Source organism: Castor canadensis, chromosome X (genome assembly GCF_047511655.1).
Source record: "Castor canadensis chromosome X, mCasCan1.hap1v2, whole genome shotgun sequence".
Lineage (NCBI taxonomy): Eukaryota > Metazoa > Chordata > Mammalia > Rodentia > Castoridae > Castor > Castor canadensis.
Window position 1 is genome coordinate 63,301,368 of NC_133405.1, and position 72,089 is coordinate 63,373,456.

The following is a 72,089-nucleotide window of genomic DNA, read 5'->3' on the forward strand; positions in this document are numbered from 1 at the left end:
TCAACATAGAAAAATCATTAGCATTTCTATACACTAACAATGAGCAAACGGAAAAAGAATGTATGAAAACAATTCCATTTACAATAGCCTCAAACAAAATCAAATACCTAGGTGTAAACCTAACAAAAGATGTGAAAGACCTCTACAAGGAAAACTATACACTTCTGAAGAAAGAGATTGAGGAAGACGACAGAAAGTGGAGAGATCTCCCATGCTCATGGATTGGTAGAATCAACATAGTAAAAATGTCGATACTCCCAAAAGTAATCTACATGTTTAATGCAATTCCCATCAAAATTCCAATGACATTCATTAAAGAGATTGAAAAATCTACTGTGAAATTTATATGGAAACACAAGAGGCCACGAATAGCCAAGGCAATACTCAGTCAAAAGAACAATGCAAGAGGTATCACAATACCTGACTTCAAACTATATTACAAAGCAATAACAATAAAAACAGCATGGTACTGGCACAAAAACAGACATATAGACCAGTGGAACAGAATAGAGGACCCAGATATGAAGCCACACAACTATAACCAACTTATCTTTGACAAAGGAGCTAAAAATATACGATGGAGAAATAGCAGCCTCTTCAACAAAAATTGCTGGGAAAACTGGTTAGCAGTCTGCAAAAAACTGAAACTAGATCCATGTATATCACCCTATACCAAGATTAACTCAAAATGGATCAAGGATCTTAATATCAGACCCCAAACTCTTAAGTTGATACAGGAAAGAGAAGGAAATACTCTGGAGTTAGTAGGTATAGGTAAGAACTTTCTCAATGAAACCCCAGCAGCACAGCAACTAAGAGATAGCATAGATATATGGGACCTCATAAAGCTAAAAAGCTTCTGTTCATCAAAAGAAATGGTCTCTAAACTGAAGAGAACACCCACAGAGTGGGAGAAAATATTTGCCAACTATACATCAGACAAAGGACTGATAACCAGAATATATAGGGAACTTAAAAAACTAAATTCTCCCAAAATTAATGAACCAATAAAGAAATGGGCACGTGAACTAAACAGAACTTTTTCAAAAGAAGAAGTTCAAATGGCCAAAAACCACATGAAAAAATGCTCACCATCTCTAGCAATAAAGGAAATGCAAATTAAAACCACACTAAGATGCCACCTCACCCCTGTTAGAATAGCCATCATCAGCAACACCACCAACAACAGGTGTTGGCGAGGATGCGGGGGAAAAGGAACCCTCTTACACTGTTGGTGGGAATGTAGACTAGTACAACCACTCTGGAAAAAAAATTGGAGGCTACTTAAAAAGCTAGACATCGATCTACCATTTGATCCAGCAATACCACTCTTGGGGATATACCCAAAAGACTGTTACTCCAGAGGCACCTGCACACCCATGTTTATTGTGGCACTATTCACAATAGCCAAGTTATGGAAACAGCCAAGATGCCCCACCATTGACGAATGGATTAAGAAAATGTGTTATCTACACATAATGGAATTCTATGCAGCCATAAAGAAGAACGAAATGTTATCATTCGCTGGTAAATGGATGGAATTGGAGAACATCATTCTGAGTAAGGTTAGCCTGGCCCAAAAGACCAAAAATCATATGTTCTCCCTCATATGTGGACATTAGATCAAGGGTAAACACAACAAGGGGATTGGACTATGAGCATATGATAAAAGCGAGAGCACACAAGGGAGTGGTGAGGATAGGTAAGACACCTAAAAAATTAGCTAGCATTTGTTGCCCTCAATGCAGAGAAACTAAAGCAGATACCTTAAAAGCAACTGAGGCCAATAGGAAAAGGGGAACAGGTACTAGAGAAAAGGTTAGTTCAAGAAGAATTAACCTAGAAGGTAACACCCACGCACAGGAAATCAATGTGAGTCAATGCCCTGTATAGCTATCCTTATCTCAACCAGCAAAAACCCTTGTTCCTTCCTATTATTGCTTATACTCTCTCTACAACAAAATTAGAAATAAGGGCAAAATAGTTTCTGCTGGGTATTGGGGGGGGAGAGGGAGGGAGCGGAGTGGGTGGTAAGGGAGGGGGTGGGGGCAGGGGGGAGAAATGAACCAAGCCTTGTATGCACATATGAATAATAAAACAAAAAGGAGAAAAAAAAAGAAATGTAATGAAAAAAAAAATAAATAAATAATAAATATGTTAATATGCATTTGAATCCCATTTCTAAATGCCTTAAAATACTAAAATTAAAAGGTAATTTGATAAAAAAATATATTATTTAAAAATAGAATTTTTAGAGTTGATTTTAAATTCAATAAGCCACAAAATAATAAACTTGTTTCCTTAAATTCATTTTCATTAGTGATATTAATTATACAGAGTGATTTCATCATGATATTTCAAAATGTATACATCATACTTTGATGAGATTAACCCCTTCTATTGCTCTCACCCTTTCGCGTCCCCCTTTATTTTTCAACAGCTGTAAGTGGGTTTCCTAATGCCATCTTCACCAATAAGACTCAATGTATTTTGATGTTGTTCAACACCATCGTTCTTTTCCTCTCTCCCCATGCCTTCATGCCCCAAAATAGACCCACAATTATAAAAATATGTATATATATATATATTTGTATACATATATACATACATTTATATATGATCTAGAATCTGCATATGAGAGAAAATATTTGATCTTTGTCCTTCTGAACCTGGCTAACTACTCTTAACTTGATGTCCTCAAGTTCCATCCTTTTTCCTGGAAATGACATGACTTCATTCCTTTTTTTTTTTTTAATTATTGTTATGCTGGGGATACATTGTGACATTTGCAAAAGTTCTTACAATTTATCAAATATATTATAGTTGAATTCACATCCCTGTATCATTCTCCTTAACCCCCCTCCCCCATACCTGGAATAGTTTAAACAGGTCTCATTTTTCCATTTCATGCTTGTGTACATAATATTTGAGCCATATTCACCTTTGTACACCCTTTCTTTATAGCTGAGTAATACACCATTTTGTATGCATACCACATTTTCTTTAAGCAATCATCAATTGAAGGTCATCTAGGCACATTCCACAGCCTGGCTTTTGTAAATAGTGCTGCAATAAACACTGGTATGAAAGTGTCTCTGTTGTATTCTGACTTGTGTTCCTTTGAATATATGTCCACTTGTGGTATGGGAGGACCATATGAGAGTTCTATTTTTAGTTTTTTTGAGGAAACTTCATACTGATTTCCATAGTGGCTGCACTAATTTACATTTACACCAATAGTGTATGATGGTTCCTTTTCCCCTACATCCTGTGTTCTTGATGATGGTCAAGATGAAACCACAATGCCGTTTTTATTTACATTTCCTTTATGGCTAGAGATGTTGGACATTTCTTGTATTTATTGGTCATAAAATATGTGGTAGCACTGGAGTTTGAAATCAGAGCCTCATGCTTGCTAAGCTGGTATTCTAATTCTTAGATTCCTTGTACTTCTTTTTCAATTTTCTGTTCATTTCATTTGTGCATTTACTAATTGTGTGGTTATTTCTTTTGGACTTCAGTTTTTTAAGCACTTTGTATGTTCTCATTATTGATTCCTTTTCAGATATTTGCCTGGAAAAGATTTCTCCCGTTCTGTGGGTGTTCTATTCATTTTAGTGAATAATTACTTACTATACAGAAGATTTTTAGTTTGATGCAATCCCATTTGTCAAACTTTGCTTTTATTTGCTAAGCTATTGAAGTCTTATTTAGGAAATTGTTTCCCATGCCTATATTCCTAGTGTTTTCAGTATATTTTTGTACTACTTTCACAATTTTAGATATAATATCAAGGTCTTGGATCCACTTTCATTTGATTTTAGTACAGGACAAGAGACTGGATTAATTTCAGTCACCCACATGTGAAAATTCAGTTTTCCCATTGAAATCTGTTGAAGAGACTATCTTTTCTCCGACATATATTTGGGAGCCTTTGTCAAAAGCCATCCAGCTATAACAATGTGGGCATATTTCTTGAATTTCTATCCTATGCCATTAGTATTTGTGTCTGCTTTGTGTCAGTACCATGCTATTTTTGTCACTGTGCCTCTCTAGTGTAGTTTGAAGTCCACTATGTGATACCTCCAGTGTTGTTCTATTTGCTTAGGACTGTTTTGGCTAATTTAAGGGCTTTTGTGCTTCCATATGATTTTCTACCCCTGTGAAGAATGTCATTGGAATATCAATGGGAATTTTATTGAATATGTAGATCACTTACAGTGGTAAGTTCAATTTCACATTACTGATTCTGTCAATCCATGAGTGTGGAAGATTGTTCCATCTTTTTACGTCTTATTTGATTTGTTTTTTCAATGTTTTATAGATTTCATTGCAGAGGTCTTTGATTTCCTTAGTTAAATTTATTCCAAACTGTTTTAGAAGGAGTTATTTCCTTATTTCTTTCTCTACCTCGTCACTGTTAGTATATAGAGGAACTACTGATTTTTTTGTGTGTTGATTTTGGATTCTGCTACTTTGCCAGGAGTGTTTATGGAGTTTTTATTGTTTTCTAGGTATAAGATCATATCATTTGCAAACATGGATGATTGGACTTCTTTCCTTATTTGAATCCCTGTTATTTCTTTTTCTTTTCTTATTGCTTTACCTAGGAATTCCATTACTATATTGAATAAGATTAGGAAGGGTGGACAACCTGTATTTTTCCAGACTTTAGAGAAAATGGTTTCAATTTTTTCCTCTTTAGTATAATGTTGGGAATAGATTTGTCATATACAACCTTTATTATATTGTGGTACATTCCTAGTTCCTTCAGAGCTTTTGTCACAAAAGGATCTTGAATTTCTCAAAGACTTTTTCTGTAGGCTGGCATAGTGGCTTAAGTCATAGAGCAGGCCCTGAGTTCAAACATCAGTTCTGACCAAAAAAAAAAAAACTTTCTCTGAGTCTTTTGAGAGGAACATTTCTTCAATTGATTATGTTGAACCATCTTTGCATTCATGGAATTAAAATATTGTGTATGATCTATTTAATGTGTTGTTGAATTCAGTTTACAAATGTTTTATTGAGAATTTTGTTGGAGTGTGTATGTTCATTGCTGAAATTGCCCTATAGCTTTATTTTTTGATGCATCTTTACCAGCTTTTGATTTTAGTGTAATACTGGCTTTGTAGAATCATTTCCTTCCCTCTGAGTTTTTTATAATATTTCAAGTAGTGTTGGTAGTACTTCATATTTAAATGTATGGTAGAATTCAGCAAAAAAATGCATCCAGTGTTGTGCTTTCCTTTGTTGGAATATTTTTTATTATTATAATCCCATTACTCATTATAGATATGTTTAGATTGTTTGTATTCTTTCATTCAATTTTGATCAGTCATACCTATGAAGAACTTTATTCTCTTATTTTAGGCTTTCCAATTAATTGTAATATAAGTTTTCAAAATGTTTTCTAGTTATATTCTGAATTTCATTTGTATCTACAGCACTATCCCCTCTTTCAACTCGAATTTTATTAATTTGTGTCTTCTCTGTTTTTCTTTTTCTTAGGGTGGCCAATGGTTTGTCAATATTCATTATCTTTTCAAAGATTCAACTCTTTGTTTCATTGATCCATTGTATTATTCTTTGAGGTTACATTTCATTAATTTCTGTACTAATTTTCATTATTTCGTTCTATTTACTGATTTGGGGATAAATTTTTTCTTGGTTTTCTAAGACCTTAGATGTGGATCATTAGATTATTTATTTAAAATCTCTCTGGTTTTCTGATGTAGGTACACGATGCTACAAACTTTCCTTACAACACTGCCTTTGCTGTGTCCCACAGATTCTGCCATGTTGTGTTTACAATTTTATTTGACACTTGGAAATTTTAAAATTATTTCCTAATTTCTTTGAATGACCCAATGATAATTCAAAGTGTGTTGTTCAATCTCTATTTGCTCGAATAATTTATTTGTAGTTTTCCTTGCTATTGATTTCTAATTTTGTTCCATTGTCATCTTTTAGGATGCAGGAGGTTATTTTAATTTTTTTCTATTTTTGTGACTTATTTTATGACCTAAGCTATGATCTATCTTAGAGAGTGTTCATGGGCTTCTGAGAAAATGTTTCAAATTCTCCTATAGGAAGGAATTCTGCATACATTTCTGTTAAGTCGATTTCATCAATGATATTATTTACTTCTAATATATTTGTCAATTTTTGTCTGCATGTTCTACCTATTGTTGATTATGTTACACACTATAGTTGTATCTGGACCTATCTCTTCCACTATTTTCAGTAATAAATTGCTTTATGAACTTTGAAGCACTGACATTCAAAGCATAGATATTTAGAATCATATCTTCTTGATAGATTGTTGCCTTTATTAATAAGTAGTGAACTACTTTATCTCTTGGTATTAATTTTTGTTTGAAATCTGCTGTGTGTAACTACTCTTGCTTGCATTCAACTTCTGCTTGCTTGGTACATACTTTTCCATTATTTACTTTTCATATTTGTTTATGAAAATTGTTTCTTAGAGACAACAAATTGATGGATCCTGATTTTTAATCCAGTCAGACAATCTGTATCTTTTGATTAGAGAATGAAACCCATTTACACTTAGAGTTATGATTAAAAGATATGTACTGTTTCCTGTTGTTCTATTAAGATTTTCCAGGTTAATTCTAGAGTGGCTTCATCTTTTCTTTCACCATTATTCAACTTCTCATTTTGCTGGTTTGCTAAGTAGAACATGTTTGATACTTTCCTAGTTCTCATGAGTTGATACGTCCCCTTTTTGAATTTCATTCTTTCCTTGGCTCCTGTTTTTGGGACAATCATTCTTCCTGTATTTTGTCTAATATTGTCATAATCTTCTGCATTGCAGGCTCAGTGAACATGAACTGCTTAAGCTTATGCTTATTCTAGAAGGTTTTTATTTCTCATTGAAACTGAAGGATCACTTTGCTGGATGTAGGATTTTAGGTTAGTAGTTAATTGCTTTCAGGACTTTAAAAGTATTGCTCCATGCTTTCTTGTCTTTTAGGGTTTGTGCTGAGAAGTTTGAGGTGATTCTTACATGTTTATCTTTGTATATAAACTGCCAATTTTCTCTTGGAAGTTTCAGTATCCCTTTCCTTCTTCTATATTTTGACATTTAAATTACTATGTGATATGAAAATGTTGTCCTTTGGCCTTTTCTATTTGGAGTTTGAAATGTCTGTTTTGCCTGGTTGTCTTTATCTTTCCCAAGATTTGGGAAATTTTCTGTGTTAATTTCATTTAATTGGTTTCCTATGTTCAGATTGTGTTTTATCTCCTTCGTCTACCCCATTGACTCTTAGCTTTGGTCTTTGAATTATGTTCTTAAAGGTTGTAATTGTACTTATTCCTTTTTTTCATTGCTATTATGTGTTATTTCTTCCATCTTATCCTCTATCCCTGATATCCTTTCTTCTGCTTCAATTTGTCTCCTGATGATACTTCCTGCTGTGTTTTTATTTGATTTATTGAACTTTTAATTTCTTTTTTTACTCAGTTATTCATATGTGCATACATTGCTTGGACCATTTCTCCTCCCTACAACAGGCCCCCTCCCTCTCCCCCCCACCCTCACTTCCAAGAGAAGACATAAGCAATAATAAGAAGACATAGCGCTTTTGCTACTTGAGATAAGGATAGCTATACAGAAAGATTCCTAGCATTGCTTTCAGACACACGTGTATTACAACCCAAAATGATTCATCTCTACCTGATCTCTTCACTACTTCCTGGACACATTCCCAAATTGACCTCTGTCATTTTAACCTTTCTGTATTAGCTCCTCTGCAGTAGGGACATCAAACACTTGTAAATTTTGGGTTTCATACCTACCCCATGCCTCCTATATGTGCTCTCTCCTTAGTGTGTGACCCAAGTCCAACAACATTGCTGCATTTGCCCTATATCTAAAGTCCACATATGAAAGAGAACATAGGATTTTTGGTCTTCTAAGACTGGCTAACCTCACTCAGGATGATGTTCTCCAGTTCCATCCATTTACTTATGAATGATAACATTTCTTTCTTCTTCATGGCTGAGTAAAAATCCATTGTGTATAAATACCACATTTTATTATACCATTTATCAGGAGTGGGGCATATTGGCTGTTTCCATAACTTAGCTATTGTGACTAGCACTGCAATAAACATGGGTGTGCAGGTGCCTCTGGAGTAACCTGAGTCACATTCTTTTGGGAATATCCCTAGGAGTGGGATTGCTGGATCACATGACAGGTCTATGTTTAGATTTTTAAGAAGCCTTAATACTGTTTTCCAGAGTGGTTCCACTAGTTTGCATTCCCACCAACAGTGTACAAGGTTCCTTTGTCCCCATATCCTCACCAACACCTGTTGTTGCTGGTGTTTTTGATGCTGGCTATTCTAACAGAGGTGAAGTGGAATCTTTGTGTGGTTTTGGTTTGTATTTCCTTTATGGCTGGAGATGTTGAGCATTTTTTCATGTGTTTTTTGGCCATTTGAATTTCATTTTTTGAGAAAGTTCTGTTTAGTTCAGTTGCCCATTTCTTCATTGGTTCATTGATTTGGGAAGAGTTTAGTTGTTTGAGTTCCCTGTATATTCTGGTTATCAGGTTTTAGTCTGATGTATAGCTGGCAAATATTTTCTCCCACTCTGTGGTGGTCTCTTCAGTTTAGAGACCATTTCTTTTGTTGTGCAGAAGCTTTTTAATTTTATGAAGTCCCATTTGTCCATCCTTTCTCTTCGATGTTGAGCTGCTTGGGTATTACTGAGAAAGCCCTTGCTTATACCTATTGCTTCCAGAGTATTCCCTGCTCTTTAATGTGCTAACTTCAGAGTTTGGGGTGTAAAATTAAGGACCTTTAACCATTTTGGTTTGCTACTAGTACAGGGTGATAGACATGGATCTAGCTTCAGGTTTTTGCAGGCAGATAACCATTTTTCCCAGCAACATTTGTTGAAGGGGCTTTCTTTTATCCATCATATGTTTTTGGTGACTTTGTCAAAAATAAAGTGGGCATAATTGTGTGGATTCATGTCTGGGTCCTCTATTCTGTTCCATTGGTCTTCCTGTCTGTTTTTGTGCCAGTACCATGCTGTTTTTATTGCTATTGCTTTGTAATATAGTTTAAAGTTGGATATTGTGATACTTCCAGTTTGCTCTTTTTGCTGCAAATTGCCTTGGCTATTCACAGTCTTTTGTGTTTCCAAATGAACTTTAGGGTAGAGTTTTTCGATCTCTGTGATGCATTTCATTGGTATTCTAGTTTTCTTAGAGCTATCATCATGAAGTGCTTTTGGATCTTATTGAAGTTTTCTTCTGCATCTATTGAGATGATCAAGAGGTGTTTGTCTTTGCTTGTATAAATATGCTGTATTACACTTACAGATTTGCATATGTTGAACCACCCCTGCATCCCTGGGATGAAGCCTATTGTTCATGGTGAATGACCTGTCTGTAATGTTGTTGAATTTAGTTTGCCATTATTTTATTAAGGATTTTTGCATCAATCTTCATTAAGGAGATTGGCCTATAGTTTTCCTTTTTGGATATGTCATTGTCTGGTTTGGGGATGAGTGTAATACTGGCTAAATAAAATGAGTTAGGCAGTGTTCCTTCCCTTTCTATTTCGTTGAAAAGTGTAAGGAGAGTTGGTATTAGTTCTTCTTTAAAGTTCTGATAGAATTCAGCAGAGAAAACATCAGGTCCCAGACTACTATTTTGGAAGAGTCACTATTGCTGATTCAATTTCACTTCATGTTACAGATCTATTCAAGTGATTAATATCTTCATGGTTCAATTTGGATGGTCATAAGTATCTAGAAATTTGTCCACTTCTTCAAGATTTTCAAATTTAATAGAATATAGGTTCTCAAAGTCGTCTCTGATGATTTCCTGGATTTCGATGTTGTGTGTTGTTATATCCCCTTTTGGATTTCTGATTTTATTGATTTGGGTTTTTTTCTATCTTCATTTTACTCAGGTTTGCAAGGCATCTGTCAATCTTGTTGATTTTTTTAAAGAACCAGCGTTTTGTTTCATCAATTTTTTTATTTTTTTTACCTATTTCATTAATTTCATCCCCTTTTAAAAATTATTTCTTTCTTTCTGCTTGTTTTGGGGTTTGCTTGTTCTTGTTTTTCTAGGAGTGATGTAGCATCAAGTCATTGATTTGAGTGAATTCTGTCTTTTTAATATATTCACTCATGGCTATAAACTTTCCTCCTAGGACTGCCTTTGCTGTGTCTCATAGGTACTTGTAGGTTGTGTTTTCATTTTCATTAACTTCGAGGAAACTTTTAATTTCCTCTTTTATTTCATCAATGACCCATTGATCATTGAGCAATGTGTTTTTCAGCTTCCAATTGTTTGCATGTTTTCTACTGCTGTTTTTGTTTTTGAGTTTTAGTTTTAATGCATTGTGATCAGTTATACTGCATAGGATTATTTATGTTTTCTTATATTTGCTGAGGCTTGCTTTGTGCTCTAAGATATGATCAGTTTTGGAGAAGGTTCAATGGGCTGCTGAGAAAAATGTATATTGTGCAGAAGTTGGATAAAATATTCTGTAGACATCGGCTAGGTCCATTTGATCTATGGTAAAGTTTAGTTCTAGAATATCTTTATTGATTTTTTGTTTGGATGACCTATCATTTGGTGAGAGCAGGTTATTAAAGTCTCCCACTACCACTGTGTTGGGATCTCTAGATGCTTTTTGGTCATTCAGAGTATGTTTAATGAAATTGGGTGCACTGATGTTAGGTGCATATAAGTTAAGAATTATTGTTTCCATTTGGTGTATTTCTCCTTTTATTAGTGTGGAGTGTCTTTATCTCATTTAATCAATGTAAGGTTGAAGTCCACTTTTTCTGAGATAAGTATTGATACTCCTGCCTGTTTTGAGAGCCATTGGTCTGGTCTCCTTCCAGCCTTTCAACCTAAGTTTGTGCTTGGTTTTGTCAATGATATGGGTCTCCTGTAAACAGCAGTTTGTTGGATCTTCCTTTTTAATCCAGTTTGCCAAACGGTGTCTTTTTCTGGGGGAGTTAAGTCTGTTAATATTCAGTGTTAGTATTGATAGGTATGTGGTGATTCCTGTCCGTTAGTTGTTTTTGTTATTTAAGGGTTTGCTTGCGTTTAGCTGAATCTATGTTGCTCTGATTCCTTGTCTTTTCTTCTCCTGTGGTTTGATACTGCCTGTCCTCACATGGTTTTGTTTGCTTTCACTTTCTGTGTGCAGAAATCCTTGGAGCATCTTTTGTAGTGGTGGCTTGATGGTCATATAGTGTTTTAGTTTCTGCTTATCATGGTAGACTTTTATTGCTCCATCTACTTCAAATGATAGTTTTTCTGGGTAGAGTATCCTGTGGTTGAAGTTATTTTCATTCAGTGCCCGAAATATCTCACTCTCTGCTCTTCTTGCTTTTAAGCTTTCCATTGAGAAATCTGCTGTGATTTTGATGGGTTTACCTTTGTATCTTATTTGTTTTTTCTCTTTTACATCCTTCAATATTTTTTCTCTATTCTCTGTGCTTTTTTTTTTTAATGATAATATGTTCTGGGATAGTTCTATTTTGGTGAAGTCTATTTGGCATCCTGGATGGTTCCTGTACCTGAATAGGCATAGGTTTTCTAGACTTGGGAAATTTTCAGTTATTATTTTGTTGAATATATTACAAATCTCTTTTGTTTGCATCTCTTCTCCTTCTTCAATGCCTATAATTCTCAGATTTGGTCTTTTGATGGATTCGGTGAGTTCTTGCATATTTCTTATGCAGGTCTTGAGTTGTTTGACTAATAGTCCTTCCGTTTTTCCTTTAATACCCATTTTATCTTCAAGTTCTGGTATTCTTTCTTCTGCTTTTTTCAATCTGCTTGAGTGGCCTTCCATTGTGCTATGTATTTCTGTTTCATTCTTTTTTTCTTAGGTTTTCCATATCATGGGTCATTTCATCTTTAATGTTGTCAATTTTCATCCTTAATTCATTTATCTCTCTATTTATGGTGTTCTCTGTTTCATTTTGGTGTTTATTTAGGGCTCTTATGATTTCATTTATTTGTTTTTGTGTTTTCTCGTATTCTTTATTTTTGGAATACCTTGGAATTTCTTGAGGTCCTCATGTATGTTTTGGTTTACCATGTCTAGTATCATCTTTGTGAAATTCTCATTGATTACCTGAAGGATTTCTTCTTTGAGGATGTTCCTGTAGACATTGCAGAGTTCCTTGGCATTGTTTATCTTTGTTTTGTTGAAGTCTGGAACTGGGTATCCATTTCCTTCATTTCCCTCTCAATCCTGTATTGAATTATTTTGGGGGGAAGAATGATTTCTATCCCTTCTTTGTCCTCCCATTGCTCCACTTGGTAGTGTGTAACTCTGTTCTTGATAGGCTATTGGTGGTTTCAGTCACCTGTTTTCTTTCCCTTAGTTAAATTTGTTTTGTGGATGTTTTGGGTTTTTAGCTTACTGTGTGTATGCTATTCTTGTCCCTGGTCTGGTTTTAATTTACTGTTGACTAACTCACAATAGTAAAGCTATGAAAACAAAACAATAACAACAACAACAAAACCCAAAGAAGTCAATGGAAAAAAGATGAACAAACACCAACCAACAAATTAGAAACAAAACAAACAAACAAACAAACAAACAGACCTCTCCAGGTTCAGGAATAATTGAATTTCGGTCTTAGTAGTTCTGGTGTTACTCCTTCAGCATCCAGTCCTGGCTTCTGTATTTAAGCAGAGGCTCTGTCTTAGTCTCACCAGGTGGTTTGGGAGTCTAGCCAGTTTTTCTTCTGTCTTTCAGTAGCATTTTCTTGGTCAGCTCTTCCCTCAGTTAGGTGTGGCTTGTCCTCAGACTCTGGAGATCAGTTCTGTAGCCCATGAGCCATCCTGCTTTGGAGTTGGGTTTTCACTGTTTTATTTACTGGGGGCTTGTTTCTTTGCCTCCCCTTCTTTCTCTGGGGCAAGGTCAGTGAGCCTTCAGCCAGCCCCCCAGCTGTCAGCATTTTGTGATGGTTTACTGATGTTTTTCAATTTTACAGTGTTGAAAAACACTTTGAATGTTGCTCACTTTCTCAGGAAATGAGCTTTGTGAATTGCTATGTCCTCTGTTTCATGTAGCAATTTATCACTAGCCCACTGTTGGCCCTTCTGCCTTTCCAGCCTTTGTTTACTGAAGGTTCGCATGGAGATCAGCTCTTTTCCCCATTGCCCCTTACCCAGTGCACTTTCAGCATCCCTCCCTCTCTACTGTGTGTTTGTTTTCTGCTCCTTATTTATTGTTCAGTTTCTTTTTTGTTATTTTTTTGGATTTTTTTGTTTTCTTTTTGCAGAGCAGGGGGTCAGTCTGCCCAGGGGGCTATGCTGGTTTATACCACGGGTGGCTGTGGAAAAACAGCATGACACTTGGTGCTCACCTGTTGGTCTGCCAAATATCTCCCAAGGAAGTTTGGAGCCAGTGTCTGACTGCATGGGAGTCCACCTGTTTTTGCAATATAATGTAGTGTGGAGAAGCTTTGTATGCACTAGGGGTTAAGGGTGTTGAAATTTTGATTCTTCTTGGTGCTTTATTCCTGCCATGTGTGACTCCAGCAGTTCAGCAATATTTTTGATTTATGGAGATCATGCTATCTGCTTCTGTACCATGTCACCATCTTGGATTATCTCCTTAATTTCTTACATTTGTATTTTTCCCACAATCTCAAATTCCTTTCTGAATTTCTCATCTGCATTGTTGATTTTCTTATCTAGGTGTTGATTCAATTTCTTAATCTCATTTATCTGTTTATTTTAATCTTCTTTAAGATAATGGATAATTTTTAAAAGTAGGCTTCTAAATTCTTCATCTTACATTTCAGTCAATTCATTACCTTTGTATTTCATTGGTTATCAATTTTTATGAGGATTTTGAGGTATGATATTACTTCAGTTTTTCATATTTTTTTATGTTTTTTGTTGTGATTTATGCATCTGTTGGGGTGAGTTTCTCTTTTGCTTCCTCTCAAATGAGAGAGAGCCGAATGTAATAACAAGGTCATCATTCAACAATAAACCACATATTTAAATGGATCCAGAAACAATTGAAAACCTCAAATACTTCTCAAATAAGGTTCTAGAGGAGTGGAACTCAGATTCACAATGGATAAAGTGGGTGTTTAACAATGGTTAAAAATATAGATATTAAAATTAAGCAATATAACAAAAAGGAGATTGAAAAGGAAGTAGGAAAATTGGAAGGGAGGGAGTGTAAGATGTAATGATACAAGATAGCACTGTATAACTATTACAGAAAAAAATGATTTAGGAAAGAAGAAAACAATAAAAGATAAACAAAATAAAACAAAATAAATAAGACTGTATTTTTTTTGTTGAGGATAACTGTAAATGCAAGCTGGACACTATCCAAGTGTCGAGGTTTTTCTCATGTCTTGGTCCCTAAAAGATCTATATGTACTTTCTAATGTGTTTGGTACTGAATCCCTCTGAGCAGTAATCAACAGAAATTTCTCTTTAAATTCAGCCTAGTCATGTGGGTTAGCTATAGGTTGCATAACAACAGCTTTATGGGAGTGGAGCTGCTTGGTAGTCCTGACTAATGGTAGTAGAGTTCCTGCAGCAGCCTGGGTTCAAGCAGGTAGTGCTTCCCATTCTGCAACTCTTGTAGTGGGAAGGTATTCATAACTCTTCAAGGGAGGTTGCTTATGAAGTTGAACGATGGTACTTCCCAGCCAAGCCCTATTGTTTTTTTCCACATGGTGGCTTTTCCAGTAGGCAAAAAAAACATTCCTTCATCAGGAGCCTCATAAATTCTTGATAAATGAAAGTAATATAAATTGCAACTAACAAAAATGTTAAAAAATTGAAGGAAATGCTCACAGTATTATTCTCTGGTTATTGGCTCTGAAACAGAGCTATTATTACTTTAAAGATACTCTGTCTTATGAACAAATAAAAGAACTTGTACACATTCTCATGAATGTGATAGACGTGTTTGGATATATCACTGTCATTAAGTTTTGTATTAATACCTAAGATTCTAATAACTTTATTAAATATGCAACTGATTAATTGCAAGTTCTGACCTAAAAGTTATTTTGGTTTTGACCCAAATTGTTTTACATTTAAGAGAGTCTAGCTTTTCTATTGTCACAATTCATTGTATTAAACAATGTTTTGCTTTTGAAATTATAATTAGTGCATTTCAAAATGATATAAGTATATTATTTTATTCCAATTTTAACTAGAGAAAACATTAGTATTCTGTACACATCAATAAATTTCTTAAGTATGATCCTTGAGTTCACATAAGACGGTCATTAATATCCAAAGCGGAATGCACACACCCAAGTATTGCACAAGATTATTCTTTAGGGAATTAGAAAATATTAGAAATTCTATTTAAATTAATTTAGCATGGCATTTCCACTTTTTATGTTGCACCTTTTAATGCACATAATCTATAGCAATGCTATAAAATATAACTTTTTGTTATGTTGGAAATCTGCTATAAATTACAATGATAGACACTGGCTAAATGTAGCTTATAGGAACTAGAAATATGGACAGCAAGCATAGCATATGAATATTTAGGTTTACTTAGTTTAATTTTAGATTTAAATTTAAGTGGCTACATGTGCCTACTGTCTACTCTATTAAACATTGTAAGTCTGCAACTCTATTTAATTTATATATGATATCACTTGCATGTATGAAAGGTTAATTTCCCATTATCTTTATTTTCCACAATATCTTCCATTACAAGTCTGTAAATATTTATCCTATCACCTTTAATTCATTTATCTCTCTATTTTTAGTGTTCTCTGTTTCACTTTGGTGTTTATTTAGGGCTCCTATGAATTTGTTTATTTGTTTCTGTGTCTTCTTGTATTCTTTATTTTTGGTGTCTTGAAATTTCTTGAGTGCCTCTTGTACATTTTGGTTAACCATATCTAGTATCATCTCCATGAAATTCTCAGTGATTACTTGCAGGATTTCTTTTTTGAGGTAGTTCTTGTGGACATCTTTGGGTTCCTTGGTGTCATTTATCTTTGTTTTGTTGGAGTCTGGAACTGGGTAACCATTTTCTTTATTTCCCTCTGAATCCTGTATGAAATTATTTTTGGTAGGAGAATGGTTTCCATCCCTTTTTCTTCTTCCCATGGCTCCACTTAGTACTGTGCACTATGTTCTTGACAGGCTACTTGGTGGTTTCAGTCACCTGTTTTCTTTTCCTTGATTTAATTTTTGTTGTGGCTGTCTTGGGGTTTTAGCTAAGGTGGTGTGTTTTTCTGTCCGTGTTCTGGGTGTAATTTAGTATTAAGTAATTCATAAGTTTAATACCTGACCAGTACTTTATGTATTATATAGAAGATCCTTTGGTGGTAATATCTGTAAGCAGTGGGAGTTGGGGGGGTTAATGTTTGTAATGCTACCTATAGAAATGTGGGAAGTTAGATAGGGTGACACTAAAGTTAGAGATGGGAAGTGGGGTGGGTGAGTGGGGAAAGCAGAATGAAGGCTGCTGTTATTGTGGTCCTTGTGTGTGTTTGGGTATATTTCTATTGTCATAGTAGAGGGTGTTTGTGTTAGGGATTACAGGGGTTTGGTGTTCTATAAAGTTGGGATAGCAGGTTGTTCAGTGGGTGGTAAGTGTGAAGGAGGGAGGGGTAGTCTGATAACAAGTTGGGGAGAATGGGAGGGGAATGTGAGGGCTGGGTGAAGAGAGTGGGTGAGAGGAGGCAGAATGGGTTCTTGGAGAGGGAAGCAATGGGTTTTAGTACAGAGAAGGATGGAGAGTGAAGGGGGTAACAGTAGGGATGAGAGCATGATGATGGTAAAGTTCATAGTATAGAAAGAGAAAAGAAAAAAATAGAATAAGAGTAAAAGTAAAAACAGAAAACCAAGAATAATAAAACTAACAAAAAACAAACAAAAAAAAACCCAAAGAAATCAAAAGGAAGATATGAATAAACAAAAATGAAGCAAACAACAAACAAAAAACTCGAGGTTCAGGAACAATAAGATTTCAGTGTTAATGTAAGTTCTGGTGTTACTCCTCCACAATCTAGTCCAGCTGTTGGTATGTAAGCAGAAACTCTAGCATAGTCTGCCATGTGGTTGGCTTGTGTGTAGTGTTTTTTTCTTCTTTTAGTGGCAGCTGCTTGATCAGTGCCTCCCCCAGTGAGTTGTGGAAGTTTAAGTTTACTTGCTGTCCTCAGGTTCAGGAGATCAGCTCTGTAGTCCACCAGTTGTCCTGCTTTGGAGGTGGGATTTCACTGTGCTTGTTTACTATGGGTTTGTTTCTTTGTGTCACCCAATTTCTCTGGGGCAGGATCAGTGTTCTGTCAGCCACCCCCCTGCTGTAAGAGTGTTGGGATGGTTAGCTGTTTGTTTTTCAATTTTGTGGAGCAGTGTGAGTTTGTGTGCTGCTCACTGGCTCAGGAGATGGGTTTTGTGATCAGCTACCTGCCCTGCTTTAGGGAGTGGCCCTATCACCTACCAGCTCTTGGCCTTCCTGCCTTTCCAGCATTTGTTTGCTGATAGTTCATGGAAATTAGCTCCTTGACCCTCTCTTCTTCTCTGGTACACTTTCAACAATCCTGCCTGTTTGGCTGTGTACTAGATTTCAGTTTGCTGTTACTGTTCTTTTTTTAAGGGAAGGTCAATCTGCCCAGGGGGCTATGCAGGTTTATCCTGATAGTGACTGGGTGAATTCTGCGTGATGCTTGACACTCACCTGTTTGGTCTGCTGAATATCTCTCAGGCAGGTTTGGAGGCAGTGGTGGTGGTTGTGGTGACAGTGGGGTAGTGGTGGCGATGGTGGCAGTGGCAGCAGTCCATCTGTTTATGCAGTGTAACATGACATGGAGATGCTTTCCACAGGCTACGAGTTCAGGGTCTTGAAGTTTTGATTCTCCTTGGTGATTTCATTCCACCAAGTATTGCTCCAGCATCTCAGGAGGATTTTGGAGTCATGGAGCTCACACTGTCTGGTTCAGCATCCTAGATGCCATCTTGGATCTCCTCTCTATGCTATCACAAATAGAAAGAGAAATAATCTCTAATGAGCTCAATTCTCTATTCATACCTTCAATCAATCACATGGATAATTTTTCTATACTCCTTGGTATAATATGATTATATGATACAGATGGACAGTCACAGTCTTATGAACTGACCTGCAGATTGGAGTACCAAGTCAGTGTCAAAGGAAAAACACACACACGTAAGATTCTCTGGGGACTTGTTATTCTCAATACTTTGGATTCTAGATTTTATTTTCTAGCCTTCACAGTCACTTCAAAATAGGTTTGGGCAGATGCCAGATGAATGTTTATATTTTTGGGTAAGATAAAGCTCAGTAGAATTGTGAAATCATGCAGAGTGCAGAGGAAGTGCTCATTCTCCATGGTGACTTTATAGAGTTCTTGGCTACATCTTTTGCAGTTAGAGAGAAGAAAAAGAAGAGTGTTTTTTCATATTACTTATTTCCTAGAGAAAAAGTTTAATTAGAAACAATTTAAATGGCCTTAGAACTTTCTTGGGCCAGAATTTTGTAATAGAATATATCAACATGTAGAAGAAAAAGAATCATAATAAAAAAAAGTATTGTTTTGACTTGCTTTACATGATAAACAGATAATCAGATTCTCTTGATCTGTGTGACTTTCATGGTAAGCAATAAAAGCTGCTTGAATTCTAAGTTTAGACCTTACTATATGATATTGAAATAATAACAGAAGTAACTTATTTTTAATTGCATCAATGATATAAGTGTATTGGAAATGTAGAGCTGTTTATTTTTAATATAGCATAATATTTTCATATAGTAGTATTTTATATGACTCCATACTTTTTATAGTGGTGTACATCAAAATGTTGGTCTCGTATGCACTAATAAGTGCATACGAGAAATATCTGAATAATGCAAATTTCAAGAACCAATAGAAAACTTTTTGTCTAAAGAGAATAATAGAATATAACCAAAGAAATATTGTTCCTTCCCTCCATGTTTCTCTCTAGTAACTAGTATTATTTTTGAGTGTACAGATATAGGGAAAAGAATCATTACACAGCTAAGATTAATTTGTCCTTTGACTGTTGTCTTTTCCATTGTGTAATATATTTAGTAGGTCCAACTCTTTATGAAATAAAAAACTTGACCTTTTGCAGTGTCATAAAAAGTAACACATGGAAAAGATTCACGAAACAGAGTAAGGAATTTAAAAAATTGAGAATAAATGTTATTAGTACAAAATCAAAAAAAGTTCCTGCTGTCATAAGTACAATATATAATGTTTGCTGAACTCTAATTTGAGTCTGAGATATAAATTATTTACAAACACACTATGCTAAATGGAAGTCTCAATAAACTCCCTTGTGGATGGACACATTTCTTCCTTAGTACCATTCAAGAGTTTGGTTTTTACCCTGAATGTCTCCATCCCTCACCCACATTTCATTCAGTTAAATTATAACCATTAAGCACATTTTTAGTAATTATGACAAAAAAACTTCTATGAGCTTGTATTGATGTCTTTTGTATGTACTTTCCCTGGGAATAGGTCTGTAGCATAGAAAGTGAAAACAGGGATTCATGTGAATAAACTATTATAGGATAGTAATTAAGATAAAGAATGAAATAAGTATAATTAGGGATCTACATTCTCACTGTGACACTCATGTATACTTAGATCTAGTATAGTATGTATGAAATAAATTTAAAAAGTCTTTGGTAACATTTTAAGTATTTGTACTTGTTCTGTTTATACTCTTTCACTGCCCTGTAATTCATATACAAAGTTATTTTTGTTTACTAACAGCTATATAAAATCATTATTACTATAGAAAAAAGACAGATAAAACATACAAGAATCTATAACATTTGTAGGTCCTTGATTATTTCCAAACAGTGCCTAGAATAGATAGCACTATCTCCTTTGGTGCGTAGATTTATTTATTTGTACTTTGAGTCTTGTCACTAAACTTTATAATGCAGTTCATTTCTTCAGATGGTAATGACATAAGAGTGGTGTATAAACTGTCAAGAATCTATTATTGGGTTCAATTATGTTCAATTATTGATAGGTTTGCTGAAAAAATTTAAAATCCCATGCTACACAGTAGATGCAGGTGGAGGATTTTGGATTGAGGCCAGCCAGGGGAAATTTATCAGTATATCATATGTGAAAAATCAAAGCATAAGCAAAATAACTAGTGACATGGCTCAAGTAGTAGAGTACTTGTCTAGCAAACATGAAACCCTTAGTTTAATCTCAAGTACCTCAGAGAAATATACATCAATATGAATGATGAAACTTCCAGCAACTAGGTCCTTGTAAATATATCTAGAAATAAAAATTATTTCAATAACTACTTTCCTACTCTAAACAGTAAAATTTTACTCTAAAGAGTAAAATTATTACTACAACATGTGTAAGTAATTATATGTACATTATATGCATATGTACATATGTATTGATTGAGTCATCTGCATATTAGTATACAAAAGGCAGAAATTTTGAAATAAATATTCATATTAAAATGGACAATATCCAGAGGAATGGAATGTGTATACAATATTAAGTTCATTGAAGAATTTCAGTAGCATGGACTCATAAGTCATAAGTCATAAAAAGTCAATGTTTTCATTGAATGAAATAATATATCTTATTATTCATTGAAGTGATTTATATATATATATGTCTTTATATATACACATATACACATATGCACAGGTACACATTATAATCTACATTTAATATAGATGTAATTAATATGTAGAAAAAGTATATGCATTAAAATACATATTGGAAAGATAAATGATCCATTGCAATACTTCAAAACAATGAGATTAAAGCAATAATTTCATTAAATATAATTATACAGCTGTTCTACAATCATAAGTACAAGAACACAATCAAATATATCTTTATGAATCTATAAAGTTATAAAAGTATTGATGTAAATATGCAATTTAAATAATATCTCATGTGTGTTAACGATAAAATATTTTGTTGGCTTATTTTCAATCTTATTTCTTTATTAAGTGTACATTTTTTAATGCTTAAACATCATGCAGCATTAATTAATAGAAAAACAATTGGGTTGCTACAGTTGCTATGAACTACATCATGTTTTTTATAGAGTTAGAGTGCACATTCAAAGAGAGAAAGAAGAAAATGAGTAAAAATATATTTAATTTTTTTCAAGAACAAAGAAACAACTTGGAAAAGCAAAGTGCCCTTTATTAAAGGATATTTTTTCTTATTCCTTTTTTTTTCTATTGATTGCTTCATAAAGAGAATTAGAAGTCAAATGTTTGAACATTTCCAAATATAAAGTCTCTGAGCATCATTTAATTCTGTCTTGTTTAAATGCACAGGATAGATTATCTTTCATGATCCTTCCTAGTCCTACCTTTCTTTTTATTATTATTATTATTCATTTATTCACACGTGCATACGTTTTTTGGGTTATTTCTCTCCTCTGCGCCTCGCCCCTGCCTTCTCCCCCCACCACTCACTTCCAGGCAGAACCTGTTCTGTGCTTTTCTCCAGTTCCATTGAAGAGTCGAAATAAGCAATAATAAAAAAAAAATAGCGTTTTTTGCTAGTTGAGATAAGGACAGCTATACAGAGAAATTCCTAGCATTGCTTTTATGTGCAAATGTGTTACAACCCAGGTTGATTAATCTCTAACTGATATTTACACTGGTTCCTGATCCCCTTATTATGTTGACCTCTGTCACTTTAAGGTTTCTGTATTAGTTCCTCTGGAGTGGGGGCATCAAATGCTATCAAGTTTTGGGTTTTCTACCTATCCACATACCTACTGTTTGTGTTCTCCCCTTGTCATGTAACCCAAGTCCAACAACATTGCTGTACTTGCCCTAGATCTCTAAGACCACATATGAGGGAGAACATACAGTTTTTGGTCTAATATGTCTGGCTAACCTTGTTCAGAATAATGTTCCCCAGTTCCATCCATTTACTTGCAAATGATAAGATTTCATTCTCCTTCATGTCTGAGTACAATTCCAGTGTGTATAAATACAACATTTTCTTGATCCATTCATCAAAAGTGGGGCATCTTGGTTGTTCCATAACTTGGCTATTGTGAATAGGGCTGCAATAAGCATGGGTGTGCAAGTGCTTCTGGAGTAATCTGTGTCGCATTCTTTAGGTTATATCCCCAGGAGTGGGATGACTATATAATATGGCAAGTCTATATTTAGATTTTTAAGAATCCTCCATTTTTTTCCCAGATTGGTTGCACTAACTTGCATTCCCACCAGCAGTATAGGAGGGTTCCTTTTTCCTCACATCCTTGTCAATACCTGTTTGTGGTGGTGTTTTTATGATGGCTATTCTAACATGAGTGAGGTGGAATCTTTGTGTGGTTTTGATTTGCATTTCCTTTATGGCCTGAGATGGTGAGCATTTTTTCATGTGCTTTTTGACCAGTTGAATTTCTTCTTTTGAGAAAGGTCTATTTAGTTCTGTTGCCCATTTCTTACCTTTCAAAAACATCTCTAAAAGAAGAAAAGGTTTATAAGGTAGTTTGACCTTTACTTACACATAAAATCCATTTCTAAATGTGTATGCTTAGTGCCACATGATGTGAATAATTATATACAAAGTAATGTGTTTTCAGTTAAAATTTCACATCTGTGTTTTCCCACAGGAATATTTGGCAGTCACATATAATATGTATTACAGTTAAGAATTCTAAAGTCTACTTCAAGCCACTCTGTATCTTTAACTGTGTGCATCTTGTTTTCTTTTTAATTAAGCTGTAAAGACATTTAGTTTAAAATTAGCTCATTCACAACATGCATAATACATGCTAAAATATACCATTGCTCTTATTTATATGTCATTGACAGGTTTATTTTTCTGTAGAGATATTTGGACTTAAATGTGTTCACTTTGTATAATACTAATGCTAATGTAATTTTGAGAAAAAGTGAGAATTTATTTTTACTTTCCTTTGAAGGTATAATTAGTTCACTGTATCTAAATATAATTCAGATTTATCTAATTCTCAATGTAAAAACAATAGGTAAAATGAATTATAGAATGCAATTACATAAATGACATTTACATTAAATGAGATTTACTAAGGACTGACTGCTTTACTCAGAAAATTTTTGATGTCCACCATATGACCTGAGTTATTATATACTATCTTTCAAATAATTTAGTGACTTTAGTATATTCATTTATAGGTGATGTGTTTCATATGAAAAAGCAAAAACTGTTCTATCAACACGTGTTTAGAGCAGCTTAAAGTACACAAGTCAAGACAGCATTTCATCTGGAAACATACTGCATTACTAAAAAATGTTTGTTCTAAATAGAAAGTTGTACAATCATACTCTTATTGTTAACTGTCTTCATTAATATTTCTAGTTAATTGAATTTTTTAAATTTTCAGATAAATACCACCAGAAAAATGTTGAAGATAATTTATATAATAGAGTCTGTTTTGAACATGGACCTAGAGGGCCTGAATTTTAATCCTGATTAAGCCGTTCTGAGAATTTTGGGCATATCATTTAATTTACCTGGACCTTATGAAGTTACTTCACGTGAAGGGCTTGAATTAGATCTGTAATTCCCAATGATAAGATCCAAGGCAGTAAAATCCTCCATGTTCAAATGTATCTAGGAAATGCTACATACTTTATTTCCCTCTCCTGTGAAGTCAGAAACATTTTTGCACTTTTAAACACTCAGAGAAGAAAGAATCATAGGGGTAAACGTTTTTCTTTTCCCAAAGCAAACAAATTTTTAAACTTTTTCTGAGGCAGCACTTTCTAAATTTGACAGGAGATATGCTTTTTCAATACAATATCCATATTAATACAATATAAATAATGTTTTAAAGAATACATTTTGTAAAATATATATGATGTCTGCTTAACATTTATGATACAGATGGATATATTACATAATTACAAATCAATGACATAAGGCTACAGATCAGACTGAACAAGCATAAGATTTGTTAAAAATATTTTCAGGAATACACACACATGTATACACACAAACACATATGCAAACACACACATATATTTATATCCTTAACTTTTAAAATTATCTAATTATCACAATATCAATTTAATTACTATTCATGATGATCATGTTATTACAAAATATGTTCTTTGAGAATGCCATCTTTTAATTGGAGGATTAAAGGCAAGTATTGCAAAATTGACAACCATGGTTGTTTGTGATTATAAGCTGCAATGTTATCTTTATATTTTTGAAAGAAAATGATTTTTCATGGTTATACTATCTTGTGTTAAATGTTACCATACACAATTGCCATTTAATTGGTAGGAAAAGAAATACTTATATACTCACAAGGGACTTTTATTTTTATCAAATATGATTTACAGTATCTTCACCATGATAACTCAGTGTATGAAGTGTGTCTGTCTCTGGTTACCATGACTTAGTCACGGTTACATATTTCATACTTTGTTTTCATTATCATGAAGAACTGAAGTGTGTGACTACTCCAAGTGCATTCTTTCCAGTTCATTCTTATGAGATTTCATATCTTATAAAGTAATCATCACTTCTGATGGTAAATCTTTGTCATCCAGTATATGAAGTATTAAATGAGGGAAATTTGTTGTTTTATGAAGTACAAATTAAATTCATTATCTCCTAAATCAGGCGCTGTTTTACAGGAGTAAATAGTTTTCCAGTACACATTAAACACATTAACAATTGGTATTAACCCTTTTGTGTCACCAGTATACCATTTTGTGTATTGAAGCAATAAATAATTAAAAGAGTTAATTTGCTTTGAAGAGAGCTTCATTTTCTATCAATATATAGCAGATAGGCTGGACATCTGGTATGATATTTTCTAAAGTTCAGCCTTTTATTCCATTTGTAATTTGAGGTTTTACAAGCACTAAGAGGAAGTGACATCAAGCAGAAAATTTTAAAGGAAAACAAGCTTTATTATCTCCTTGACCTTTCTCTCATTTGATGATTATTCAGATATTTTAGATTCTGAAGGTGGAAAATGAAGCTCTTTTTCTATTTATCCTTAGTCTAACTATGTGTGAAAGATCAATGATCTGTACTCAAGTAGTTTTGAACTCTACCAACACTAACTGTTTCTTGTGTGTTTGTGTATAATAAGTAATACTTGAGTTTAATATATTATATGCATAAATTTTTTTCTCTTTTGTCTGAAGACTTACAATTAACACATCAAAACAAGCTTCATTTATTTCATAATTATATCATTACCATCTCATAATGTTCATTAATGTATCAAGACAAAAATACAATGATACATACATGTTATGTAGAGTCTTTTTAAAAAATTTTTGCATTATTTATTCATTTATTAATATGTGCATACATTCTTTGGGCCACCTCTCCCCCATGAACCCCTCCCCCTACTTCTCCTCCCCACCTCCTTGGCTTCCAGCCAGAACCTGTTCTGCCCTCTTCCCCAATTTTGTTGAAGAGAAGACATAAACAATAATAAGAAAGACAAAGTTTTTTTGCTAGTTTGAGATAAGGATAGCTGTACAGAGAGATTCATAACATTCCTTCCATGCACATGTGTGTTACAACTCGAATTGGTTCATCCTTACGAGACCTCTTCACTACATCCTGGTCATCTTCACATACTGACCTTTGTCATTTTAAGGTTACTGTATTAGTTCTTCTGTGGTGGGAACATCAAACACTTTCAAGTTTTGGGTTTCCTGCCTATCTCTATTCTTCCATAATGTGCTCTCCCCTCAACGTGTGACCCAAGTCCAACAATATTACTGCATTTGCCTTAGATCTAAAGTCTGCATGTGAGGGAGAACATGTGATTTTTGGTCTTCTGAGACTGGCTAACCTCACTCAGGATGATGTTCTTCAGTTCCATCCATTTACTTGTAAATGACAAGATTCATTCTTCTTCAAGGCTGAGTAAAATTCTATTGTGTATAAATACCACATTTTCTTAATCCATTTGTTACTAGTGGGGCATCTTGGCTGTTTTGATATCTTTACTTTTGTGAACCGTGCTGCAATAAACATGAGTGGGCAGGTGCCTCTGGAGTAACTTGTATCTCATTCCTTTGAGTATATACCCAGAAGTGGGATTGCCAGATCATATGGCAGATCTTTGTTTACTTTTTTATGAAGCCTACATATTGTTTTCCAAAGTGGTTGTACTAGCTTACATTCCCATCAGCAATGTATGAGGCTTCCTTTTTCGTCTCATCCTCACAAACATTTGTTGTTCGTGGTGGTTTTGATGATAGTTACTCTGACAAGGGTGAAGTGAAATCTTAGTGGGGCTTTGGTTTTTCATTTCTTTTATGGCCAGAGATTGTGAACATTCTTTTCATGTGTTTTTTGACCATTTGGATTTCTTCCTTTGAAAAAGTTCTGTTTAGTTCAGTTGTCCATTTCTTTATTGATTAATTGATTTCAGGACAGTTCAATTTTTAAGCTACCTGTACATTCTGGTTATCAGTCCTTTGTCTAATGAATAGCTAGCAAATATTTTCTCCCACTCTGTGGGTGATCTCTTCAGTTTAGAAACTATTTCTTTTGTTGTGCAGATGTTTTAAATTTCATGTAGTCCCATTTGTCCATCATTTCTCTTACTTACTGGGCTGCTGGGTTACTATTGAGTGAGTCTTTGCCTATATCTATTGCTTCCAGAGTATTCCCTGCTCTTTTCTATACTACCTTCAGAGTTTTGGGTCTGATATTAAGGTCCTTGATCCATTTTGAGTTGATACTAGTACAGGGTGACAGGCATGCATCTAATTTCAGTTTTCTGCAGGCAAATAACCACTTTTCCCAGCAACATTTTTTGAAGATGCTGCTTATTTTCCATAGTATGTTTTTGGAAACTTTGTCAAAACTAAAGTGGGCATAGCTGTGTAGATTCGTATCTGAGTCCTCTATTCTGTTCCACTGGTTTTCATAACTGTTTTTGTGTCAGGACCATGCTGCTTTTATTGCTTTTTTTTTGTAATATAATTTAAAGTTGGGTATTTTAATATCTCCAGCATTGCTTTTTTGCTGAGTATTGCATTGGCTTTCCTCATATCTTCTGTTTCCAAATGAACTTTAGGGTAGATTTTTCAATCCCTGTGATGAATGTCATTGGGATTTTGATGGGAATTGAGTTGAACATGTAGATTGCTTTTGTTAGTATAGTTATTTGTATTGTGTCGATTTTACCAATTCATGAGCATGGGAGACCTTTCTACTTTCTAAAGTCCTCTTCAATTTGTTTCTTCCAAGGTTTGTAGTTCTCCTTGTAGAGGTCATTCACATCCATTTTTAAGTTTACTCCTAGGTATTTGATTTTGTTGGAAACTATTGTAAATGGAATTCCTTTCTTATATTCTTTCTCAATTTATTCATTTTTGGTGTGTAGAAAAGCTAATGTTTTTGTATGTTGACTTTCTTTCCTGTCACATTGCTGAAGCTGTTTATGCTGTGTAGGAGTTTTTGGGTAGAGTTTTTTGGTCTTTGGGGTATAGGATCATGTCACCTGCAAATAGGGATATTTTAACAATTTCTTTTTACTTTTTTTTTTTTTGCACTTGTCAGGTTTTAATTCTCATTTTATTGTTTTTAAATTTTTTATTATTCATTTATTCACATGGATGTGATAGTTTCTTCACCTATTTGTGCTCCTTTTATTTCTTTTTCTTGTCTTACTGCTCTGGCTAGGAATTCCATGACTATGTTGAATAGGAGTGGGGATAGTAGGCAATCTTGTCTAGTTCCTGATTTTAGGGGAAATGGTTTCAGTTTTTCTCCATTAAGTATGATATTGGCTATAAGTTAATTATATATAGCCTTTATGATGTTGAGGTACATTCCTTCTGTTCCTAGTTTTCTTAAAGCTTTTATCATGAAGTAGTGTTGAATCTTATCAAAGGCTTTTTCTGCATCTATTGAGATCATCAAGTGGTTTTTGGTTTTGCTTCTATTAATGTGCTATATTACATTTATAGATTTGTATATGTTGAATCACCCCTGCATCCCTGGGATGAAGTCGACTTGGTCATGGGGAATGATCTTTCTGATATGTTGTTGAATTCAGTTTGCCATTATTTTGTTGAGGATTTTTGCATCGATGTTCTAAGGATATTGGCCTATAGTTCTCTTTTTTGGATGTATCTTTGTCTGGTTTGGGGATGAGTTAGGCAGTATCATGATATATAGATATCATGATCCATAGATGTTATGTAGAGTGCTATTTCCTTTGCTATAGCAATTCATCTTGGTCACATAGTTTAAATGTAATAACTTCAGAGTGTTGTCAGCATAATCATTCAATGCATTGAATCAATTTTTATATTGCTACTGCAGTCTTCTACATTTTCTTCCTAAATGTATCTATCTATTCATCCATTTTCTCCTATCTATATATTCCTTATAATTTATAGGTACATATATATATTTATAGGTATATATACTTGCTATTTATAGGTATATATATTGAAAATATAAAGTTTAACATACTGCAATGCACAAAGGAAATGGCTATATTTTACTTTGAATATCTATTCTTAATTATGTTTCCCTTGATACATTATTACTACAACACTTTTCTAATTTTACCACTACTGTGTTAAAAATATTGAATAGCTCAATGCTTAGGTTAACCTAAAAGTCAAAAATCATCATATGGTTTTTGTATGTGCTTCTATGCAACTTTCTAGAAGAAACCTAGTATGCTGTGTGTGATGTCTCATGCCTGTAATTCATGTTACATGGGAGGCACAGATAAGATATTTGCAGTGAGAAGCAAGTCCCAGACAAATATGCATGATCTTATCTGAAAAAAAAAAACTAAAACAAAATGAAATAAAAAAGGACTTGAAGTATGGCTCCAGAAGTAGAGTATCTACCTAGCAAGCATAAGCTCACGAGTTCAAACCAAAGTACCCAGCAAAATGAAGAAAGGGATGAGAAGAAGGAGAAGGAGAAAGAGGAGGAAGAAGAAGCAGAAAGACTAGGAGAAGAAGAAGAAGATTGATCATGAAACTCATTAAAAAATTGCAAAAAAATTAAGAAAGGGGAGGTTCAGTTGAAGAAGGGGGATACAAGTAACAGAAGGGGTGATTATGATCCAAACACATTATATGCATGTATGGAAATATTATATGGAAACCCTTTACTTTGTATGATTAATATACACTAACAAAGATAACTTATAAAAAGAAAAAATGAAGGTAGCAACATTTAAAAACACATATTATTTGCATATTTTATAGTCATGAAGAATTTGATTACAAGATCCATTTAAATTTCATTTTAGTATGCTGATGCTGGAGAGCTAAAAATGGCATTTCCAAGCCACCATAAAGCTACTGTCATAGAAGTTAGATATGGATCATTATGTGCTGCCTGTGAAATTTATAAATGAAAAATTTAGTCAAGGGGCATTGGTATATTGTTTTGGCTATGACTGGTGGCAATTACATTCTTGAACTACTGATTCTGTCTCTCTGACTCTGGGGTGTGCATGTGTGTGTGACTGTGTGTTTGTGTTCTTCAGCCTATTTTCTAGTCAGTAGCTCATGGGAGTTTAGAGGCAGCTAGAGTTGCTGGTGTCAGGTGTATACCTTCTGAATCAGAGTTAAACTGACATCATCTTGAAGGTAAAAATTCTGAAAGAGGCCTCTCTATTCCTCATTTTCATGATTGTTTCACAGGTAACAGCTCCCCCAATATACAGTACTTTTGATTTTAGTATCACTTTTATAAACTCTCCTTTCTGCACTCCCACAAACTTTTTTTAAGTACTTAGTTTCCTGTATTTAGATATTACTTATTAAAATAACTCTATTGATTATTGTTTCTAGATCACAATCTTTAGAAATATAACATCATATGAAAATATGATAGCATTATGAAGCATAATTGAACATGTAGATGTAACATAATTAATAATTAAGAAACATAAATTTAACATTGTTATAGATAATGGTGCACTTATGACCTTTCTCTAACTATATAGATGTAGAAAGAGATCTTCAATACAGCTCTAACTTTTTTCAATTAGAATCTGCAACATAATAAAGCATGTAAAGGACATATCCCCAGTTGACAATATTATTTTGTTTTTCATGGTACTAAAATTTGAACTCAAGGCCTTCTGCTTGCTGGGCAAGTGCTTCAGCACTTGTGCAATATTTCCCAACCTTTGTGCTTTAGTTGTTTTTCAGATAAGATGTTGTACTTTTTCTAGGCTGTCCTGCAACTCTTATTCTCCTATGTATTCCTCCACTTTAGCTGGGATTACAGAAGCGTACCATGATACCTGCTTAATTTGTTGATATTGAATTTCCCTACCCTTTTCTTGGGCTTTTCCCCAACAGTAATCCTTCCCATCTCCACCTCTTCAGTAAGTAAAATCATATACATAAGTCACCATATACCACCCCACAATATCATTTTAGTTTGTTAACCTGGACCAGTATACTTCAAATCTGATTATAAACTATGAGACCTACAAAGATATTTTGAAATATAAGATATGCAGTCCTACTTTTACTATGATTTTCCAACTGTGATTTTTGCTAGATAATCCTGAGTTCCTTAACAAACTTTATTCATTTTAGGATCTATTTGAAGTAATTCATCTTAGTTTCCTAGAATTTTTAAATCACATTAAAAATTGTGGGGACATATACTAAATGATACTTTTCTATAAGTTCCATTTATGTACCACAACTGTGTTCCAAAATTCTTAATATTTTTATTCGAATTTAACCCTCACATCAATCTTAAAAGGAAATGATTGCTATTATATGAAGAAACTGAGATTTACAGAGCTAATTATCAAGAGATATAGCTTAAATAATTGTTGAATCCAAGATTCGAAACTAACTTCAGTCCACCAGAGTGTATGCATCAATAGATTGTCATTATATTAAACAGAAAATATGGCAGAAATATAAGTGGGCATATGTTTTATAGTTGAATATGTTCATATAGTCATTGGAGTACAAAACCTGACTATATTTCAATTTTTATTTCATGCCTGATTAGCCATATGATGTTGGGAGAGTTACTCACTTATAAATGAGCCTCAATTTCCTCATGTATAACACAGAAATGCTTTTGTCATATAGAATTGCACAAAGGTATATTTATGGAAGAACCTTCAAATTATTAGGTGTTTCTCAAAGTTTGTTCTTTTATAGACACTTAAAAGTTTTAGTAAAATATATGTAACTTAAAACTATCCACAAGAACCATTTTTAAATATATATATTTCAGTAGTATTAAGGGTATTCAAATTTATGGTGTAACCACCAATACAACCTATTTTGAGAAATTTTCTGTTGCAAAGCTGAAAATCAATAACCATTAAACACCCACCATCCCTTGGTATGTAGTCTATGAATTTAACTATTTTGCGTTTCTCATATTACTCAAATAATATGGCAATTATCTTTTCATGACTAGCTTACCAAACCTAGCATAATATCCTCAAGTGTCACCCATGTTGCAGTGTGTATCAGAATTCCCTTCCTTTATATTCTATTATTATATACTATATTATTTGTATGTACCTCTTATGTTCTGAGTGTGCCCCTCCTCAAGTTCATGAAATGGAACCTAATTCCAATGTAGTGATATGAAGGAGTGATGGCTTTGGAAAGTGCATAGGTCATGAAGGTTGTGTCTTTCTAATGGAATCAGTGATTTTTATAAAGAGGCGTGAAGTTATTTGTCCCATCTACCTTGTGTGGACACACAGAAAGTAGCATCTATGACATACTGGGTGGTACTTTCTCAGATACTGAATCTGTTTACAGTTGGCCCTTGGACTTTCCAGTCTCCAGAAAATGTGAGCAATAAATTTCTATTGTTTATTTATGCATCCATTAATGAATAATTAGGTTGGCTGCCTTTCTTATTAATTGTGAATCATTCTGCCATGAACATAGGAATGTAAATAGCTCTTTAACTTATCAATCTTAATATATCTGGATATATAATCGTGTCATGGAAAATTGTTCATCATGTGGTTTTGTTGTGTAAACATCCAAATGTACTTAAACTAAGAAGGTTACAATTTCAGCAGTTGGTATAATCTTATTGGACTGTTATTGTATGGGCAGTTCATTTTTGATAGAAATATTGTTTAGAGCAACATGACTGTATACACAGAAGTAACACTGGTAGATATTTATAGTTGTTCCACTTTTAGTATTTTGAGGAAACTACATAGTGTCTTCTGTAATGTCTATAACATTTTATACTCTCACAAAAAAAATAAAAGTTTTCCCTTTTCTCTTCTTTCTAGCCATTGATATGTTTCACCTTTTTGAAAATAAACATTCTGAAATGCACAAGGTGATGTATTACTATAATTTTAACTTTAATTTCCCTAATGCTCAGTGATATTGAACATGTGTGTCAGGCAAGGCTTTTCTTAACTGCTTAGAATAAAATTAAAGAACAGAGAAATGATTTTAAGATGAAATTTATAATTAAAAGGAAGTAGAACTTAAAGATTTAGAAAATTTTCATCCTACTCATATTAAGAGAATATGAAAGTGTGTTTTTGAGACAACATGAAGGGTGCATCCAAAGTGACCACTTGATTAGGAGGAGTTTAATAGAAGTCCATAGAAGCCAAGTACTATTTAACAGGATAGTGGAAGTGGTAATTATTGGGTAAGGTGGTGGAAAAGAAATATAATTCTCGTGTTTCTATGAGTGAGAATAGTCAGGATAACAACAGAAAAGTATGCTCTGAGAAAGAAAGGAAGAGATTTGGGAATCAGGTAAAAAGTACAGAAAAATAGAAAGGCAACTAAAAGAAAATTATGAATTTCACAATTCCAAATCTGGCTCCCTAGTTGTGGGAGGGGAATAAAACACAGGAAGCACAAGGTAAGACACAGACTGCAAGGAGCCCCAATGATATGTAGACTGGCAGTCATAGCCACAGAAGAAACCCACAGTTCTTATAATCTCCAACTTCACTGTTGTGATTTGGTCTAAAAGTCATTCCTGCAGGGCAGACTAACACTGATAAAGAAAACTATTATTTAACTCACCATCTCTTAGAGTGCTATAGCCAGGCATGGTCTTGATAAGGGCTATTATAAAGGGCTAAACTCCTTTGGTTGTCATAAAACATGTAAAAAATTACAATTTGAGGTTTCTGAGGATACCTCATATTTGCTACTGAGTAGTAGAAGAAGACCAAGAGAGATAGTGGTGAAGAGAGAAAAGTTCTGTCAAAAAAAAAAAAAAAAACTGAGAAGTTTATGCAGAAGGGAGGAAGTCCTATGGAGGGCAGACTGTTTGCTTGCATATTCTTGGTGTTGAAAAGGGAAATCACTTGTGTTTCAGCATGGGGGCCAGATCAGAAAGAGCAGATACACAGGCCATTGAATTGTTTCATTTCTACGTTCCCACCTATCAGTAGAGAAATCAGTGGGCTATTCACTTCCCCCAGCACATTGAGGTTTTAAGGAATACTCTGGCATTTGGTCATTGGGCATACCCTTTACTGAACAGATTAAGGGGCTGAACACTTAGCCAATACATATACTGACTAAGCTAATTGTGGTCATTTGTAGCTCCAAACATTGCAATTCTCACTGTGTACAAAGACAAAGGGTATTTGGAAAAGGGACATTTGTCTTATCCACATAGCAACAAAGTTAATTGGGGCCAGCAACATATAGTTGCACATTACAGAAACTTCAACAGTGAATACAACCTTGCTTTGGACAGCATACCCATAACCAGCCTGTCAAAATGTATGCAGCAAGACTCATGCTACATTCAACATTAACTTATTTTTTGGAAGTTGAGAGGAAATACAAGTGGCCAGTAACCAAAACACCTTGCAGATTCCAAAAGGACCCAAAATGAAGCTTCTCCTATGCAACCACTGCTTTTTCCTTTTCTTTTTTTCTTACTTTTTTCATTTTTTCTTACTTTTACCTAATTACATTTGCTTGTACTTTATTATTTGATTGAATTTTATCTCTCCTTTATATCTTCTTTTTCTATTGTTTCTTTTTAATTTTTCTTCTATCACTGTCACATTCCTCGATCCCTTTCCATTTTTCTGTTATTATTCATTACATCTTTATCAACTAAAAAAATTGTCTATTCTACATAATTTTCTACCTTTACTAACTTTTGTGGCATAGATTGTCTGTATCTGATTTGCTTTTTTGTTGTTATTGCAGTTTGTTTTTTTGTTTGTGAAGATGGAGACCTCAAGAGAAGGTTATGAAGGTTAATGACTATAGTCCTCACATAGAAAAATAATATGTATCCATCCCAAAAAATGCATAAATATCAAGGTAGAAGGACAAGAAATATGAAAAAAACAAGCCAAAATGACTCCAAAAAAACTTAGTAATTCCAGTAACTAAATCCAAACTTATTGAAGTGTATGAAATGGTGGAAGAATAATTCAAAGGGTTGATTTTTTTAAAAGGTCAATAATTCAAAGTGTAAGTGCACAGATGAGTGAATTAAGGACAAAAATTGGATATGAAGTAATTCAGTAAACTTATGTAGAAAAGATTCTGAAAATGAACCAAACAAAACCCTTAGATATGAAAAGTTCAATAAGAAAACTAAAAACTCAAAAGCCTCACCAGTGAGGAGGAGGGGGTGAAGAGGAACAAATAATATCACAGCTTGAGTGCAAATTAGAAAAATAATCATATGTATACAATAATGATGAAAAATAAGAAATTGTCAACAGAATATATAAGTCCTGTGGAATATGAAAAAAAACTTAAGACTACCATGATTAGACAAAAGAGAAAAGGTTTAGGCTAGAGGAAATAGAAGACATATTCAATAAAATAATAGCAGAAAATTTCCCAGAAAAATATGAGAATTCATTTATAAGAGGCATGTAGAAACCCAAAGACATGACTAGGAGAAAAACTGTCCATTTTGTAGTTATACTTAAAATACCAAATGTAGTACAGTATGAAATGATATTGAAATGTGCAAGAGAGAAGTGCCAAGTCACTTATAAGGGCAAGCTTAGCATAGAAACATCAGATTATTATGTAGAATTGTATAAAGGACAGGAGGTTTTGGAAGGGTATATTTCAAGCCTGAAAGAAAATAACTACCAGTCTAGATTAATATATCCAGAAAAGTTTTGTTTTAGGATCAAAGGAGCTTGAACAACTAAATGAAAATTGCAGAAAAAAAGGAAAGTTATATTTTCAGCAAATGTAATCTGAAATGACATAGAAGTTGCTATAGTCACATATGACAAAACAGAAATTTAAGTCAAAACTGAGCAGAAAAAACAAGAAAGATCAGTTCATATTGATAAAAAGAACAATTCATCAATGAAATACAATGATTGCACATATACATGTACCAAATGTCACAGGGTCCAATTTATACATCAAACAGTATGGAAATGAAGGAATCAAGAGGAAAAAATTCTAGAATAATCAGTGACTTCAAAATGGCACTAACTTCTGTAGATATATCAAGAGAAAAATCGTAACAAAAGTTTGGAATTAAATTGCACCAATAATCATATCATAGTTAAATTTTACTATAGATCTGATCAACTAAACAGATATTTAAATAATATTCCATAAAACAACAACAGAAGTCACATTTTTTTCCTTAGCACATGTTAATGTTTTTCAAAATGCATCAAATTTTGGGCCACAAAACAGGTGTGAAAATTAAAAAAAAAAAACTAAAACATTAACAATTTCTTGAGTCTTATCAAACCACAATTAAATGAAATAGAAATTTTCAGCAAGACAAAGTACAGAAATTGTGCAAATGATTACAACTGAAATGTATATATTTGATTGAACAGAGAGACATTAAAAAATAATGGGGGGTGAAAATGATAATTTTTTTAAAAATAGAGTTAAAAAGAAAAAAAAAACCTTTTGCAAATACATGTAACCCCACCTAGCATAAAAATAATAAAAACATTTTTAAAAAAGAAATCATGGGGAGTACTTAAAATGAAATCACTTACATTCACATAAAAATAAAAAATATTACTGATCATCTAAGCAGTGGAAACAATTCTAAGAGGGAATTTTGTAGCTCAAAATTTTAAAAATACAGTGAATTCAATGAAATGATTTCAAGATTCATCTCAAGACAAGAAAAATCTATTAATGGAAGAAAGAAATAATAAAGATTTGAGTGGAAATAAATAAAATAGAAATTAAAAAACAATATAATGAATCAATGAAATAAAGAATTTGTTCTTTGAAAACACAGTATAAAAAATTCTTAGACAAACTGACCAAAAGATAAAAAACATGACCCAAACAAATTAAACTAGAGGTGAGAAGAGATATTACAAGAGATAACACTAAAATCCACAGGATCATTAAGAAATATTTTGAAAATAAAATTGCAATAAATTAGACATTCTAGAATTAATAAAAAATTTCTAGACACATGTTCTAAAAAAATGAACCAAAAATATTTAAAAATCTAAATCAACATTATATGATGAGATTAACTGTGTATAAAGACTCCCAACCTAAAAAGCTCAGTTCCTGTCAGACTGATAGCTGAATATTGCCAGACTTTTGAAGACTTAATAACAGTAGTCCTCAAAAAGCTCCATAACATTGAGAAGGAAAGAATGCTCTCAAACTCATTCCTATAAGACTGCTATCACTCTGGTATCAAAAATCCAATAAGGAAATGAAAAATAAAAGAAGACTACAGATGCAAGTCCTTGATGAAAATACATGCAAAATTTCTCCATAAAATACTTGAAAACCAAATGTAATTATACACTAAAATATCCTCATGTTGCTTTTATTCCAGGAATGCAAAAATTGTTCAACGTATACAAATCAACAGACACAATCAAACACATAAATAAAATGAAGGTAACAATCACATGATCTTTTCACTAAACATGGAAAATAGCCTTTGACAAAACTGAGCACTCCTTCATAATAAAAGCCCTGAATAAATTAGGTTTAAAGTTAAATATGTTAACATGATAAAAGATATATATGATAAACCAATCACCAATATCATACTGAGTGGGGAAATCTTGAAAGATTTCCCCTAAAATCCAGGGGAAAAGAACACCACTCTTATGCATTAGAGTACTTAGAATTTCTACCTGAGAAATTAGACAACAGAAAGAAATAAAAGTTTGCAAATAGGAAAGAAGGGACCCAAGTACCCTTGTTTGAACATGATATGATTCTATAATTAGAAAACTGTAAAAATTCTAACAAACAACTAATAGAACAATTTTTTTTTAATTCAGCAAAGTAGAAGGATACATATTCAACATACAAAAATGAGTTCTCCCACACACCAATGAATTTCTTGAGTAAGAATTCTGGTAAGAAATCCCCATATAAATAATTTCAAAAATAAATAAAATAACCAGTAATAAACTCACATAAGTAGTTGAAAGATCTCTAGAATGAAAATGATTAAATTTTGAGGGAAGAATTTAAAAAGTTTTAGAAGGCAGAGGACATATTATGTTCAAGGATGTGGAGAATTAATAATTTTAAATGGAAATACTACCACAAGTGATCCAGGGATTTACTAGAATTTTCACCAAAATATAAATGATATTCCTCAAAGAACTAGAAAAAAGTTTTCAAATTAAAATGAAAATGCAAAATATACCAATAACCAAAGCAATCCTGAGCAAAATCAGTAATGTGGGAGGCATCACAATACCTGATTTCAAAATAAAATGGACAATCTTTAATAATAAAATTGCCATGGTATGGTATTGGGATAAGAACAGTCACATAAACCAACAGAAAAAATTAGAGGACCTGGAAATCAACTCATTTATGCATATCTAGTCAATTCTTGACAATAATTCTGTTATGTTTTGGTTTTGAAATGTCCTCCTAAGGCTCATGTGTAGAACACTTGATCCCTACTGGTGGATCAAATCAATAAAAGGTGATTGGATCTTGTGGGCTGTGGACTAATCAATGGAATACTTCCTTGATGGATTCATAATGCTATAATTATTGTGAGGTGGAGCCTATTTGGAGGAAGTACATCATTGGTGGTTAGCTCTGTAAAGGTATTCTTTGTCACTGACTGCTTCCTGTCTCCCTTCTTCCTGGCTTCCATGAAGTGAGCAACTCTTTCCTGCTATGTGGTTCCTACCATGATGATTATGCCTTACATCAGGTTCAAACCAATAGAGCCAATTGACCACAGACTGAATTCTCTAAAACAAATCTTCAATAAAAGAGCTTGATATACACATGTAGAGTATTGAAATTTTATTCCTACCTCTCATTCTGTACAAAAATACATGCAAAATGGACCAAAGATGTTAATGAAAACCATGAAAATTTGAAACTGCTACATGAAAACATAGGGGAGATGCATCAAGATATTGACACAGGCAATAATTTCAAGAATAGAAAAATTGCTCAGGAGACATAAGGGATTACATCAAACTAAAAACTGCTACACAGCAAAGGGAATAATCAACAGTGAAGAGACACCTATGTTGTGTAATGTATGTATTTCTGTTTCCTTATTAATCTTCTGTCTCATTGTAATATTCATTTTTGAAAATGTAGTATTGCAGTCTGATGCAATTATCATGTACCTAATTTTCCATGAATGTTTCCAATGTTTTCTTCAGACATTTAAGAAACTCTATGTTTCATTAGCAAGCACATTGGTTGGATTATTTCTCTTGGGAACCAAAAGCCACAGTCTGACAAGGTCTCTGTGGCTTTGCAGCATTCCAACAAGGTCAGAATCTGAAGGTGCACCATGTCTCTATCATGATGGGAAGGAATGACAAGTGATTTCCCTTGACTGAAAAGAAGTTAATACTTAGTCAAGGACACTGGCAGTAAAATACAGGATGGCAAAAACTGAAAGGTTGTAACTAGGTCAGAGTGTTTTGATGTTTAAGTCTCTTCCTCTTTTATATAAAGCTTGCTGAGAAAAATAAAATTTTGCCAGTTGGTCATCAGCCTGCTGGCCCTCTTGATATATGTTTTGTCATTCCCTTCCTGAGTGAGTGACTCCTTTCATATGCCCTGTCTTATTCATTCCTTTCTTGAGCCCTTTCGGGTCAAGGATCTCTGCAATCCCGGCAGGTGGTGCCCCTGTACAGGGACCTGAACAGAAGCTTAAGGTAAGGAAGTCTCCAGAGGTGCACACAAACATGATACAGAGGAACATCAAGAGAGAAATTGGCCAACAAGTAAGTAAGAAGGAAGCTTGTTTTACAGAAATTTTATGTTTAATGTTGTGCAACAGAGGTTGTAAAGTGTATTAAAGTCAGCTTAAACATTTTGTCTTATGTCCAAGAGTTCACTCAAAATTATTGTAATTGTTTTGTGTTTCACTGTGTAATTTTGTGTATGTCTATGATATGATTAACTTATTGGAGACAAAAATCTAATGCCTGTGATAACAGCCTTATTAAAAACTGGGTTTGACTCAAAACACAATTCCTAAAATTGACTCTTATTTCAGCTATCAATCCACCCAAAAGGAGTCCTAAAAAATCAGAATGGGACACTTCTCAATCTACTCCAAAAAGTTTAAAAAAAAAATAACGTGTCAATGTACATGTCCTTGAGCTCTTAATTCTGTGCATATTTAAATTGACATTTATGGCATGCCTAACTTAAAATTTTTTGCATATGCATATATTTAAGCATCTTTAGGATTGTTCTTATTATAAAATTAATGTAAAGAAATACAAGGCTTCTGTTCTCTTCTATCCCCCACCTCTTCTGCTGCTACTTTTAAGAAAAAACAATTTTTAAGGGTTATATCGATCAGGTCTAACTAAATTGCAGGCAATATTTTATGAACCATAACCTTAATCTATTTCATTTCATCATAAGTAATTTACAATCAATTTATTCATTATTTCATCTATATACATTTAATTATAAATATAATATATGTACATATAATGTACAATAAATATATTATATTTATTATATGTATTAAAAATGGTGTCTGTATAGGTTATTTACTGTATAAAAACTTTAAAATTGCCTTTCTATATGGGTCTATATAATAAAAATAAGGCTAAGTGAAAAAACAATTTCCTTTAAATTTAAATTTAAAATTCTCATAAAAGCTATTTTAAAAGATAAGTTACAAAGTGATAAAACTAAAGTAAACTATAATGTAAGAGTTGCCTAAAAGATTTTTTGGGGTCATATCAAACTAAAATCTAATTCTCTATGTCCATAAAATAACAAGGCTATCTTAATATTGTTTTGCTCTGAGTAACATCTACAAAAAAAGTTATAAAAAAGATTTTATCAAAGAAATTACTTGTGTTCTGTTAACCTTGTCAAGCTTTAAGTACTACTAAATCAGAGTACATTGATGCTTTTTCTCATTCAAAGTTCTCTTAAATGACTGCCTTATAACTGTGTTCTGTGTCTATACTTTATCTAAATATGATACAAATTTTTACAAAGTTAAAAGTGTTAATTTATGTAAAATGAAGAGCTAAAGCTCTCTTTTATCCAAAAGTGTAACATTTAACCTACATCTTGATAGTAAGCCCCTGTTTGCCTTTAAAGATCACACAAACCCTTCAGAACAACAAGCTTAAACAGTTTTAGCATAAGGGTATCAAGACAGGCTCACTACCTGAGTCACCTACCTAGGTGTAGTCTTAAAGGGACAAACTCACAATCTGAGTCATAAACAAATCTACCCAATCCTCCATTTTCCACTTCCCCATACCATAAAGCAGCTTAGAGCTTTCTTGGGAGTTACAGGATTTTACAGAATCTGGATCCTGACACCCTGTGATATTAAGGACTTGCTCTATTAAAAAAGGAATGAAAATCCATTTTTTAACAGTCTTATTTCATTCCATTGCCTTATGGATGTGTTCCAAGTCCATTTTACAGCTACAAATTCCCTAACAAATACATTTATAAATCAACATGTGTATACTCTTAAATCTTGAGTTTGGCACAGCATAAAGACTCAGCCATAAAACTATTTTACCATTTGCAGTGTATCATTTTTTCACTACAAAAAAAAAAAAAACTTCTACAAATATTAAATTTAACATTTTCATACGAGTGCTTGTTTGCTCTCTTGCTCAAATTAAAAAAAAGTTAAGAACTCACAAAGAGAAAGAGTTGGGATGGCGGCTAGAGGGAGGAAGCAGAAAGCAAGCCTCCTATAGTGAAATCTTGGAGAGATGCTGGAGACACACTTTGCAGGCAAAATCACTGAGAAGAGGCAAAACTTTGACCCTTACACACCTCCAGCCGGCGCAGAGAATCTCCACTTCACGTTAAATGGAGAAACAAGGAGGGCCCCTGGGCCGCCAGTCGCCCAGGCCCAGACGGCTTGGGAGGATGCAGACAAGGTGAGCTTCACGGTCCCACGGTCCTCCCACAGACAAGTCTGGGCAACAGCAGCATAGCCCCCTGGACAGACTGACCTCCACCCAGGGAAAAAAGAGAAACTGACTAATAATCAATAAAAAAAATAAAGACACGTGGGAAAGAGGGTGGTGTGCACTGAGCACCGAAGATTAGGGGAAGGGAATCCATCCCAGAACTGTAAATAAACAACCCCGGGCGGGCAGGAGAGGCTCCAGTGGGAGTGGATGGCACGTGCCTAGCAACCAGGAGTGGGAAAGCTTGTGAGAGTGGCAGAGGGAGGAAAACTCCACAGGAGAGGAGGGAAGACCCACTTCCCACGTGAGCTGTAAACAAACATGGTGGCTGGCAGGAGCAGCAGCACCACCCAGCAATCAGGAGCAGGAAAGCTTGTAAAAGTGGCAGTGGGAAGAAAACTGCACAGGAGAGGGGGGAAGACCAACTTTCCACATGAACTGTAAATAAACACAGAGGCCTGAGAACGTGGGTGCAGTGTCACCTTTCCCAGGGTGCTTGAAAGGGGAAAGATTGTAGCAGAGGCACACAGAAAAACTCTGAGTAAACAAAGCCTGCAGGGCCAGGTGAGTGCTAAGCTCACCCCAGAGATCTGCATAAATAATGCCTCCAGCAACAGCAGGCTGACAGCAGTGAGCAGGCAAGCCACAGCCACAGAACTGTCTCCAGGCTCTTTTTTTTTTTTCTTTTTCTCCCAACCTATGATGAGAGAACAACCGAATTACACCTGCATGCTGAAAAACTTACTGAAACTGTATTGCAATTGAACTTGGGACACTTGGTGAGGTTTTTGCGTATGTGTGTGTGTAGTTTTGTTCTACTTTATGCGTCCCCTTTGATGAGACAACTACAGAACAAAATCTAAGGCACCAACTCCAGGATTGGAGACTGAGACGGACACCCAAATTATTAAGACTGAAACTTCATTGCAATTGAATTGGAGGATTTTTGTTTATTTGGTTTTTTGTTTTTTGTTTAATTTTTTATTTTCCATTTTATTTTAATTCATTTTTATATATAGATATTACTTTCATTTACTTATTTTTTATTTTTTTATCTTTGATTTTCAATCCTCTCTCTGTCTCTCTATTGTCTGTTCAGCTTACTGTCGATTAGTACACTAACACTCCCTGTTTATACCTTTGAAACTCTCTTGTCTGATACCTTGTTCTGCTTTCTCCCTCTTGTCTGTATATTTGTTTTCTCCTTTTCTTTAACTTCTCGCTTTCCATCTCAGCTCACTCTTCCATTCTCAATATTACCATTGTTATTATTACAAGCTAGAAAATACTTAATTACACACAGTACAGGGACAGTAAAAACACCAAGGACAATGACAGGAAGACAGAAAAAACAAGGAAATCAGTTTCCCCACAGCAAAAAATTAGTACAGGAACCAGAGGGGAATGAAGAGAACAGAAGCTCAGATCCAGACTCCAACAAAATGAAGATAAACTATGCCAAAGGACCCAATGAAGCCCACAAGAATAATTTAAAAGAAGATATACTACAAGTACTCAATGAGAATTTGATAGAGATGATACTGGATAGGGTCAACCAAAATGTACAGGAGACACTCAAGAAATTCCAAGACAATAAAAAAAGAGAATTTGAAAAAGCAAAAGAGGAAATAAAGGAAACCATAGAAACACTGTATAAACACCAAAGTGAAAGAGAGAACACAATGAATAAATGGATAAATGAACTCAGGACAAAAATAGACAACAATAAAGAAGAAAACAGCCAGGATATGGAAAACCTCAGAAAAAAGAACGAAACAGAATTGCAAAACAAAACGGAAGGCCAATCCAGCAGAATAGAACAAACAGAAGACAGAATCTCAGAACTTGAAGATGAAATGGTAATTAAAGGAAAAACTGAAGAACTATTAATTAAACAACTCAAGACCTGTGAAAAGAAAATGCAAGAACTCACTGACTCCATCAAAAGACCAAACTTGAGAATCATGGGCATCGAAGAAGGAGAAGAGGTGCAAGCGAAGGGAATGTGTAATATATTCAACAAAATAATAACGGAAAATTTCCCAAATCTAGAGAAAGATATTCCCATACAAATGCAAGAGGCCTCCAGGACACCAAACAGACCAGATCAAAACAGAACTACTCCACGACATATCATCATTAAAACAACAAGTTCAGAAACTAAGGAAAGAATATTGAAGGCTGTAAGAGAGAAAAAACAAGTAACATACCAAGGTAAACCCATCAAAATCACAGCAGACTTCTCAACAGAAACATTAAAAGCAAGAAGAGCGTGGGGTGAGATCTTCCGGGCACTGAATGAAAATAACTTCAACCCCAGGATACTCTACCCAGCAAAGCTATCATTCAAAATAGATGGAGCAATAAAAGTCTTTCATGATAAGCAGAAACTAAAACAATATGTGACCACAAAGCCACCATTACAAAAGATTCTGCAAGGGATCCTGCACACAGAAAGTGACACCCAACTTAACCATGAAAAGGCAGGCAGCACCAAACCACAGGATAAGAAAAAGCAAGACAGTAGAGAGTAACATCAAGTTAGGTACACACAATCAAACCTTCAAACAACTAAGATAACTAAATGGCAGGAATCACCACATACCTATCAGTACTAACACTTAATGTTAATGGACTTAATTCACCCATCAAAAGACACTGTTTGACAAAATGGATTAAAAAAGAAGATCCAACAATTTGTTGCTTACAGGAGACTCATCTCACCGACAGAAATAAGCATATGCTTAGGATGAAAGGCTGGAAGAAGATTTACCAAGCCAATGGCCCCTGAAAACAAGCAGGAGTAGCAATACTTATCTCTGACAAAGTAGACTTCAAACCTACATTGATCAAACGAGATAAAGAAGGACATTCCATACTAATAAAAGGGGAAATAGACCAAAAGGAAATAATAATTATCAATGTCAACGCACCCAATAGATCAAGTGGACCTAGTAGATGTCTACAGAACATTTCATCCAACCTCTACACAATATACATTCTTCTCAGCAGCCCATGGAACCTTCTCCAAAATAGATCATATCCTAGGGCACAAAGCAAGCCTCAGCAAATATAAGAAAATAGAAATAATACCGTACATACTATCTGACCACAATGCAGTAAAAGTAGAACTCAACAACAAAAGTAAACACAAAAAACATGCAAACAGCTGGAAACTAAATAACTCATTATTTAATGAAGAATGGATCATTGATGCAATAAAAGAGGAAGTTAAAAAGTTCCTGGAAGTCATTGAAAATGAAAACACAACCTACCGGAACCTATGGGACACAGCTAAGGCAGTCTTGAGAGGAAAGTTTATAGCCATGAGTGCATATATTAAAAAGATTGAAAGATCCCAAATCAATGACCTAATGATACATCTCAAACTCCTAGAAAAACAAGAACAAGCAAATCCCAAAACAAATAGAAGGAGAGAAATAATAAAAATAAGAGCTGAAATCAATGAAATAGAAACCAAAAAAACCACACAAGGAATTAATGAAACAAAAAGTTGGTTCTTTGAAAAAATAAACAAGATCGATAGACCCCTGGCAAACCTGACTAAAATGAGGAGAGAAAAAAACCCAAATGAGTAGAATTAGGAATGCAAAAGGGGAGATAACAACAAACACCATGGAAGTCCAGGAAATCATCAGAGACTACTTTGAGAACCTATATTCAAATAAATTTGAAAATCTAAAAGAAATGGACAGATTTCTAGATACATATGATCATCCAAAACTGAACCAAGAGGAAATTAATCACCTGAATAGACCTATAACACAAAATGAAATTGAAGCAGCAATCAAGAGTCTCCCCAAAAAGAAAACTCCAGGACCTGATGGATTCTCTGCTGAATTCTATCAGACCTTTAAAGAAGAACTGATACCAACCCTCCTTAAACTGTTCCACGAAATAGAAAGGGAAGGAAAACTGCCAAACACATTTTATGAAGCCAGTATTACACTTATCCCAAAACCAGGCAAAGACACCTCGAAAAAGGAGAACTATAGGCCAATCTCCTTAATGAACATTGATGCAAAAATCCTCAACAAAATAATGGCAAACCGAATTCAACAGCACATCAAAAAGATTATTCACCACGACCAAGTAGGCTTCATCCCAGGGATGCAGGGGTGGTTCAACATACGAAAATCAATAAACGTGATAAACCACATTAAGAGAAACAAAGACAAAAACCACTTGATCATCTCAATAGATGCAGAAAAACCTTTGATAAGATCCAACATCATTTCATGATAAAAGCTCTGAGAAAACTAGGAATAGAAGGAAAGTTCCTCAACATTATGAAAGCTATATATGACAAACCTACAGCCAGCATTATACTTAACGGAGAAAAATTAAAACCATTCCCTCTAAAATCAAGAACCAGACAAGGATGCCCACTATCTCCACTCCTATTCAACATAGTACTGGAATTCCTAGCCAGAGCAATTAAACAAGAAGAAGGAATAAAAGGAATACAAATAGGTAAAGAAACTGTCAAAATATCCCTATTTGCAGATGACATGATCCTATACCTTAAAGACCCAAAAAACTCTACTCAGAAGCTTCTAGACATCATCAATAGCTATAGCAAGGTAGCAGGATATAAAATCAACATAGAAAAATCATTAGCATTTCTATACACTAACAATGAGCAAACGGAAAAAGAATGTATGAAAACAATTCCATTTACAATAGCCTCAAACAAAATCAAATACCTAGGTGTAAACCTAACAAAAGATGTGAAAGACCTCTACAAGGAAAACTATACACTTCTGAAGAAAGAGATTGAGGAAGACTATAGAAAGTGGAGAGATCTCCCATGCTCATGGATTGGTAGAATCAACATAGTAAAAATGTCGATACTCCCCAAAGTAATTTACATGTTTAATGCAATTCCCATCAAAATTCCAATGACATTCATTAAAGAGATTGAAAAATCTACTGTTAAATTTATATGGAAACACAAGAGGCCACGAATAGCCAAGGCAATACTCAGTCAAAAGAACAATGCAGGAGGTATCGCAATACGTGACTTCAAACTATATTACAGAGCAATAACAATAAAAACAGCATGGTACTGGCACAAAAACGACATGAAGACCAGTGGAACAGAATAAAGGATCCAGATATGAAGCCACACAACTATAAGCAACTTATCTTTGACAAAGGAGCTAAAAATATACGATGGAGAAATAGCAGCCTCTTCAACAAAAACTGCTGGGAAAACTGGTTAGCAGTCCGCAAAAAACTGAAACTAGATCCATGTATATCACCCTATACCAAGATTAACTCAAAATGGATCAAGGATCTTAATATCAGACCCCAAACTCTTAAGTTGATACACGAAAGAATAGGAAATACTCTGGAGATAGTAGGTATGGGTAAGAACTTTCTCAATGAAACCCCAGCAGCACAGCAACTAAGAGATAGCATAGATAAATGGGACCTCATAAAACTAAAAAGCTTCTGTTCATCAAAAGAAATGGTTTCTAAACTGAAGAGAACACCCACAGAGTGGGAGAAAATATTTGCCAACTATACATCAGACAAAGGACTGATAACCAGAATATACAGGGAACTTAAAAAAATAAATTCTCCCAAAACTAATGAACCAATAAAGAAGTGGGCATGTGAACTAAACAGAACTTTCTCAAAAGAAGAAATTCAAATGGCCAGAAAACACATGAAAAAATGCTCACCATCTCTAGCAATAAAGGAAATGCAAATTAAAACCAAGCTAAGATTCCACCTCACCCCTGTTAGAATAGCCATCATCAGCAACACCACCAACAACAGGTGTTGGCGATGATGCGGGGAAAAAGGAACCCTCTTACACTGTTGGTGGGAATGTAGACTAGTACAACCACTCTGGAAAAAAATTTGGAGGCTACTTAAAAAGCTGGACATCGATCTACCATTTGATCCAGCAATACCACTCTAGGGGATATCCCCAAAAGACTGTTACTCCAGAGGCACCTGCACATCCATGTTTATTGCGGCACTATTCACAATAGCCAAGTTATGGAAACAGCCAAGATGCCCCAGCACTGACGAATGGATTAAGAAAATGTGGTATCTATACACAATGGAATTTTATGCAGCCATGAAGAAGAACAAAATGTTATCATTTGCTGGTAAATGGATGGAATTGGAGAACATCATTCTGAGTGAGGTTAGCCTGGCTCAAATACCCAAAAATCATATGTTCTCCCTCATATGTGGACATTAGATAAAGGGCAAACATAACAAGGGGATTGAACTATGAGCACATGATAAAAGCGAGAGCACACAAGGGAGGGGTGAGGATAGATAAGACACCTAAAAAACTAGCTAGCATTTGTTGCCCTTAACGCAGAGAAACTAAAACAGATACCTTAATGCAACTGAGGCCAATAGGAAAAGATGAACAGGTACCAGAGAAAAGGTTAGATCAAGAAGAATTAACCTAGTAGGTAACACCCACGCACAGGAAATCAATGTGAGTCAATGCCCTGTATAGCTATCCTTATCTCAACCAGCAAAAACCCTTGTTCCTTCCTATTATTGCTTATACTCTCTCTACAACAAAATTAGAAATAAGGGCAAAATAGTTTCTGCTGGGTATTGAGGGGGGGAGAAGGAGGGGGCAGAGTGGGTGGTAAGGGAGGGGGTGGAGGCAGGGGGGAGAAATGAACCAAACCTTGTATGCACATATGAATAATAAAAGAAAAATGAAAAAAAAAAACAGAATTTATCATTGACTATAGACCTAAAGCATACAAAAATTTCATGAGGATATTTCATGGGAAACCCTACAATCAAAAAAGGGTCATGTTAGGGATCCAAATGATACACAGATAACACATACAGCAATTTTCAGGTGTTCAAGTTTCTTGAGCCTGCTCTGAGAATAAAAAAACAGGTGGACTCCAGCAGCAGAGGTCAGAAAGATTATATTTGTAGAGAAAAGAAGAGAAAGATTGCATGATGGGGCATGTGGGGAATCTGGAAACCAGTGGTCCCAGGGGTTAGTGTGGGGATTTGGTTTTATAGTCTCTTTTGTGCATTGCCTGAGGGTGGAGATGTCTTTCAGATGCAGATGCACTTCTCCTGGGAAGGAGAAGTGTCTCCTTCACCTCCTGCAGTTTGTCCTTCAAGTCCCCCTTCTCAGTGGCCACCCTAACTGCTGTTAGAAGATGGAGTGATGAATTCTGTTTAGTAACTGCTTCTTGCTGACAGGGGCCAATGGGAGGGGCCCACAACGTTAGGGCTGACCACAAGAAGGGTTATCAAGGGGACCACAATAGTAGGTTGTTTTCATCTTCATGAGAAATATTTGCAGTCTGATGGATTTGGGTGAGAAGAAACAAACTTGACAAGTATGTTTAAGATGCAAGGCCCAAACACAAGCAAGAGAATAATGGCAACTATAGACCCCAGAAAGGGCATAAACCAAGTCCTGGAGGGGAGCCAGTATTTTATTTGGTCTCATATCTATATAAAAACCTGAGTTTTGAGAGACTGCTCCTGGAGCCACTTAGCCTGTTGGGCAATGTAATGGGCACGTTCATTCACAATGCCAAAGTGTTTATATATGTGCAATGGGAAGTACTGGTGATGGCACATGCCCTTCTTTGCTTAGCCAAAAGAAAATCTAGGGTCAGGAGGTGGCCCATGACCATACAGGCAAGGGATGACAAAGACCTTTGTACATCCTTAATGGTACGGCCTACCTGGTCTAAGGTGCACTCTACTATGTTGGTTAGGATTTTTACAGTTACATGATTGGCAATCACCCCATAACTGATTCCAGCTAGGGGTGCAATTAATGCTGTTATCCCTAAAACAACTAGAGTAACTTCCCTTTTATCTCTATGGAAAGTTGTTCCTGTTGTAGATAGCCTTTCCCTTTCCTTCCAAATGGTTGCATGAGCATGCAGAATCATAAAGGCATGCTTTTTTATAGATGTTGAGTTTTAGGGCTTTCATTAGGGCCACTAATTCTGTCAATTGAGCACTTGTATTAGGAGGAAGAGGACCTGATTTGAGGGTGCCAAATTCTGTTACAAATGCAAACCCTGTATGTCTGACACCATTTTTGACAAAGAACTGTTGTCAGTGTATAAATTCAGATTTTTTTTTTTTAAGGGCCAATCAGTTAAGTCACGTCTGGTAGCATAATTTTCCATAGGTACATCCTCACATGAGTGTTCAGGATTTCCCTCCGCCTCTAGTAGAAGGGATGCAGGATTTAGGCTCTGACAGGTTCTTAAAGTTATTTCTGTCCCTCCCAGAAGCTGGGCATGGAATTTAATAGACAGCTGTCAGATAGCCAGAGTTCTCCTTTTGAGTTTCGTATTACCCCTAGGTCATGTGGGGTATAAACCTTTGCAGATGGTTTAAGATAAGTTCTTGAGCTTCAGGCACTAGAAGTCTTACTGTAGTGACTGCTCAAAGACGTCCTAACCATCCCTTGGCTACCTGATCTAATTCTTTACTTAAGTAGCCTACTGGCTGGGGCTGGATGCCCCAGAGCTGAGTTGTTACTCCCAAGGCCAGTCCTCCTTTTTCATGGACATATAATTGAAACTTGTCTTGTACTGGGAGACCCAGTACTAGAGCTGTCATAATGGCCTTTTTAAACTGGTGGAATGCATTTTAAAAGGCTGGAGATCCTTCTGTGCTTCCTTAAGGATTTGATAAAAGGGACTATCTAGGTCTGCATATCCCAGAATCCAAATTCTACAGTAGCTCATCACCCCTTGAAAGGCCCTCAATTGCCTTAGAGTTTTAGGAAAAGAAACATCAGGATTGGATGAATTTTACCTTCTCCTAGAGCTCTCATTTCTTTTTCCAGGATGAGACCTAAATATGCAACCCTAGAATGACACAATTGGGCTTCTCTTTAGAGATTTTATATCCTCTGTCTGTTAAGAAGTTTATTAAGGATTCAGTGACTCGTGAAATGACAGGCTCAGTCAGTCCACAGAGCAGAAGGTTGTCTACATATTGTACCAGAGTAGCTTGTGGATATTGCCACTCTGCCAAGTCTTGGGTTAGAACAAACACAATGAGATGGGGGCCATCTCTGTATCCCTGGAGGAGGACAGTCCAAGTGACCTGTGAAGACTTTCTTGTGGGGTCCTCAAAGGCAAAGACAGATTGAATTTTAGGATATAAAGGAATGGAAAAGAAGGCATACTTAAGTCCAGAACAGAGTAGTAAGTAGTACCTGGAGGTATTTGGGCTAAAAGTATATACGGATCTGGAACCACGAGTAGAGGCACTACTGCTTCATTGAATTGGCAGAGGTCTTGGACTAGCCTCCATTTGTTACCTCCCATCCTGACACCAAGAATAAGAATATTATATGGACTGAGGCACTCTTTTAGCAGTCCCTGTCTCTTTAAGTCTTTGATTATGGGAATTAGCCCCTCCTGAACTTCTGTTTTTAAAGGATTTTGTTTTTGATAGGGAAGCCAAGAGGGGTCCTTGAGATTAATTAAGTCTGAGACCACTGTTAGTGCCCATCCCACAGTACGTCCATCCATACACACTGTGGGGTCTACTTGTTCCTTGATCAGGGACAAGCAAAATTACTCTCGTGGTAAAAGTAGCTGTACCCTCAGTTTAGCTAGAAGGTCTCAACCTAGCAGAGGAGTAGGACTATCTGGGACAATTAAAAAGAAATGACAGACGTGAAAGTCTACAAAGGAGTAAGCTAGATACTGAGTGAAATAACACTTTAGAGGCTGGCCTGTTATGCTCTGAACAGTAATTTTTTTGGAGGACCTGGGTCTGGGAAAGAAAGGAACATCCAGTATCAATAAGGAGTCTAACCTTGTGCTTTTTGATAATAAGTGTAACCTGGGGCTCCTCTGCTTTTATGGTGGTTACAGGAGCCTGGATGGGAAGCCCCAAAACCCATCATTGGATGGGAAGCTCTGGCCTCGGCTCCACTGGGGACAGAAGTCAATGTGCCTTCCAATGTTTTCTCCAACAAATGGGGTAGGGTCCTGGAGGTAGCTTTCTCAGGGGGAACTCCCTCCTAAAATGGCCTGCCTATCCACATTGAAAGCATGACTCAGGTTTGGACTTTGCCCTGGGAACCTTCTCTGAGCATTGCCATCAGAGCCTCCTGTCATTTATCCTTTCTCTTTTTCCTCTCCAGGTCCTTCTTTTCTTTTTCTAAGTCACTATTATAATATACAGACGTGTTGGTATGCTTTTGTAAAGAATCCTTAAATCTTTGTAGGAAAGCTACTGGGGTTTCTTAGAGTCCTTGCTGTACAGCTGTGACTTGGGAGTAATTAAGATGTTTTCCCTTGGCTCTCCTTAGACACTCAATAATGCAGTGGATGAAATGGGTATGGCTTCATTCATCCTTGACATTTTCAGGGTCCCACTTATGGTCATACCTAGACATTGTCTGATCTCCTGTTGGAATTGGGAATAGAGGTTCCCTTTTAGGTATCAAGTGTCTTTGTCTTTCTCCTCCCTCTTCCTCCTCCTCCTCCTCCTCCTCCTGTGAGGCCTCAATCAGAGATAGGCCTGTAGGGCCACATTTATCTAACTGATAATCATCCCCAGCTGTGGCTGCCTGGTCTCATAACCCACTGTTTCTCCAGAGCAGTAAGTGTCTGAGATAGCAATATTATTACATCTTTCCAGATCAGTTCAAAGTTTAGGATGAATTTTCTGAATGCTTGGATGTACTGATCTGGGTTTTCTATGTAATTTCCTAAATCCTCTTTTATTTCTTTAAGTTCACTCACTCTAAAAGGAACATGAGCCCTATCACCTCTAGGAACTAACTAGTGGAGATAGAGTCTTGTGGGATGATGTATTGTGTATGAGGTACCTGGGTAAGGGAGAAGAAGGGGAGCTGATGGAGCATCAGATGGTTTTTCTTGGTTCTGGTTCCTCAAGGGAGTTGGGGGCTTTTTGCAAAGGGCCACCATGATCTGGGTATGTAGCCTGCTTTCATTCATCCATTTTGAAGCATCTCTTAGGAAAATGAAAAGTTGATTATGTGGGACTTCAGTCCACTTTCCTTCCTTTTTATAGAACATATTTAATTGAAGAATGGCATTAAAATTAATGCTCTCTCCTCCTGGCCATCTTTCTTTATCTCCCAGAGGATACAGTGGCCAGACCTGCATGCAGTAAAACTTGAGCTGCTTTCATTAAAATTAATATTTTAGTAAGCAGGCAAGGGGAAATCCTTTGTGGATCCTTGATATTTGATTTCCCATCTAAAAAGGGAAACCAGGGAAAATTGGTCACCTTAACAGACATAGGTTTCTCCTTTTACCAAGGCATCCCCAGATGAGGAGAAACTCTATGTGGTAGTGAAGAGGAAGATAGCCTTGAAACAGGGTTGTAAAACATGGTAAACTGTCAATTAAAAGCTGTAACCTCAGACAGAGCTGTGAGGAATTGCCCATTAGAGCCATGCAAAAGTTTGGGACCAAGATGAAAGGCACCATGCAGAGATAAGCACCCATTCCTGCCTTCCTTTGTCTACACTTGTAAATAAACTTTCCAAAGCAGGCCTCCCCTGCTGCTCTTATCTAAACCTTAGGTCTCTAACCCACTACTAGCCCTACTTTATGGGAGAGCACATTCCTTGTAACCTGATACCCTGCACTGCCTTTTAAATATCCTGTGAATCCTTTGTTCGGGGCTCAGACACTGGTACACGTCTGGGCCCGCTTGCATAAAAATTAAAATCTGAGTTCTCCACTCCTCCGAGTGTTGCTCTGTTTCTCCTCTGACAATATTGCCACAACAAATGGAGGCCCCCAGCAAGATTCCAACCGACTGGCCCCTTGTGCCACCAGCCGGCAGCTGGGCTGCATCGGAGTAGGGAGGGACACAGGACTGAATGAGGTGGCATGCCACCCGATGGTATTCCGGGTTCTCCTTCACCCTGGTGCCCCAACTCTCTGAGCAGTCTTGACCCGGCTTGGACTCCAAGGAGAAGTAGACCAACTCATCTGGCAGTCTTGTCCGGACTTGGTAAGCACCACCCCCAGGGAAATCAGTCCTAAGTCAGGTCTAGTCCCACTGGATGGAAGGGGAGCTTGATCCACTCCCAGGAACCTCCAAGAGGATTTCCACAGGTCAGGCACTTCTCCCAGAAGGGGGGGAAGGAAGGTGTTATAACTTTGGTGTGAATGTGTGTGTGTGTGTTTGTGTGTGTGTGTGTGTGTGTGTGTGTATGTGAATTTGTTTAAAGCATGGGCAAAATTTAATTTGCTCCTGGAATTCCAGCTCATTTTATGCGCACTTAAATTGACAGTTTTTCTGGCATGCTTAATTTATAAAACTTTTTGTGTGTGCATGTAAACATCTTAAAAATGGTTCTTAAATTGATACTATAAGGTTAATATGATATTCAAGGAAAAAAAAACAGGATATTTGTTTTAAAGATCTTTGTTATAAACTGCTTAGACTTTTACATTTAAATATGTAAACACCTTAAGGACGATTCTTATTGTAGAGTAAATGTAAAAGTTATTACTCTGTTCTACTGCTACCTTAAACAACAACAACAACAAAAAAAAAAAAGTTTTCAAACTTATTTCAGTCAGGCCTCACTAGGATGCAGACACTCAGGGGTTAACACTCTGGCTTAGCTAGAAAGGAAAAAAAAAGAGGCTACAGTCTGCAACAAAGTCTTGGAATTTAGATAGTTAAAATGCCCTTAGCCTGTTTCATTCTGTCATAAATAAAATCTGGGATTTAATTCTCTCTTATAATATATGGGTCTATTAACAAATGAGTTTTCTATAAATTGCTTTTATACAAAAAAATAATTTCAGAGTTGCTTTCTTTCTTGTTTTTTTTTTCATGCAAATATAAGGCTCTAAGTTAAAAGATTTTATGAGTTATTTTCAACAAGTAACAAAATATATAAAAGGTATTAAGGATATGTTTTTTTTCAAAATAAATAAAGGGTTAAAAAAATACTTTAAGATAAAAAAGAGGATAAAGACCAGCTCCCCAGAGGGTACAAAATAAATTGTCACAAAGATACAGAGTAAATTGTCATAAAATGATACAGCTTATAGATGGTATATAACTAGTTAAAGTTAACTAAAATCCAGTTCCATTAAAGGTTTTATAACTTCAAAGTTTAATGTACTGATGTTAAACTAAAATTTAATTCTCTAAGCTCATAACAACAAGGCTACCTTAAAAATATTATATTGGTCTAGATAACATTTACAAAAATTGTCTTATAATTGTTTTGTTTTGTCAAGATAACTCAAAATTTTTGATACTCCAGGTTAATCCATAAATTTGTCAAGATAACAAGAGTTTATTAAAACACAGAGAGACAAGAGGCAGCTGAACACAGGGAGTACTGCTGCACTGATATGAGGGTTAAGACAGATTTACTTATGTAAAGCCAAAGTGCACCTTCCAGATAGGATAAAAATAAATAAATTAATTAATTAAAACTCCAAGAGGAGCACTACACTGGAAGTCAAGTCTCCAGTTTTTATTAGACATAACAGAGTGGAGATGTTAGTCCTACTCCTTCCACATGGCAGGTGGAGGAAATTTTTCCCTGAGATGACCAGATTGGGGCTGTTATTTTAGGGGGGGTTCCATTGACTGCAGGTGATGGGATTCTGTTATATGTCAAGAGCCATCTGTTAATGTCAACAATCTGGGATATGATTTCTTATCAACATCTGAGCCATGGTTCTTGGCCACTATGTTTCCTAACTTCACACTTAGTCCCCATAAATATTTACTTGTGTTCTCTGGTGATTTTTGTCAGGGTTTTAACTACTAAGGTAACTGAGTCATGTTCACTTAAGAGTTGGTTTATGTTGGGGTTAACAATGAAGACAGCCATGTTAGGACTAGACCCCCCCCCCTTGCAGCTGGCTCACCTTTGTCATCCTGGATATATGCCAGGGACAGCTGGGCAGACAGTGACTTTCCTGGTACTTTTCCACTAGCCCCCTATGTCTAGCCCAAGCCTGTAAATGGCAATGGGCTCTTGCTGTCTTGCTGGGGTCCCCCTCCACAAGGCTCCTGCCTAAATAATAAACCCTGTACCAGTGTTTCAGCTGTCTCTGTGCCTATTCCATGCCTCTTATTTTCTAACAGTTATGTAAAACTTTCTAGATGACCTCATGGTTAAACAACTGTTGTCTTAGATGATTCTAATACAGTTTGTACCCTATGCTAGTTTGTGACTGGGCTGTTTGGGTTTGCTAAAACTGTTCTTTCCCCCTACAACTGATAAAAATCTAAAGTTTTACTTCAAGAGCAACAACTAAATTAATATGTGTATTAACATCTATAAGTTGTGATGCTGTTGCTGGTTCCTGTGTATTAAGTATATTTTTATTTTCAAGTACATCAAGTCTTCTACAATACAAAATTTAGATAAACATGGTAACAAAAAGTTAGTGGTACTGATGTACTGTTCTGTTGGTTGCTAAATTGTCCATCAAAATTTTAACCATGGCTCTTTTAAGTTTTTGTCATTTCAGTTCTGATCCTCCTGGGACATTTATAATCAAGTCCATAAAAATGACTAATGAGTGCCTATGTGTCAACCAAGGTAACTACTTAGACATCTGCTTTTGTTAGATTTTGTTTTGTATTGTCCTTGTCTAAAAGTGCACTGCCTAAGAGCCATTCCTTCTAAGCCTCTTTGTTGCTTAAATTTGGCCAAAAGGGTCTAGTTGGCACTGACTCTCACCTGATCTGCTCATTATTCCCTCCCAACGTGGGACTGAAACCAAACAAACACAATCCAGGAAAAAGCAGCCAATCAAGAAAGATCTTCAGTCTGCAGCCATACCACCCTGAATGCACCCGATCTTGTCTGATCTTGGAAGCGAAACAGGGTCAGGCCTGGTTAGTACTTGGATGGAAGACAGATCTTCAGAAGAGACTTTTCGGAGACTAACAATTTGGAGACAAAGGGGGGAATGCCATCAAAGTTCCAATGGAGTCATTGGTGCCAGACCTCTCAAAGATAACCAAGGCCAAGAGGATTAAAGAAATGGTTCTTATGCATGTGTGGCTATCTGACATTAAAGCTTTTCCAGACACAAACTCACATTTTTAGACAGGGTCTTCTACTTAAATAGAGACAAAATAACTATTTTTACTGGATCTAAACATGTCCTTTAATACTTAAAGATGGTGTTTTTAACTTTAAAAAAAAAGTTTTATTGGACATATATACTGACAGTATATTGTTGCCAAGGTAATTCTACTCAGTTAAAAAAAAAAAAAGGAGAGATATGATATATAAAAAAATTAAAAAGAAACTACTCCAACCCAGTTGTATGGGTCCCCATCTAGTAATGTTGGCAGCTCTTAGGACTGTTGAAGTTACAGGAGTCACTCCCAGGACTCATCACTCCTGGATAAAAGGACAGCTGCCCCTGCAGAGCCCAACGTCTGACAGGCTCTCCATGATTCAACTAATACCCCTCAGATTAAGGTTCCAGAGAACTTCACAACAGCATGCAATCACTGTTGAGATCTCCAGCCCTGCCCCAGCCATATCCCGGAAGCTGGTTGGTTGATCAACGCACAGCAGAAGCCTGAGGATTCATTCACCAGGACACAGATGTATCCTCTTCTCTGTCACCCATACCTTATCCTGCTGATTAGCATGGTGCAATCTGTTTACACAAGGACTGGCTTTCACTGCTCCCCAAGATTGAAATGTAAGCCAGAGATTACTGCTGGCCTTCTGTTACCTCCTCATAGTAGGAAGCCTTACTGCTGTTTGGTGTCGTCTGTAGCCCAGACACCAGTCTCAGGCATGAGGTCTCTGATATGTTATTGCCTTCTGACTCTGCTACATTTTGAGGTTGTCCAATTGGGAGGCTGGGATGACTGCTCGGCCTGCATAAGGCCGCTTTCCTTCCAGGGAAAACTGAGGTATGCCTTCAACTTTTATCAGTATCTGTCACCCGTGTGCAGCATATCAATCTCTGAATGCACCAGGAGAGGGATGATTTACTATAAAGAAAGCTGATAGCCTAACTGGGTTACAAAAAAACCAAAGACATTATAGGGCATATGGATTGCTGGGAGAAAGACAGGGACACCTTAAAGTCATAAAACAGTGGAGGAAATAAACCTCCTTGTGCCACCCTACCCTTCTACCCCACTCCCATATCAGTTTACTAAAGGGAGAGCCACAGATCTAGAGAGGCCACCCAGAGGTGATTACCTAGGTGGACCTCGGCCAATAAAAGACATTAATCTGCCATCACCATGACCCCCATTAAGGCTTCCTTCTCGGACAGGAAACCTTAACTTGGAATCTCAACTGTACAGCTACCGCCATTCGATGTACAATTGACAGGCTATGGTGCACCAGCCTGGGATTCTTCCTTGTCTGAGGGACCCTTGCTTACCAGTACTTGCCAGCTGACTGGAAGGGCATTTGCACATTAGCATTCCTCACCCCAGATAAACATAGTGCCTAACAATCAGACACCCCCACCTTTAATGGCTCATGTGTGGTCAAAGAGAGCTACCCAATTTGTACCTTTATTAATCGGACTGTGGATAATGACTGGGAAAGGAACAGGCATAGGAGGGACTGCCTCATCAGCCGCCTACTATAATCAATTATCTGTGGACCTAACAAATGACATAGAACAAGTGGCTAGGTCTATAGTGACCATGCAGGACCAGCTAAACACTCTAGCATCAGTGATTCTCCAAAACGAGAGCAGGTTGGATTTACTCACTGCCAAGAAGAAGGGCTTTGACTTTTCTCAAACACAGAGTGTTGTTTATGTAAAGCAGATAGAAAGTCAGAGATACAGCTGACTCCATTATCTGGCCTTTTCTTATGCTTCCACTGGCACTTATGTTTGGTATGTGCCTTCTTAACGCCATAACTAACTTCATTAGCTCGCAATTGGAGGTGATAATGTTACAGCTCCTGGTAACACAATATAGGTCTTTGGGACAAAAAAAACCTTATAAGATTTCTAAAGTCTAGTGTTGATGCTTGTCCACAAGTGGAAAAAGCATCAAAAGGGGGGAATGAAGAGGAAGATAGCCTTGAAACAGGATTGTAAAACATGGTAAACTGTCAATTAAAAGCTGTAACCTCAGACAGAGCTGTGAGGAATTGCCCATTAGAGCCATGCAAAAGTTTGGGACCAAGATGAAAGGCACCATGCAGAGATAAGCACCCATTCCTGCCTTCCTTTGTCTACACTTGTAAATAAACTTTCCAAAGCAGGCCTCCCCCACTGCTCTTATCTAAAACTTAGGTCTCTAACCCACTACTAGCCCTACTTTATGGGAGAGCACATTCCTTGTAACCTGATACCCTGCACTGCCTTTTAAATATCCTGTGAATCCTTTGTTCGGGGCTCAGACACTGGTACACGTCTGGGCCCGCTAGCGTAAAAATTAAAATCTGAGTTCTCCACTCCTCCGAGTGTTGCTCTGTTTCTCCTCTGACAATATTGCCACAACAGTAGAAGGCATCCTTCTCTCCCTTGCTGCCCTGCTGCTGCCACCTGTGGCTAAGGTTTTCTGTTGCAGCCCCCCCCTCCCAGAAATCTCCTGATCAATTTTTTGTTTATTTATTTTGACTTGTCTGTTTGCCCTGTGACCCAGGTATCTGGTTCTCCTCTACCAACTGAAGGCTTGTAATTAAAAAAATAACTAGCAAAATAACCTAGAGAGAGGCATGGAAGGGGACCCCTGATGAAGTAGATCCCCCCTCCTTATATATCCTGAGAGGCATATATGCTTTTCATGAAAAAGAGAGGAAGCATCTGAAGGCATTTGCTGTGGTAAGGGGCAAAAATGGAGAAGATCATGAGGTCTCTGCCTTTTAACTGTTTTTTTTTTTTTTTTTTTCATTTCCTGAGGGCAGGTTGCAGAACCTGTGTAACCACTTGACCTGATGCTGGATAAAGACAGTTAAGCTTAAGTTAGGGTGTAGCACTTTCTGATGTTTGTCATGGGGGAGGGGGATGTGGGGATTTCTCCTATACTCACTGAAGAAGGAAGCCCCCTACTGTTTATAACAAAGGGGGAAGGGGGATACTCATCCTGAGCTACTTGGGAAAGAGGAAGGAGAAGCTGAGGATTGGGGGAAAAGAGAGTTTCCAGGCTCAGTGCATGAGAGATTATTGGTTGACACTGTTGCCCAGGTCAGTCCTGCCAGAAGGCAGTCCTGGAAGAGAGGGGAATCCTCCACTCTCAGGCCACAGAAACCATGAAAGAAGTGTAAGAGATATGATGGTCTGTTTGCCACAGAAATTGCTGGAGGGGTCCAAGTCCTAACTGCCTTTGCAGCCTCAGGGAGGGTCAGGAAGTTGCATCTCCAGTCTTCAGGTGACATTGGGGAGTGCCATGGCCAGGGCACCCTTATAGCTTGAAGAGAAATATTCCTTTCCACTGGCTATGTTTGAACCTCCTTCTAAGAAGGTCAGATCTTGAAAGGGAGAGAGTTTAAGGAGCAGAAAAAAAGCCTCAGGTGCACTGAAGTTCAGCTCAGCCCACATAGCATTGACAGTCTGGTATAAGCCCCTGTCCATCGCCCAAATTCTTGGGTTGCCTGCCTTACAGCTGTAATGGGCTCAGAGCTTTTCCTCAGGTTCCTGAGGGAGAAGCCCTCCTTAACAAGAGAGAGAGAGAGGTCAGCCTGAAAGGTCAACCATATCTAGGCTGTGGTGGTGAGTCTTTCCTGGAAAATAGATTCCACCAGAGTGCTAGTCATGTTCTTAGGCAGGATTTTCCAGTTTGGCATAACCTATACAGACCTCAGGTGAAGACTTAAATATCATGCACAGATTAAACACACAGGAATTTTCAGATATTCAGGGTTCTTGAGCCTGCTGCAGCAAAGATCAGAAAGATTTTATTTCTAGAGAAGAGAAGAGAAAGACAGCATGGTGGGGCCTGCAGGGGGAACTGGTGGTCCCATGGGACACGGTGGGCATTAAGTTTTATAGCCTTTTTTGTGCATTGCCTGAGGGTGGAGATGTCTTTCAGATGCAGATGGGTATTTCCTGGGAGGGAGAAGTGTCTTGACCTCCTGCATTCCCTACTTCACAAATGGGATGTGCTAGATAATTTTATGAAAGAGAAAGGAAGGCAGTAGAGTGATCAAGAGGTAGATTAGTAGGAAATGAAACCAAAGGGTTAACAGAACTTTAATTTCCACTTTGACTGAAATGGGTAGAAACTGCAAAGTTTATACAGAAGTGTATCATGATCTGACTTATATTTGTACCATACTGTTCTGGCTGCTTTGTGAAGAATAGAATGTAGACTCAGCAAAAGGAGAAGCAATGACTCTGGATAATGCTCATCTTGTAAGAGTCAATAAGAAAAACAATATACACATTCATTATCAATACTTTCATACCTTTGTTAGATTTATTTCAAATATGTAACACATCCATGTGTTTTTCTTATGGTATCTTCAATTTAAGGTAAATTTCCTTGAGTTTTCTTTCATGACTAACCCTTTTCATGTCTTTATGAAAATTTCCCCACTACAAAGTCAGAAGGTTATTTTCTTTAAAGCTTTAAAATTTGTTTTATAGATGTAAATCATTATTTTATTGGAGTTGATTTATATACATGGCTTTAAGTGGAGAATTAATTTTACTTTTTTTTCCACATGGAAGACCAAGTAGCCAGAACCAGTTGTCAAATAGTGCAGATAGTACTCATCAAAAATGTCCTGTCTGATTGGAACAAGGAGAGCCAGAACAGTTGGCCCCTTCCCATCTCCTTTTAAATGCTAAGTTACAGAAACTGGGAGACAAAGAGGAATTACTTGCTTCTGCTTTCTTCTTTGAGATGTCAATTTGCTGAAAGTATCCTTGGATGGGTGGAGAAATAATCATGTCTAGGAAAGAGAAGTTCTGAAGCATTCTATTGTCTCTGTCTTAGGATGTGATTTGGGAGGGTGACCCCTCCCTGCCAGCCATATCAGCCCTGAAAACATTACATTTGACTGTGTGTATGCCCATAGCTCTATATTATAAAACTAAGTGTTGAGGACCAATATTTTGAATTTTTGCTCCCATTTCCTTTGTGGGACCAGGAAATGTTTGTCTCTCTTTTTCTCCCCCACTCCTTGTCTATGCTTTATCCTGTTATACTAAAATAAATCCTTGCTAAAACTTTTTTTTAAATGCCAAGTCTGTCATATGTAAAATTTATGTATATTTTTTGTCTATTTATGAGTTTTACTATCTGATTTTTGTTCTATTTCTGAATTGCTGCTAATCCTACAGTCCTAATTTATCTACTTTTATATGAAGCCTTTATTTGTGATAAAGCAATACTCAAATTTTGTTTTTCTTGAGAATGTATCAGCACTTTTCTGTTCTTTGGTACATGTAATTTTTAGAATAAATCTCACACTTTTTCTATAACAATTGTCTTTATTAGAAAGGCTTTCCCCATTATATAGTGTGTATGATATCAGATAATCACCTCACAGTTCCCCTGTATAGCAGCACAGGTACTATTCCCAGGGATCATAGAAAATTATAGATGCAAGTGACTTTGGAACCAACATCTGATAAAAATGTGATTCTTTTATAAACATATGTATGTTGTGAAAGCTCAACTCTAAGAGCAAATGACATCAAGTAACAAGCAAACTATAATTTGGGATATTATTCATCCTGTTTGTATCCTGTTTTAATTATATTCATAGCATTTCTTATAGAAATAACAGCTAATATTTTCAAGAACTTCTTCAGTTACTTAGTACTTCTTTCATTTAAAAAAAATCTAATACTCTCTATACCCTTATACAATATCTTCAACTTTCAAGGATCAAGACTGAGGGCCATAGAGTTTAAGTATGTTACCCACAGTCATATAATGGAAATAGTTGGAGTACTATAGTAAAATATTTAAGACCATATTATTTGAATTACAAAGGCTTTGTATAGGCTTTATTAATTTCCTAATTAGAATTTTAAGGTGTGGGGCATAGTGGAATGTGACTGGATAATGAAGGGATTAACTCACTCCTGGTAGGAGTTGATTAGTTTCCATGAAAGTAGGTTATTAAAGAACAGTTAGCCTGACCCTTCTCTATGTCTCCCTTCTTCATCAAGTGATGTCTTTTAGAGCCCTTTGAGCTATGTGATGTTGTCCACCATGAGGCTTTCACCAAACCTGAAAAGCTGCCAGCATAATGCTCTTCAATCTCTAAAACTTTGAGATAAATAAGACTTTCTCTCCTTATAAAGTACCATACCCCAGTTATTCTATTATAGAAATACAAATATTTATCTTAGTTTAAATATTTACATTTGATTTTATCTCACAGAAATTCCCATGTAAACAAGATTATATTCTTTAAAGATGTAATAACACCCTTACAAAAATAATCAGAACTTTAGGAAAAATGTTTTATCTGTCTTATAGAATTGTTATTTCTTCTTGTGTTTATTTATTTTACCATAATCATTTTACTATTAATTATCTTTATTTTTAAAAGAATTGTTTAATATACTTATGCTTTATAGGATAAATCTTATGTCTCATAAAATTATTAAAAAATTATAAATAATAAAATATGCACTTGCTTGAGTACCTTTTGGCTTTACAAGTTTATCTATACATAAATTATAATTGACAGAAATAATAATTATCAAAAAGTATAAAATCTCACAGTGAGATTATACCAAGATTGCAAAGAGCTTTGAAAATTACTTTCATGTTAATTCAAATCACTAGAACCATGTTAAAGACATCTGCAAATAGTTCTTTGATTTTAAGACTTATTTTAGAAAATATCAGTACTAGTTAAATATTGTTTCTAGCCAAATGTGGTGGTTCATGACTGTAATCCCAGCCAGTCGGGTGATGGAGACAAGAGGATCATGGTTTGAAGCCAACTTCGGCAAAGTTACACCCTATATGAGAAACAGAAACTAAAAGCAAAATAACTGCTTGCATGGTTCAAGTGCTATAGCTCTTGTCTTGTAAGCATGAAGCTCTAACATCAATATCAAGTATTGCAAAAGAAAATAACTATTTCTCAGTATGATATGATATTTAATTTATTTTTACAGGTGATATCTCAGAGTTTAGTAAAAGTCATTTTTTAAATGATATGTCATTAAATAATATATTTTGTTCAATTAAATATGACATGTAATAGTGCTCTTCAGAGTAATAAAACCAATGGAATATAGCTATCTTTCTTTCTTATTGATATATATACATGCATTAGAAGAATTATTATGTGGAATCACCTAACATGATTGTGGAAGCAGAGAAGGTCCACATTCTGCATGTTGGACACTCAAGAAGGATGACAGTAGTTCAGTCTGAGTCAAAAGTCCTTAAAATCAGGGTAGCTAATGGAGTAAAATTCATTTTGGTAGGGCAGAAAGAATAAGAGGAAATGTCCTAGTCAGTGAGCCAGGAAAAAAAATGTGTGAATTATTCCTTCCTCCATTTTTTATTCCATTCAGTGCCTCAACAGATGAGAAGGATGTCTATTCACATTGGGGAGGAAAATCTGCCTTAGAGATCCAATTCAAATGCTTATTTAATCCACAGACAACTTGAGAGGCACAGCCAGAATTAATGTTTATTATGGGCACACTGTGGCAATTCTAGAAGACATAAAATTAACCATCTCAAGGCCAATGATTATCCATTTTGCACACATATGCATGTCCTTAAACACATGTATCTCAAACTTGTATCTCTAAATAAACAGAATATCAAGGTCAAAATTTTGGCAAATATGATAAAACTATGTTGTGTACAACTGAACATACTTTCTGAAACACAAGACTTGATATTTCTTTATTATTATTGTTATTCATTTATTCACATGTGCATACAGTGTTTCGGTCAATTCTCCCCCCTACCCATCCCCCAACCCCTCCCTACCTCTCCCCTCAGTTCCAGGAAGGTCCTGTAGTGCCTTTATAATTAATTTTGTTGGAGAAAAGAGACAAGCATAATAAGGAAGACAAAGTGTTTTTGCTAGTTAAATATAGCTATACAGAAAAATTCCTGGCATTGCTATCGTGTACACATGTTATGACCCATTTTGATTATCTCTAACTGATCTTTACACTGGTTACTGATCCCCTTCTCATGATAACCTCTGTTGCTTTAAGGCTTCTGTATTAGCTCCTCTGGAGTGGGGACATCAAATGCTTTCATGTTTTGGGTTTTCTACCTATTTCCACATCACCCATATGTGCTCTCCCCTTCTCATGTGATCCCAGTCCAAACACATTGTTTCACTTGCCCTAGATCTAAAGTCTACATGTGAGGGAGAACATATGATTTTTGGTCTTCTTAGCTTGGCTGACCTCACTCAGAATGATGTTATCTAGTTCCATCCATTTACCTGCAAATGATAAGATTTCATTCTTCTTCATAGCTGAATCAAATTCCATTGTGTACAAGTACCACATTTTCTTGATCCATTCATCAAAAGTGGGGCATCTTGGTTGTTTCCATAACTTGGCTATTGTGAATAGTGCTGAAATAAACATGGGTGTGCAGATGCCTCTGGAGTAACCTGCATTGCATTCCTTTGGGTATATCCCCAGGAGTGTGATTGTTGGATCATATGGCAGGTTTATGTTCAGATTTTCAAGAAGTCTGCAAATTTTTTTACAGAGTGATTTCACCAGCTTGCATTCGTGCCAGCAGTGGATTAGGGTTCCTTTTTCCCCACATCCTTGCCAACATATGTTGTTGTTGTTGCTTTTGATGATGGCTATTCTAACAGGGGTGAGGTGGAATCTTAGTGCTGTTTTGATTTGCATTTCCTTTATGGCTAAAGATGGTGAACATTTTTTCATGTGCTTTTTTGCCATTTTAATGGCAAAAATGAAATGAAAACTTTTCATTTCATTCATTCAAAAATGAATGAAAACTTTCTTTTGAGAAAGTTCTGTTAAGTTCAGGTGCCCATTTTTAACTGGTTCATTGATTTTAAGAGAGTTTAGTTTCTTGAGTTCCCTGCATATTCTGGTTATCAGTCCTTTGTGTGATACATAGATGGTGAATATTTTCTCACACTCTGTGGATGGTCTCTTCAGCTTAAAGACCATTTCTTTTGTTGTGCAGAAGCTTTTTAATTTTATGAAGTCCCATTTGTCCATTCTTTCTCTAGTTGCTTGGCTGCTGGGGTTGTATTGAGGAAGTCCTTGCCTATACCTATTTCTTCCAGAATGTTTCCTGCTCCTTACTGTAGTAACTTCAGAGTTTCAGTTCTGTTATTTAGGTCCTTGATCCATTTTGATTTAATACTAGTACAGGGTGATAGATATGGGTCTAGTTTCAGTTTCTTACAAACAGGTAACCACTTTTCCCAGCAACATTTGTTGAAGAGGCTGTCTTTTCTCCCTTGTATGTTTTTGACACCTTTGTCAAAAATGAGGTGGGTATAGTTGTGTGGATTCATATCTTGATCTTCTATTCTGTTCCACTGGTCTTCATGTCTCTTTTTATGCCAGTACCATGCTGTTTTTATTGATATTGCTTTGTAATACAGTTTGAAATTGGGTATTTGTGATACCTCCAGCGTTGCTTTTTTGCTGAGTATTGCCTTGGCTATTCATGAACTGTTGTGCTTCCAAATGAACTTTAGAGTAGATTTTTCAATCTCTGTGATGTAAGTCATTGGGATTTTGATGGGAATTGCATTAAACGTGTAGATTTCTTCCACTAGTATAGCCATTTTTATTATGTTGATTCTATTGAGCCATGAGCATGGGATATCTTTCTATCTTCTATAGTCTTCCTCGATCACTTTTTTCAGGAGTTTGTAGTTCTCCTTGTAGAGTTCATTCACATCCTTTGTTACATTTACTCCTAGTTATTTGATTTTTTTGAGGCTATTATGAATGGAATTGTTTCCACATACTCCTTCTCAGTTTGTTCATTTTTGATGTATAGAAAAGCTAATGATTTTTGTAGGTTGATTTTGAATCCTGCCACCTTACTGTAGCTGCTTATGGTGTGTATGAGGTTTTGGGTAGAGTAATATGGGTCTTTAAGGTATAGGATCCTATCATCTGCAAATAAGTATATTTTGACAGTTTCTTTACCTATTTGTATTCCTTTTATTTCTTCTTCTTTCCTATTTGCTCTGCCAAAAAATTGCAGTACTATGTTGAATAAGAGTTAGGATAGTGGGCACCCTTGTCTTGTTCCTAATTTAAGTGGGAATGGTTTCAATTTTTCACCATTAAGTATGATGTTGGCTGTAGGTTTCTCATAACTAGCCTTTACAATGTTGAGGTACATTCCTTCTATTCCTAGTTTTCTTAGAGCTTTTATCATGAAGTGGTGTTGGATCTTGTCAAAGACTTTTTCTGCATTTATTGAGATGATCAAGTGGTTTTTGTCTTTGCTTCTATTGATGTGCTATATTACATTTATAGACTGCTTTTGTTCAACCACCCCTGTGTTCCTGGGATGAAGCCAACTTTGTCATGGTGTATGATCTTTCTGATGTGTTGTTGGATTCAATTTGCCATTATTTTATTAAGGATTTTTGCATCAATATTCATTAAGGAAGTTGGCCTACAGTACTCCTTTTTGGAGGTGTCTTTGTCTGGTTTTGGGATGAGAGTAATATTGACTTCATAAAATGAGTTAGACAGTGTTCCTTCCTTATCCATTTCATGGAACAGTTTAAGGAGAGTTTGTATTATTTCTGCTCTAAATGTCTGATAGAGTTCAGCAATTAATCCATCAGGTCCTGGACTTTTCTTTTTTAGGAGGTTCTTGATTGCTGCTCCAATTACTTTTTGTGTTAAAAATCTATTCAGGTGATTAATATCTTCTTGGTTCCGTTTTGGGTGATTTTAAGTTTCTGGAAAACTGTCCATTTCTTCAAGATTTTCAAATTTATTAAAACATATGCTCTCAAAGTAGTCTCTGATGATTTCCTGGATTTCCATGCTCTTTGTTGTTATCCTCCCTTGTGCATTTTTTATTTTACTGATTTAGGTTTTTTTCTCTCCTCATTTTAGTCAGATTTGCCAGGGGTCTGTCAATCTTATTTAGTTTTTTTTCTTTTTGTTTGTTTGTTTCATTGATTCTTTTTATGTTTTTTGTTTGTTTCTATTTCATTGATTTCAGCCCTTGTTTTAATTATTTCTTTCCTTCTGCTTGTATTGGGATTCACTTGTTCTTATTTTTCTAGGAGTTTGAGCTGTAATATTAGGTCATTTATTTGAGATCTTTCTGTGCTATTAATATATGCACTCATGGCTATAAATTTTTTTCTTAAAACTGCCTTTGCTGTGTCTCTTAGGTTCTTGTAGGTCATGTTTCAATTTTCATTAACTTCCAGGAAACTTTTGATTTCCTCTTTTGTTTGATCAATTATCCATTTGTGATTGAGCAATGTATTGTTCAGTTTCCAACTGATTGCATGCTTTTTACTGCTTTTTTTTTTTTTTGATTTCTAGTTTTAATGCTTTGTGGTCAGATACAATGTGTGGGATTGTTTCCATTTTCTTATATTTGCTGAGGCTTGCTTTGTGCCCTAAGATATGATCAGTTTTGGAGGAGGCTCCATGGGCTGCTGAGAAGAATGTGTATTGTGCAGAAGTTGGATGAAATATTCTGTAGACATTAGCTAGGTCCATTTTATCTATGGTGTGATTTAGTTCTAGGATTTCTTTATTGACTTTTTGTTTGGATGACCTATCTATTGGTGATAGGGGAGTTTTAAGGTCTTCCACTATCACTGTGTTTGAGTTGATATACGTTTTTAGGTCCTTCAGAGTATTTTTGATGAAAATGGGTGCATTGATGTTGGGTGCATATATGTTGATAATTGTTATTTCCTTTTGGTGTATTTCCCATTTTATTAGTATAGGGTGTCCTACTTTTTCTCATTTGATCAATATAAGTTTGAAGTTTACTTTGTTCAAGATAAGTATTGCTACTCCTGCCTGTTTTGGGGGGCCAATGGCTTGGTAAATATTTTTCTAGCCTTTCACTCTCTGCCAATGCTTATTTCTGTCGATGAGGTAAGTCTCCTGTAGGCAGCATATTGTTCGATCTTCCTTTTTAATCCAATTTGCCAGTTAGTGTCTTTAGATTGGGGAATTTAATCCATTAACATTCAGTGTTAGTATTGGTAAGTACATGGTGATCCCTGTCATGTAGCTGTCTTTGTTGAGTAAGGGTTTTGTTATGTGTAGCTGAATCAATGTTTTTCTTTATTTTCTTGCCTTTTCTTCTGTGGTTTAGTATTGCCTGCCCTATCATCGTTTTGTTTGCCTTCATTTTCTGTGTGCATAATTCCTTGGAGAATTTTTTGTAGTGGTGGCTTGGTGGTCATATATTGTTTTAATTTCTGCTCATCATGAAAGAGATTTATTGTTTCATCTATTTTGAATGATAATTTGTCTGGGTAAAGTATCCTAGATTGAACATTCAGTGGCTGGAAGACCTCACCCCAAGCTCTTCTTGCTTTTGATGTTTCTGTTGAGAAGTCTGCTGTGATTTTGATGGGTTTACCTTTGTATGTTATTTATTTTTTCTCTCTTATAGCCTTCAATATTCTTTCTCTAGTCTCTATACTTGTTGTTTTAATCATAATATATCATGGGGTAGTCATAATTTGGTTTGGTCTGTTCAGTTTTCTGAATGCTTCCTGTACTTGAATGGGTATAATTTTCTCTAGATTTGGGAAATTTTCTGTTATTATGTTGTTGAACATATTGCACATTCCTTTTGCTTGCACCTCTTCTTCAGTGCCCATGATTTTCAGGTTTGGTTTTTTGATGGAGTCTGTGAGTTCTTGCATTTTCTTTTCACAAGTTTTGTGTTGTTTAAGTAGTAGTTCTTCAGTTTTTCCTTTAATTGCCATTTCACCTTCAGGTTCTGAGATTCTGCCTTCTGTTTGTCCTGTTATGCTGGAATGGCCTTCCATTTTGCTTTGTATTTCTGTTTCATTCCTTTTTCTGAGGTTTTCCATATCATGGGTTACTTCTTCTTTAGTATTGTCAATTTTTGCCCTTAATTCATTTATCTCTCTGTTTATGGTGATCTTTGTTTCAGTTTGGTGTTTATTTAGGTCTCCCTTGATTTTATTTATTTTTTTCTGTTTTCTCATATTCTTTATTTGTTTTTTCTTGGAATTTCTTAAGTGCCTCCTGTATGTTTTCGTTGACCATGTCTAGTAGCATCTCTATGAAATTCTCATTAATGACTTGCAGAATTTCTTCTTTTAGGATGTTCTTGTGTTCTTTGTTGGGTTCCTTGGTATAGTCTATCTTTGTTTTGTTGGCATCTGGGTCTGGGTATCCCTTTTCTTCATTTTGCTCTAAGTCCTATACTACTTTGTTTTTAGGACAAGAATGGTTTCCATCTCTTTTTCTTCTTCTCATATTTCCACTAGGTACCATTTCTGTACCTGGACTATGTGTAATTTGGTGTTAGCTGGATTTCAATATTAATACTAAAAAAATCGTGAGAGATGAATAAAAAAGAGAAAGAGAAGGAAAGGTAAAAGATAGAGAGAAGAGAGGAAAAAAGAATAAAAAATGGGAAAGATGGTGGGTGATCAAACAGCAAACCCAGTAGCCAAATCCCTAAAGAAGGAAGAAAAAGAAAAAAAGAAAAAACCCCACCAGTTCTGGAACAGTAAAATTGCAGGCTTAGTTGTTCTGTTCCTCCTTTAGTTTCCAGTCCTGTCTGTGTGTGTCTCCCTCTATTGGCAGCCCAAGAGCAAGCCTGGTGGAGTATTTATCTTGAAAGCATGTAGAGCTGGGGCCAGCTACACCCAAGGTGTGGGGATACTGGTGGGCTGGTGGATGCGTGTGTCTCACACCAAGCCGATGCTCCAGTCATTCCACATGGGGTGGGGATTCCGGTAGTTATGGAACTGGCACAGTGCTGTGGCATGGCACAGCTGAGGGGCAGGTATCCCGGCATGGTATGGGTCCTGCTCAGGACAAGGGTCCAGCTCACCTGAGGCCCTGGTAACCCAGTGTTGTGTGGATCTGGCATGGCCCAAGAGGCAGGGATCCCACCATGCCTGGGTCCAGTGCAGGGCTGTGGCCTGGCAGAGCCTGAGGGGTGGAGAGCCTGGCAGAATCGTGCTGTGGCTCTGCAGGCCTACAGGGCAGGGATTTGGCAGGCTGGCTGTTCTTTGATTTTGGCATGGAAAACCTTCCATGATCTAAGGGTTTAGAGTGCTGTATTTTTGTCTCTCCCTGGTGTTTTACCTCAGCCAGACGTGTCTGCAGCTTCTCGGCAGGGTGTCTGGTTCAGGAGCTCATGAGGTCTTTCGCTCTGTCTCTGTCTCCATCATGGATTCTCCAAGACTTGATATTTCATAAATTGAATACTATAGTGCAAAATTAACAATACATATCAATACATCTTATTTACATGATAAGGAAATAAAAAGAACAGAAAAAATACATAAATAGATATACAAACACATCTACAACAAATTACTAGAGTTCCCAAAACAATCACTGTTCTCATTCCTGTAATTAATCATGTGGTTGTAGCTGGTATTATAAATACCTTTTCCAATACCAAATCTTTACTTCCTTTTCCTTTTGTAAACACTGCTGGTTGTGGTTCTTTGACTGGTATTATAAACTAAACCTTCTTTCCTGAAAAGTGTAGGCCACTAGTAGTCTTGCTTAGATTAGTGTTTCTACTGACTTTAAACAGAGCAAGGCAATACTAAGAAGTGTCCTAAGGAATCTAGACATAGATTTTCTTAAATTCATCTTACAGAAGTTTTTCAATTTACCTTGGGAGTCAAGGTCAATCATCCCATCAAACACTGGAACTCCATGTTTGCCTGTTGACTCATAAGTATGAAGCTCCCCCAAGTGGCTGGATGAGAGGTTTACTTCAAGTTCAATGGAATCATTTCGTCTCTTGGTGGAAGCCTTCTTTTCTCTGAAACTAAGACTTCTATGCCAGCAGTTATAGAAACAGGAAACAAAACTTAGTGGGTTTTTAGGGCTAATACTGAGTAGTGTCTCAACCATATTCACTTTTGATTCTTGGGCCCTTGAATCCTGGCAGTGGGAGTGGAAAAATAGTACCCAATATCTATCTGATTCAGAGCATGTACAGCATTTTGGACAACCTTGTTCCATCCATACAAATATTAATGTAACTAAATCTTCAAAAGATTATTTTAACCATTTTATTAATCCAACTCTCTGAAGATGGTGAAGAACTTGGTAACATGAATGAATTCCATGAGCATAGGGCTATTGTCACACTTCATTTGCTACAAAATGAATTTCTTGATTTAAAACAAAGCACTGAAAGGTCATTACAGTAGATAATGCTTTCTATAAATCAACAGATTATAGGTTTATGTGAAGCACTACATGAAAAGAAAATAATTTTTTTTCAAAGTATCTGCTTCAGTAAGAACAAAATATTACCCCTTCCAGGATTGAAATCAATCCAATGTAACCAGCTTGCTACCAGGTACCTAGCTGAAGACCCCACAAAAGGATCCCACTACTAAAGAATCAGTGTTGACCTCTTTAGCTGACAGATTGAGAACTCAGTTGTAACTATTGCCACATCATGAAGTGGAAATTCATGTTACTGAGCAAGTATCTATCTCTGTCACCAAGGACTCTGTTCATGGCCCATGATTACTAAATTATTATCATCTGAGGTCAACTCTTAGTAATCCTGCACATGGAACAAAAATATC